This window comes from Tuber melanosporum, assembly GCF_000151645.1.
Source record: "Tuber melanosporum whole genome shotgun sequence assembly, scaffold_1, strain Mel28".
Classification (NCBI taxonomy): domain Eukaryota; kingdom Fungi; phylum Ascomycota; class Pezizomycetes; order Pezizales; family Tuberaceae; genus Tuber; species Tuber melanosporum.
In genome coordinates this window covers 2,319,804-2,391,610 of record NW_003298755.1, presented here as the reverse complement: position 1 = coordinate 2,391,610, position 71,807 = coordinate 2,319,804, and the positions used below count along the sequence as shown (strand labels likewise).

The following is a 71,807-nucleotide window of genomic DNA, read 5'->3' as shown; positions in this document are numbered from 1 at the left end:
CTCGCACGACACCCAGACACCGTTGGAAGTTCAACTTCCCGATACCCAACCTGAGGAAGCCGATGCCGCTGTGGCTCAGGCGAACTCAATTATGGCAGGAGTATGTGAGATGCTTGATGCAGGTAGGACTCCCTCTCCAGGGCCCTGCTCAGGCAGTATTATTGGATATATGTTGGAAGGGTTGGAGGACATCCGCTCGGGTAACACTCAGCTCCTCCTGTCCTCGGAGTCCGGGTCGATTGAAGATGACACAGTACATGATGTCCCAGCCTGGATGAACAATGGCGCCGCATTTAGTAATGAAGGACCAGAGGACGGGATGAATTACCGGAGCTGGGTACATCTACTGGAGCGGGCGATAAAGGCACTGACAGATATAGTTGACAAGCAAGGGGAAGAGATAGAGACGCTACGAGGTATGTTGTCCCCCCGCTATCGATCCCCTTCAGTGGGGTCCAGCAAAACCCCATTTAGTTTGGTGGGAACAATACCACCCCCTGCCCCCGTTAAGGAAAAGGAGGCTATAGTGGCTCCGACAGCTAAAGCCTCCTTCATGGAGGTAGTAAAACGGATGGCATATGTGCCCAAGCCTCCTACCACTCAGAAAGAACAGGCACTCTCCACTCATCCCACATCAGCAGCCTCCTCCCACCAGTCTAGCAGTGGGAGCTCCTCCAGCGAAGGTGGAGTAACTCTACGTGTAGCTTGTGATAGAGAAGGCAAATCAGTGCACTGTGAAAAGGAAGATAGAGAGGATAAAGAAAAGAGGGAGGAAAGGAAATGTGGTAGACATCTGAGCAGTTCTGCCAGAAGGAGAAGAAAGGCTGCCAGAGGATCTAGTAGTGAGAGGGAGACGGCGACCCCGGCCAAGACTCAGGGGAAGAATGCTAATAGATAGGAACCAACTCCGGTGGCAGCGCCACCCGCCACTCTACCAGCTCAATCAGGGCCTGCAGCTATGGCTAGCATCAAGGTAACCACAGCCCCGATATAACAAGAGTACCGACGAGTCCCCCAGGGGCCTCTTGACCTGCTCAACTCGGTACCAGCCCCACCACAATCGTCACCAACTCCAGATGCCCGCGGAAGGCATATTACTATATAATTCACCACCCACAAACAAGTAGCTCTACCAGAAGATGTGGGCATCGAGGCAATTCGAAATGGAATCAACACACCCTTCTCAAACCAGGAAAATATTTGAGGCAATGCCCCGTACATCTGTGCCGAGCACATCTAGCCTGAGATTGGTTGTATCTTTTTGACCCGGGCTGGACATTCTGTCACTGAACTAGGCAACCGGCTTGACAAGGCAAGGCTTGACCTACTTAGAAAATTGTCACTCCCAGAATTCGAGTTCCAGAGGAACTTGCAGAAGGTAAAGATTTTTGTTTCTGGGGTTCCGCTTGCTGACACAGGATGAGGATCAATATATAAGGGTTGAGAGATAGACCGGGAGCACAGCTTTTAATGGCCTCTGCACTGACTTGGAGTAATCTAATACTGGTGTAGAAATGGTGTCCAGGCCAGATATTATGGAGTCCATCCATACCATGAGGCAGGCCAATGCTACGATATGCGGTATCTGTTTTGTGGTCAAAAGGAACGAGGCCATCAGGGAAAGGCTGGCCAAGCAAAAAATCTGGTTCAGAGGAGGGGCCTGCAACATCCAGGTATTTGAAGAACATAGACTCCTAAAGGTTTGTAGTAAGTGTCTGGAGACTGGATACTTTAATGCCACATGTGGTCACCCACCCCGCTGTCAGTTCTGTTTTGGAGTACATTTCTCCTGGGAACATATGTACAGCAAGCTTGGATGCCCAGAAGGTGTAGGCCAGGCCTGTAGACACTAGGAGATAATATTGGTTCTGTGACCGGATGGACCATTTCATCAGATACAAACAGTGCCCAGGAGTCAGGTCATCCCCCCCAGCTCCATCGTCCTTGATTCCACAACAAGGAACAGCCCCACCGACAGAACCTGCCAAGGAACCGGAACAACAGGGAAGTCAGACAAGAAGGACCAGGAGATAATGTCGCAGTCATGGAAGGTCCCTAACACCATGGCTGGTTGAGATCAGCAGCGATGAGGAAGATGAAGGCCCCCGTCAAAAGTCGGATAAGGCTAAGGATAAGGAACAGGAACAATCTTCCCCCTCTCCCTCCCCAGTGCATGGAATTTTAAAAACCACTGCCACCTCTAAACCCCACAGGGAAGATACCTTTTGGACCACCCAGGATCAGGATAGTAGTGTCCCCTATGCCTCTGGCCTTTGCAGCCCGAGTAGATCAGTTGAGGCCCCCTTTTAATGCTTGTTACGACAATGGTATTAAACGTAGGGAAGAGTAGTTGGAATCGAGTGCTGGCATTTGATTTGTTTTTCTTTGTTGATTTGTTTTTTATTATTGAACTACCGGTGGATCTGAAGGGGCTATATGTATCTATACATGTTGATGGGTGAGATTTGTTTTCTTTTGTTAAGAAGTCGGGTGTTGAGGTGTTTGTTCAATCTCATATCTGTGGAATGTTTGAGATGGTGAGGCGTGGAGAGAGTAGTGCCAGTATTGGATATTGGGAAAGGAGGATAAAGAAAGTGCTCGATGGAGTCTACTTCGGACCCGGCTATACTAAGAACCAATTTGTTGGATGGTTGGACAAACTCAGGGAACCAGACATGGTGTTTGGTGACTTTAATGCTAGATACCAAGATTGGGACCCTAATGTGGACCACAACAATACAGGCGGATGGTGGCTGAAATGGTAGTTCACGGTCCCGACTTGTGATATGAACATGGTTCCCCCAACAGTACCAACCTTTTGGGACATTTCAAGAATCGACCTTTGCCTACGCCAGGCACAGTACATTAGGCATCCATACCTAGACACTGCTAGCTGTAAGTATAGTGCTCAAGCCCTTAAGTTAGCAATCGACCTCACAAATAACATCATGCGTAAGAGGCCAGCCTGGAAGAAGGTAGTAAGGGAGAAGGTTGGGAAAAGGTTGAACGCCCTGCAAGAGGTGGAAGATGGGAGGTTACGGAAAGGAGTGAGACGAGTGGTGAACGCACTCCCATGGGCCTCTGTTGGCAGAGGTCAGTGTGAGTGGTGGACACTCGAGTTGGACAGGATGAGGTTGGATGTGGCCTGGCTACATTGATACTCCAAAGGTAGGGTGGAGCAGATAGAGGACTACAAATTGGCCCGATGTGTTTACCGGGCATGCCTGCTGAGGGCTAGATTCGAGGATATCAGAGAAAGGATAGCTGAGAGCCAAGACCCATATATTTTTAAGTTGGCACAGAAGTTGGAAGCTAAGCGAACCCTTCCCTCCATAGCACGAACAGATGGATCCTATACTACTACACATTCAGACATCAGTAACCTGATTGCACAGCAGTTATTTCCTGTCAACTCCACCCCTTGGGAGGATTCTGAGATCAATATGGATAGTGCTCAAGAGATGGAAATTGCCCTTGCTAGGTCCCCTACAAACACAGGCTCAGGTGAGGATAATATTGGTTATCGCTTCATATGGTTTTGAAAATGAAGATATACGACAATGTTGAGGCGCCTAGTAGACTACGGGTTGCGGCAAGATATTCCAGACTGGTACAAGGCTGAGGTGGTACTCATACTCAAACTGGACAAACCCAGGTACGATGTCATAAAATTGTGGAGGATGATACACCTCCTGCCGACATCGGCAAAAGTCGCAGAACGGTTATCCTGTTGAGACTGGCTGCCTGCCTTGATCTGGGGGAAACACAGTTTAGGTCTGGACGGAAGCGGGATGTTCATAATGCCATGGCAGTAGTCTTCGAGTTCCTACGACATAACGAGGGGTACAAAAGACTGATCTTGTCAATAGACGTCAAAGGGGGGTTTGATAATATTGATGTCGATCTCCTGTCAGACTTTCTTGTGGCCAAGGGGTGCCCCGTATACTTTTGCCAATGGATCTATCAGTGAGCTTCCTGTCGGTCGGTATGGTTTCGCTTCAACCGATGCGTCTCTCGCCCCTACCATGTCACTAAAGGAGTACCTTAAGGCTCACCCCTTTCCCTGTTCCTTTTCGGTAAGTATATAGCAGATATATTCAGGCCACACATGTGATACTCTCTCGGTGTCCGTCAGCTGGTGGTCTCATACGTTGATGACGGTGTTATTATAGAAGCAGCAGAATCAAGTAAGGCCACCCTCTACCATGCGGAATAAATATTTGTAGACTGTAACCGCATAGCCAGAGCGAGAGGAATGGGGTTCAGTACCCTTAAGACTCAGTGGATTGGGTTTGGAGATAAGGCATAGGAAGGAATAGAATTATTAGGAGAAATAGTGTTGCCTTCGAAGGACTTACAGGTTCTCGGGTATAGGTTTAATGTATTTCTTAACTTTTCTTCTCATGTAAAGTATTAGTTAGAAAGGGGATTGGGTATTAGGAGAAGGATTTCGGCGTTAGGGAGAAGGTTTGGGAGTGTTGGTGGGTTAGGGGCATGGGAGACTTACCGCTTGGTGCAAGCAGCCTACCTTCCGACCATCTACTATAGACTTGAGTTTGTAACTGACCACGCGTCGTATCTGAAGCAGATTCAAGTTCACATTAACGACTGCCTCCAATCAGTGTTTCGAATGCCTATGAGGTTGGCAAACAACATACTGCTAGCTGAGTTTGGGACGCCACCTGTCGCTGTTCAAGGAAGATACCTGCAATGAAGGTGTTATAGCCAGTTCATCAATTACCGGTACTGTGACCAGCATTCATGGTTCAGGGAAATACAGCTACAGTGGAAGGAGGAAGGCATAGTGGCACATCGACAGAGTTCAGATAAGGAGCTCACTTGTTGCCCGACAGTCTCGATTGGGAAAGGCAAGATGGTAATGGCTGCATACCACCGTGCACTTTACATGGACCTCTGTACATCCTCAGATGTGGTCATATACATGGACGGATCTAAGTGCTCTGAGGAGGCTGGCGTAGCTTAGGTGGTATTTGTAAAAGGGGCCTTGACCCCTGTTGACAGGTGCTCAGTTCCTCTATCTTGGAGCATCGTGGAATGCGAGTTGTTTGCTGTTGTGTATGCCCTATGGCATGCACAGGATATAGCCAAGAGATGCCCAGTTCATGTGTTCTTGGACTGCGTACTGGCCCTCATCATGGTTGACAACATGTTTTCAGATGGTGACTCAGCTGAGTTGTAGGAGGTAATAGTATCCCTGTTGAATGAATTCTCACATGTCAGTTTCGGTTGGGTCCCTGGTCATATGGGGATTGACAGCAATGAGATGGTCAACCTGAAAGCTAAGGCCTATGTTGGATGCCCCTTACACCTCTTACTTTGGGAAGGGGTTAGCTTTGGGATTGGTCATGCGGCCCTGACTAGGGAACTGCATAAGGAGGAGTGGGTGACCTGGCCTGCCACGGAAGGGTACGAGTATTATACTCGGGAACTGAAAATACCTCGACACCTCCAAGGCCTAACCCAAATGGATTCCTACATTTTATTAAGGATCCGCAGTGGGACGGGTATGGTCAGCCATGACAGTTGTGAAGGAAAGGAAGGCAGACACCACTGGACTGAGTGCCTCCGCTAGGTGAAAGGACACCCTGCTGATGAAGATCTGTATAAGGATTCGGCAGTTCTGAGGTGGAAGTGCTGGTAGATGAATCATTGGTAGCTGAGCCTGGAAATCCCTCGTCATGTTGGGATTGTAAATGGGGAGCTGGTTGTGGCAAGTAACCCCTTTGACGGTACACTAATGGTGGAAAGGGATGGGTGGACAGTATTGATAGAAGACCCTACGACCTGTATGCTGTGCGAGAAGAGACACAATGGTAGTAGCTGCATCTTGCCAGGCGAGGTGACACTGCTGAAGAAGTGGTTCTTTTTACCTGACCAACAATGGTACGAGTGTTCCTGTTGTGGTACCGCCATTTCCACTGCCACCACCAAGAAATACGCCACCTTCACAGAGTACTTCGAGAAATGCCCCCGGTGCTTACGGATATGTCATGATCGATTTTGGCATTCACAGCATTTGCAGTGGAACAAGCTGCACCTGGCGATGTGAACATCGGTAGTCTTGAGGTGGGCTAAGGCGAATGGATTGCTGAAGGAACCCTGCTGCCCCTTTTGTGGTTTAGTGTTGGCGGAAGGGTATTTGGACTTTGGGTTGCATTACAAGAGGACAGAGGGATGTTGGGACAGACTGTATGTTTCCTTTATTGAGTATGTGGGTCAAATTATATTGGGAGCGGATAGGGGTGAGGGTATGAGATGGTGGCCGGGTAGCGAGGTAGGAAGATGCATTAATCTGGGGCAGCACTAGTCGCTGCGAGCACCTGTGAGCCTACTTAGGTCGTGATTTTTGGATTTATGTTTGGGGAGAGTGGCTGCGAGGCGGAATGGTCCGTGGTAGTGTATTTTAAATAAGTTTGATTTATAGAATGTGGGGGAGACTAGTCGTATACCAGTATTGACAGTACTAGTATAAATAGAATTAGATTAAATTCTAAGTACTTTTCCTACTTATTACTTTAACGAATATAAAACACCTTTACGATCTTTATCTTTATTACAATATTTATCATTACATAGAGAAAGAACTCTTCATGGAGAAGAGTTAGAGAAAGCTTACAATCGGCGTTCCCGATAGAAGACAGAGGTCTTGTACAATTGGTAACGTAGGCAGAGGCCAAGTGCTATCGTAAGACAAAGAAAGAAGAAGAAGGAGAAGAGAAGTATCGTTCCCCGTTACCAAGAACTAACCATCCAAAGAGCAATCATTACACTCGGTGCCAAGATGAGGTCAAATACGTACCCCACACACAACAAAAACAACAGCCCCAGTTACGTAGATTACCTGATCAACACAAAATCAACAGCGATGCCATCAATCAAGCAGCTAAGGAAGGACAAAAAAGAAGCATTATTTCAGGCGGCCGTTAAGTTCTACCATGAGAGTTCAGAAGCTTTGATCAAGAGTGCAGCTGAGAAGTTTGGTATCGCTTATTCAACCTTGCAGGATAGGTTGAAGGAGGCTAAATCATGGGTAGGTGAGCATCAGAGAATGCAGGTTTTAACATCCTATGAGGAGAATTTGGTGGTTCGATGGTGTGAGAATTTGGACAAGTGGAGACAACCAGCAAAGATGTCTCTGTTAAGGAAATGGTGGAGGCCATTATATCCTGAAGAATAAATCATCATGTATTAGGAAAGTATTGGATGTTACAGTTTCTTGGATACCCCCTCCAGCTTGCAGCCAAGTTAAGTACTCATATAGATCATTAAAGGGCTCTTGCCAGTGATCTGCGAGTACTAAAGGATTACTTTAATAAGGTTAGACTATCCTCTATCCTACTAGTATTATTATATTAATTGAGAATCTAGTTACAATATTTAATAAGGTTTTATGATATTTTACCATCTAATATCTATAATATAGATAAGAAGGGGTTCATGATGGGAGTAGCCTCCTGGTGTAAGGTAATCTGTAAAAAGGAGAGGAGGATAAAAGGTTTGGTGCAGGATGGCTTCTGGAAATGGGTTACAATTATTGAATGTATCTCTGGTGCTGGTTTTGCTCTTTGCCTGATGATTATTAATAAAGAACAAGCTCATTACATGCACTAGTATTCAAAGCTAGAAAAAAAGAATTTAGCAATCTTTGGGGTCTCGGAAAGGGCTGGAGCAATGAGGGATTAGGAATGCAGTGGTTAGAGGAGGTTTTTAACCGTGAAATACAAGAGAGGTAACTATTTACTACTAAGAAACATTAATTTTGTAATGAACTAACAGCTAAAACTTGAATGAACTATATAGTGCTGGAAATACATACCATATTCTGATATTAGATGAACATACCTCACATTTCAATTAGCGATTTTTTGATTATTGCCTCAATACAAAGATCATCCCTTTGTACTTTCCAACTCACTCCACCCACCTGCTATAACCATTAGATGTGGGACTATTTAGTCTGTTGCAGAAACATTATAGGAATGGCCTTGATAAATTTGTACAGAAAGGCCATGCAGGTATGAATAAGGGAGAATTTTTGCCATTAGTGTTTCCAATTTATTAATACTTGTCATGAATGTGGCTTGGCACGGAAAACCTTTTCACATGATTCATGATTATGAGTCATAGGTATGTTATGGTTTCACGCATATGACTCATTGAGGTCATATGACTTATTATGTTATGATTTGTTATGTTTCACATATGACTCGATTATGAGTCATGAGACGTGCATCTGGCGAGTATACCTTGCAAGTATGCCTTGCGGGTATGCCTTGCACATATGATTTATGTTTTGTACATGACCTCGTTATGAGGTCATGGGTTTCACGCATGTAACTCAGTCGAGTCATATGACTTGTTTATTGCATTATGATTAGTTTATGAGTTTTTACATATGATCTTGCTATGAGGTCATGGGTTTTGAGCATGTGACCACTTTGATCACATGATTAGTTTGGTATGATTTGGTTTCACACATGTGACCACTTTGAGTCACATGACTATGGGCGGGAAGAACATTATATAAGGAGACCGATACGGCCAAGGAGGATATGTTCTTCACACTTTGTTCTAAGTACCTTTCCTTGTCCTTGCACTCCGTGTCAGAAGTGAGCATAACCAATACTTTACCTTATTTTGCTCGTGATAAATACTTCATCTACTGTTACTTGTTTGTATTTTTCATTTTAGGCAGTCGGTTAGAAGTAGTTGTTCTTGCTTAGAAGGTACTTCAGTGTGAGATATCCGTGGCCTGGTCCCAGTAATCACTGAGTGCAGTTTGGGCGAGGATGGCGTCTTCGACAGCCTCCTCATCCACGGATTCTCCCCCTCCTTCGAGGATGTCGTCCCCTGTTCAGTTCGGCTCCAACCCTTCCTCCTCGCTTGAGACAGCCCATGTGGCCTTGTCATTTATCCCAGCTACTGAGGCTGACCGTGGCCTTATCCCCACAACTACATGGTCAGATGTTACACCCAAGGGAAACTTTAATTTCTTACAGTTTCACCACTGTCACGGGTGTCAGAACACAGTGAACCCGCAGTTTGATGACTTGGTTCAGTAAACAGTCACTGACGCGACCATTACCACAATGAAAGAAGTGGAGGTTTTGGTGAAGAGTTTCCTAATTGTGAGAGGCTGCTCAGCCAGGTGTAGCTTGAACAGAGACACCACCATAGGACTCTTCGTTCGGTTCAACTCCAATCACGGCTTGGAATACTCTCCAGCCCCAATACCCTGCCCCCCCAAAGACTCTCAGGCTATCGTCCCTGAATCTCCTATACTACCGACCAAAAGTGACTTGACTGCGACTACGGTTGAGGTAAGTTCATGGTCTGCTACCCCTCCCCTCGCTAGGGCCGTCCAAAGCAAGATGTCTAGCTTCCTCCGCCAGGCTCCTGCATGCAAGGCTGGCTCATCTACTCCTTCCTTTCTGGCCGGGATAGCATCTGGAGAAAGGGCTCTCTATGAGACCCCAAAGTTCAGATTAGATGACCCTGAGGATGAGGATTACAACCCCCCTACGGCTGGGACGAGAGGCCGTACGCGGTCAGCATCTCCCACCAAATGATCGGCCACGCCAGCTCTTGGACCACAATTTTTGAAGGCTATCAATGTCAATGAAGGCTAGAAGAAACAAATCGTTCCTGCCCTGCCTAGCCTGGCCCTTAATGTACATCACAAGCGCCTGGCCATTCTCCTCCCTGTGAGTTTCCCATCGACCATTGAGGCTACAACACACTCTCCATCTCCGCTGGTAACCGAAGACATCCTGCCTACTTCTGAGGTGTTGGCTTGGGACACTCCCATAGATTTGGAAGAGGGTCGCAACTCCGAAGTGACTGGACTGGGCGACAGCATCCATGCCCCCTCTCCGGCAATGGCGTCCTCACTACCTGTCTCTAATAAAGAGTGGGGCTTGCAGGAAAGACAGCTATCGAGCTCCCAGGAGTTCTCACACAACGCCCAGACACCGTTAGAGGTTTACCTTCTGGATACTCAACCTGTAGAAGCTGATGCCGCTGTGGCCCAAGCGGATTTAATTATGGCAGGAGTATGCGAGATGCTTGATGCAGGCTGGACTCCCTCTCTGGGATCCTGCTCGGGTAGTATAATTGGATCCATGTTAGAAGGATTGGAGGACATCCACTCTGGCGACACTCAGCCCATCCTCTACTCGGAATCTGGGTCAATTGAGGATGACACTGTGTATGATGTCCAGACTTGGATGACCAATGGTGCCACGTTTGGCAATGAAGGACCAGAGGGCGGAGTAAACTACTGGAGCCAGGTATACCTACTGGAACAGGCAGTAAAGGCGCTGACAAATATTGTTGGCAAGCAAGGGGAAGAGATAGAGACACTACGAGGTAGGTTGCCCCCCCGCCACCGATCTTCTTTAGTTGTGTCTGGCAATACTCCATTTACGGTGTTGGGAACTGCATCACCCCCTGTCCACGTTAAAGGAAAAGAAACTGCTATGGCGGCTCCTATAGCTAAGGCCTCCTTCACGGAGGTAGTGAAAAGAATGGCATACATGCCTAAGCCTCCCACTGCTCAGGAAGAGCAGACACCCTCTGCCCACCCCACATCAGTAGCCTCCTTCTACCAGTCTAGTAGTGGGAGCTCCTCCAGTGAAGGAGGGGTGACTCTACGTATGACTCGTGGGGGGAGAAGGTAAGTCGGTACACTGGAAAAAAGAGGATAGGGAGGAAGAAGAAAAAAGAAGAGGTAAAAGACATGGTAGGCACCTGAGCGGTGCTGCCAGAAGGAGGAGGAGAAAAGCTGCTAGCAGATCTGGTAGCGAGAAGGAAATGGCGACCCTGGCTAAGACTCAGGGGAGGAATACTGACAGACAGGAACCAACTCCCATTGCTGGTACACCTGCTACTATGCCAGCTCAGTTAGGACCTAAGGCCATGGCCAGCATCAAGGTAACCGCAGCCCTGATGTGACAGGAGTATTGACGTGTCCCACAGGGACCTCCTGACCCACTCAACTGGGTACCGGTACCACCACAGTCATCACCAATCCCAGATGCCTGCGGAAGGCATATTACTATGCGATTCACCACTCGCAAACAAGTGGCCCTACCAGAAGGAGTGGTCATCAATGCAATTCAGAATCAGATCAATACGATCTTCTCAAATCAGGAAAAGATTCAAGGCAATGCCCTGTACATCTGTGCCGGGCACGTCCGGCCTGAGATTGGTTGTATCTTTTTGACCTTGGCAGGGCATTCTGTTATGGAATTAGGCAACCGGCTCGACAAGGCTAGGCTTGACCTACTTAGAGAATTGTCGCTCCCAGAGTTCGAGTTTCAGAGGAATTTGGAAAAGGTGAAGATCTTTGTTTCTGGGGTCCCGCTTGCTGACACAGGACGGGGGTCAATATGGAGAGTTGAGGAATGGACCGGAAGTGCAGCTTTCGATAGCCTCTGCACTGACCTGGAACAATCCAACACTGGTGTAGTAATGGTGTCTAGGCTAGATATTATGGAGTCCATCCACGCCATGAGGCAGGCTAATACTACGACATATGGCGTCTGCTTTGTAGTCGAGAAGAACGAGGCCATCAAGGAATAGCTGGCCAAAGGAAAAATATGGTTGAGAGGAGGAGCCTGCAATATCCAGGTGTTTGAAAAACATAAGCCCCTAAAGGTTTGTAGTAAATGCCTGGAGACTGGCCACTTTGAGGCCAGGTGTGATCTCCACCCTATTGTCGATTCTGTTTTGGAGTACAATTCTCCCAGGAACATATGTGCAGCAAGCTTGAATGCCCAGGAGGTGTGGGCCAGGCCTGTGGACATACTAGGAGACAATGTTGGCTTTGTGACTGGATGGACCATTTTACTGGATACGAGCAGTACCCAGGAGTCAGGTCATCACCCCCAGCTCCATCGTCCTCGAATCCTAATCAAGGGGTGGCCCAACTGACAGAACCTGCTAAGGAACCAGAATAACAGGAAAGTCAGACGAGGAGGGCCTGGAGACGACGCCACAGTCGTGGAAGGTTCCCAACACCACGACTAGTTGAGATCAGCAGCGATGAGGAAGATGAAAGCCCCCGTCAGACGTCGGATAAGGCCAAGGGTAAGGAACCTGAACGCCCCTCCCCCTTGCCGGCGCGTGGGATTTTGAAAACTACAGCCACTTCCAAACCCCACTGGGAAGATACTCTTTAGACCGCTCCGGACCAGGATAGTGGCACCCCTTACACCTCTGGCCCTTGTGGCCCAAGTGGATCAGTTGAAGCCCCCTTTTAATGCTTATTACAACAATAGCATTAAACGTGAGTAGGAGTAGTCGTAATCGGTGCTGGCATTTGATTTGTTTTCCTTTGTTGATTTGTTTTTTATTATTGAACCACCGGTGGATCTGGAGGGGCTGCATGTACCTGTGGATGTTAATAGGTGGGATTTGTTTTTCTTTGTTAAGAAGTCGGGTATTGAGGTGTTTGTTAGATCCTACATTTGTGGGATGTTTGAAATGGTGGAGTATGGGGAGAGTAGTGCCAGTATTGGCTATTGGGTGAAGAGGGTGAAGAAGGTACTTACAGCAGTCTACTTCTAGCCCGGTTACTCCAAGGACTAATTTGTTGGCTTGTTGGACGAACTCAGGGAACCAGACATCATGTTTGGTGACTTCAATGCCAGACACCAAGATTGGGACCCCAACATGGACCACAACAATACAGGTGGACAGTGGCTAAAACAGTGGTTCACTGCCCCAACACGTGATATGAACATAGTTCCCCCAACAGTACCAACCTTTTGGGATGTTTCCAGAATCGACCTTTGCCTATACTGGGTACCATACATCAGGCATCGATACCTCGACGCCACTGGCTGTGAGTATAGTGCTCAAGCCCTGAAATTGGCAATCAACCTCCCTGATAATATCATGCGTAGGAGGCCAGCCTGGAAGAAGGTAGTCTGGGAAAAAGTTGGGAAACAGTTGGACACCCTACAAGAGGTGAAAGATGGGAAGTTGTGGGAAGGAGTGAGACGAGAGGTGGATGCGCTCCCATGGGCCTCTATTGGCAGAGGTCAGTGTGGGTTGTAACCGGTACAGGTACTTGGTTATTGGTTTTGTTTTATGTTTTGTTTTAAGTATCGCTTTGATACTTGGTTTGTTTTAAGTATCGTTTGATACTTGGTTTTGTTTTATGTTTTGTTTTAAGTATCGCTTTGATACTTGGTTTGTTTTAAGTATCGTTTGATACTTGGTTTTGTTTTATGTTTTGTTTTAAGTATCACTTTGATACTTAAGGAGTTTTACCAAATGGTATCGATTGATACCTTTGATTAGTTTCGTTCATGCTAGACATGAACAGATTTGTGTATTTAAAAACCGCCTGTTTCTACGATAGAAAAGGCAGACTTCGACAGACAGTATTTCAATATACTTGGTTGAACGGTTACTTCTTTGTTCCCCAGTACACCCTCGAAGCCTCCTTTAGTTCTCAGCTCTCGCCTCCTCTCTGGAAGAGCAGGACACCTGCCAACTATCGTATCTATTACCGATAACGTGATTAGCACCTTGCGAACACGTTACATGAGTGGTGGACACCCAAGTTGGACAGGATGAGGTTGGATGTGACCGACTACGTCAATACTCCAAACGCAAGGCGGAGCAGATGGAGGACTACAAATTGGCCCGATGTGTATACTGAGCATGCCTGCTAATGGCTAGATTCGAACATATCAGGAAAAAGATAGCTGAGAGCCAAGACCCAGATATTTTTAAGTTGGCAAGGAAGTTGGAAGCTAAGCGAACCCTCCCCTCCATAGCACAAACAGATGGGTCCTATGCCACTACACATTCAGACATTAGTGACCTGATTGCACAGCAGTTGTCTCATGTCGACCCCACCCCATGGGAAGATTTTGAGATGTGATATGGACAGTGCTCAAGAGATGGAAGTTGCCCTTACTAGGTCCCCTATGAATACAGGCCCAGGCGTGGATGATATTGGCTATCCCTTCCTACGGTTTTGGAAATAAAGAGATACGACAACATTGAGGTGCCTAGTGGACTACTGGCTGCGGCATGATATTCCAGACTGGCATAAGGCTGAGGTAGTACTAATACCCAAACTGGATAAACCCAGGTAAAATATCGTGAAATCCTGGAGAATGATACACCTCCTACCGATACTGGTGAAAGTTGCAGAATGGGTTGTCCTGTTGAGACTCACCGCCTGCCTTAATCTGGGGGAAACACAGTTTGGATCTCGACGTAAGCGGGACATTCATGATACCGCAGTGGTAGTCTTTGAATTCCTACAACATAACAAGGGGTACAAAAGACTGATCTTGTCAATGGACGTGGAAGGAGGATTTGAAAACATTGATATCGATCTCCTGTCAAACTTTCGGGTAGCTAAGCAGTGTCCTGTATACCTTTACCAATAGATCCAGCGGTGGGTCTCCTGTCGGTCGGTATGGTTTCGTTTCAACAGATGCGTCTCTCACCCTTACCATATCAGTCAAGACATACCTCAGGGTTCATCCCTTTCCCTATTCCTTTTCGAAGGATATGTGGCAGATATGTTCAGGCCATGCATGTGATACTCTCCCGGTTTACATCAGTTGGTGGTCTTGTACGTCAATGACGGGGTCATTATAGTAGCATCTGAGTCAAGTAAGGCCGTCCGATACCATGCAGGAGAGATATTTGCAGACTGTGACCGCATAGCCAGAGCCAGGGGAATGGGGTTCAGTGCCCTCAAGACTCAGTGGATTGGGTTTGGAGATAAGGTATGGGAAGGAATGAAATTATTAGGAGAAATGGTGTTGTCTTCGGAGGACTTACAGGTTCTTGGATCTAGGTTTAATATATTTCTTAATTTTTCCTCTCATGTAAAGTATTGGTTGGAAAGGGGGTTGGGTATTAGGAGAAGGATTTTGACGTTGAGGAGAAGGTTTGGGAGTGTTGGTGGACTAGGGGCGTGGGAGACTTACCGCTTGGTGCAAGCAGCCTACCTTCCGACCGTCTACTATGGACTTGAGTTTGTAACTGACCACGCTTCATATGTGAAGCAGATTCAAGTCCACATTAATGACTGCCTCCAATCAGTGTTTCGAATGCCTATGAGGTTGGCAAACAACATACTGCTAGCCGAGTATGGAACGCCACCTGTCGCTGTTCAAGGAAGATACCTGCAATGAAGGTGTTATAGTCAGTTCATCAATTACCGGTACTGTGACCAGCATCCGTGGTATGGGAAAATTCGACTACAGTGGAAGGAGGAGGGCATGGTGGCATATCGGCAGACTTTGGACAAGGAGCTCACCTGTCATCCGACAGTCTCAATGGGGAAAGGCAAGGTGGTAATGGCTGCACGCCACCAAGTATTGTACTCGGTCCTCTGTACATCTTCGGATATGGTTATATACACAGATGGGTCTAAGTGCTCTGAAGGGGCTGGTGTAGCCTGGGCGGTGTTTGAGAGAGGGGCCTTGACTCATGTTGACGGGTGCTTGGTTCCTCCATCCTGGAGTATTGTAAAATGCGAGTTGTTTGCTGTTGTGTGTACCCTGTAGCATACACGAGATATGGCCAAGAGACAACCAGTACATGTGTTCTTGGATTGTGTGCCGGCCCTGATCATGGTTGACAACATGTTTTCAGATGGCGACTCGACTGAGCTGTGGGAGGTAATGGTACCCCTGTTGAATGCATTCTCACGAGTCAGCTTTGGTTGGGTCCCAGGCCACATGGGCATTAATGGCAATAAGATGGTCAACATGAAGGCTAAGGCCTGTGTCGGATGCCCCATACGCCCCCTGCTTTGGAAAGGGGTTAGCTTTGGGATTGGTCATCCGCCCCTGGCTAGGAAACTGCATAAGGAAGAATGGGGGACCTGGCACGTTAGGGAAGGGCACGAGTACCATGCCCGGGAACCGAAAGCACCCCGGCACCTCCAAGGCCTGACCCGAATGGATTCCTATGTTTCATTTAGGATCCGTAGTGGGACGGGCACGGTTGGCCATGACAATTGTGAAGGGAAGGAAGGCAGACACCACTGGACTAAATGCCCCCGCTATGCTCAAGGAGGTCCTGCTAATGAAGACTTGTATAAGGATTCGGCAGTCCTGAGGTGGATGCGTTGGTGGACGGATCATCGCTGGTTGGGTCTGGGAATCCCTCACCATGTTGGATTGATAGATAGGGAATTGGTAGTAGCAGGTAATCCCTTTGACAGCACATTAGTGGTGGAGGGAAATGGGGGGACAGTATTAATAGGAGATCCTACGACCTGTACCCGGTGCGAGAAGAGACATGACAGTAGTAGCTGTGTATTGCCAGGTGAGGTGACACTGCCAAAGAAGTGGTTCTTTTTACCTGACCAATGACAATGCGAGTGTCCCTGTTGTGGTACTGCCATTTCGGCTACCGCCACCAAGAAACGCACCACCTTCGTGGAGCACTTCGAGAGACGTCTCCGGTACTTACAAATATGTCATGATCGGTTTTGACATTCTCACCATCTACAGTGGGATGAGCTGAATCTGGCGATACAGACATTGGTGGTTTTGAGGTGGGCTAAGGTAAATGGGATGCTGAAGGAATCCTGCTGCTCCTTTTGTGGTCTAGTACTGGCGGGGGGATATTTGGATCTTGGGTTGCATTATAAGAGGACGGAGGGATGTTGGGATAGACTGTATGTTTCCTTTGTTGAGTATGTAGATCAAATGGTGATGGAGGGGAATAGGGGTGAGGGTATGAGAGGGTGGTTGGGTAGCGAGGTGGGAAGACACATTAAGCCAGGGCGGCGCTAGTCGCTGCGAGCGCCTATGAGCCCGCTTAGGTAGTAATTTTTGGATTTTTGTTTGAGAAGAGTGGCTGCAAGGCGGAATGGTCCGCAGTAGTGTATTTTAGATAGTTTGCTTTATGGGACGTGGAGGAGACTAGTCATATGCCAGTGTTGACTGTACTAGTATAAATAAAATTAGATTGAATTCTAAGTACTTTTCCTACTTATTACTTTAACGAATATAAACACCTTTACGATCTTTATCTTTATTGCAACATTATCGTTACGCCAAGGAGAGCTCATCACAAAGAATAGTAAGAGAAAGTTTACGATAGTCATTCCCAATAGAAGACAAAGGTCTTGTACTATCGGTAACATAGGCAGAGGCCTAGTGCTATTGTAAGACTAAGGAAAGAAACAGAAGTAGAGAAGTATTGTTCCCCGTCGCCAAGAACTAACTATCCAAGGAGGGATCGTTACATTACAAAGTGTCACCTAGTGCGACGCCAAACAATACAAGACAGCATTCTTCAACCCAGACAGGGAAGGAGATATCAACATCGATGATCAAAACCTTAATCTAGGGGGATTCAGCGACGCCCCAGATCACGTTTCGGCAGAGCCCTTGAGGACAGCAAGCCCAGTAACCCCAGAGAAAGGATCACCAGTCGATAGCTCTCCTGTAGGAACTCCATAACCTGAGAGAATGTCGGGATTAGCAGTACCTGGACCACCGGCCCTGGCCGCTCCCATACCAGGCACTATCATACTTGGAATAACTGAGAATCAGTTTCAGACATTTCTAGCAGTAACATGAAACATAGGACAAGAAAACATCTAACGACCAAAAGCAAAAGAATCCGACATATACGAAAGAGCCGAAGATAAGCTACGAATATTCCTGGTATAATGCGAAGGGTATATTGCCATTAAGGGATATGGAGAACCCCACGATGAGATCAAGATTCTATATGTGGAATCTCTACTAAGAGGACTCGCAGGGCAATGGATCATGCCCTTTCAAGATTGAAGGAGGTAGAGGAAATGGGTCATGTACGAAGAGTTCAAGACAATACTCTTCGAACAATTCGGGGATCCCAACGCCAAAGAGACAGCAAGACGAAAGCTAGAAAAGCTCCAACAAGGAAAATAAACCTTTTTGGCATACTGGAACGAATGCCAAATATTAGAATATGAGGCCGACTTTGATCATGCTACCCTCTACATCATCCTTCTGAGAAACTGTAGTGAAAGATTCTGAGAAGCGTGAGGAATCTCTGACTCACATTATACCACAGCAGAACGATTTGCAAGATGGGCCATCAATAAGGAAAGCAAACTAAACATGATTTAAAACAACTCAGAAAACACTATAGCACACAGGGTAGTCCAATCATCCAGGAACGTGGACGGAACCTTCAAACCGCAAGCAGCTCAAGGTGAAAGTTGAGCATTACTACCAGGCGAGCCAATAGAATTGGACAAATCAAGGGCAGGACTAGCTCTGAACCTGTCTAAGCAAGAATATGCTAGAAGAATGAACAGGAAACTCTGCCTAAGGTGTGAATAAGTGGAACATCGGATACGAGAATGCAGAAGCCCACCTGATAGTGGATACCAAGGAACCAGAGCTGCTGAAAATAATTGCTTCCAAGCTCAAAAGAGGAGCAACATTCGCAAAATAATCGCAGAAGATATACCAGCAGAAAATGATAAGGGTCTCCAGTAAATGGTAGTCGGGGAGACCCAAAATGTGGACCTGGAAAACCCATCATGTTAGCCAACTACTACACGGCACTACACACACAAAGACGAGAAGAAGATGGAGATCATGTGATGATCAAGACAAAGATATAAAACGAAAAAAATGTAAGAAACAACGATATATACAATGCTCAACTCAGGAGCGACTGAAGATTTCATCAACGAAGTGATTTGCGACAAATACGGACTCCCCACTAAAGAATCGAAGAAAGCGAGACAAGTCTACCTAGCAGATGGAAAGCTAAGTGCAATGGGTCCTATAACCCATATGGTGACAATACCTATGTACATTGACAGCTATTGGAAAACAGCACGCTTTCAGATAGCAGATCTCAAAAACTATGAGATAGTCCTAGGAATGCCATAGTTACGAAAACATAATCCGACGATCGATTGGAACGAGAACAAGATAACCTTCACCAGCAAACTGTGTACGACACAATGTCTCACCAGTTCACCTGTGGTTTACTCGACACCAATACAAGAAGCGGAAGAAGAAACTTTACATACAAAGTTCACCGAGATGCGGCAAGGTAAGAGAGTCCGGATACAAAAACTGGACCAGGAGGCAAAAGTGCCTACCAAGGGTTCCAAAAGAGCAGCTGGACATGACCTGTATGCCAACAAAAGAATCAAGATACCTGCTAACAGGCAGGCAATGATAGCGACAGGAATAGCTATCGGACTACCAGAAGGCACCTATAGATGAATAGTACCCCGCAGTGGTCTAGCAGTCAAATATCGACTCATGACCATGGCAGGTGTAATCAACGCCGACTATACAGGTGAAATCAAAGTGGTCCTGGTCAACCTGGCTCAAGAGGACTACGAAGTCCAGAACAGCGATCGGATCGCACAATTGATCATCGAAAAAATCAACAGAGAGGATCTACATGAAGTAGATCAATTGGAAGAAACCACAAGGGGTGACAAGAGATTTGGAAGCACAACCCAGAACTAGCATGATATAACAAAAAGAATCGAGATCAAGAAGATCACAGCACAAGCCTTTCGACGGTACAATCAAAGAGGAGACACAACAGGAATTCTCAAATGGACATATGAAGACGAAAAAGCAGTCCTAGCAAAAATCAACATCAGCACGGAACTAGCAATCCAAGACAAGAAATACCAAAGCAATAATGGATGGAAAGAATTGATTCCAAAGGAATATCATCAATTCACGAACCTATTCCAAGAAGAGGAAACGACTGAGCTACCACCCCGAAGACCAGGAATCAATCACGAAATTCAGCTGGATAAAGACGAAAAAATAAGAAAAACAAAAGAGATTCCCTACAAGAGGTTATACCTACTAGGAGAAGCAGAACTCAAAGAACTTAGAAAGTACATCAAGCAAAACCTAAAGCAAAGATGGATCAGAGACTCCTTCACATCAGGAGAATCTCCAATACTATTCGTCAAAAAGAAAGATGGAAATATGAGACTCTGCGTAGACTACAGAGCCCTCAATTCGGTTACCAAAAATGATTGATATCCACTACTCTTAATTGGAGAGGCACTGAATAGACTATAGTCAGTAAAATACTTCACCAAGCTCGACATCAAGGACACATACCACAATATACGCATCAAGGTAGGAGATAAATAGAAGACTACATTCACCTCGAGATACGGAATGTTCGAATACTTGGTTATGCCTTTCGGGCTAACCATTGCACCGGCTTCATTCCAAAGATGGATCAACAAGGTACTCAATAAGTACCTCGACATATGTTGCATCGTATATTTGGACAACATCCTCATCTACTCAGAAAACCTGCAACAGCACTAGAAGGATATCAGCAATATCATGACTGCAATACAAGGATCAGGAATGAAGATCAAACCAACAAAATGTGAATTCCATAAAGAAGAAACGGAATACCTCGGATTTATCATCAATCGAAGTGGAGTCAAGGTCGACCCAGTCAAAATAGCAGCAATATGAGGTTGGGCCAAACTAAACAACAAAACAGATATTCAATGCTTTATGGAATTCTGCAACTTTTATCGAAAGTTCATAGAGGGATTTAGCAGGCTTGCAAAACCACTCTATAAACTAACAAAGAAAGACAAGAAATGGGAATGGAGAGAAAAAGAACAGAAAGCATATGATGCAATACGAACGCATCTAACATCGTCACCAATATTGGTTCATTTCGACCCAAACCGAAGGACAATGATCGAAGCGGACACCTCAAAATATGTATGCTCAGGCATACTATGACGACACTACGAAGACGGAAAATGGAGGCCAGTGTCTTATCGATCCAAGACAATAACCCCCACAGAGTGCAACTACGATGTTGCAAATAAAGAACTATTAGCAATAGTTCAAGCATTAAAGGAATGGAGGAGATACATTCTGAACAACGACTATCCAGTCCAAGTTCTAACTGACTACAAGAATCTGGTTCCGTTCATGACTATGAAGGAACTAAATAACCACCAGATAAGGTGGATGGAATACCTCAGCAAATACAACTTCAAAATTGAATACTGACTAGGCAAAGAGAGCGGAAAGCTAGATGCTCTCACAAGGATTGCAAGCGACAAACCACAAACAAAAGAAGATGAAAGAATCAAACAAAAAACACAAATACTATTACCGAAAATCTACTTCGAGGCAATAGAGGTTATCCAATTCACATCAACAGAAGACAAGGAAATCGAGAAGGCAAACAAAAAAGACAAAACAATTCAGACAATAAGAGAAGCATTGAAGGAAGGAAAAAAGGAAATGAAGGGAATTGCTCTAGGTTTGTGCCAATGGGAGGGTGGAAACATGTAGTACGAAGGAAAATAATAAATTCCGGAAAATGAAAAGATAAGAACAAATATTATATGACAACACCATGATATCCGAAGGGCAGGACATGGAGGAATGGCTAAAACCACAGAATTCATCATGAGGTCATTCTATTAGTCAGGGCTACGTGAAGATGTCAAAAGATATGTCAAAATTTGCCACATGTGCCAAAGGATGAAAATGGCTAAACATGCACCATATAGATTACTGAAATCGAATGAAGTTCCCGAAGGACTATGGGAAACAATTACTATGGATTTCATCATGAGCCTCCTGGTATCGGAAAATTGCAATAGCATCCTGGTCATGGTGGATTGTCTGAACAAAATGAATCATTTTATACCAGTTAGAAAAGATATGGACACGAGGAATTTTATACAAACATTCTTCCGAGAAGTCTTTTGACTTCACAGCCTCCCAAAGAATATCATTACTGACCGAGGAACATTGTTCACATCAGGACTGTGGAGAAAAGTAACTGAAGAAATGGGGATACGAAGCAAGCTGAGCACAGCATTTCACCTACAAACTGATGGATAAATGGAATGGGTAAATACAATACTCAAACAATATTTACGAGCCTACGTCAATTACCAACAAGATAATTAGTACAAACTGCTATCAATGGCCGAATTCGCATACAACAATGGAAAACAAGAAACGATTGGCACAACACCCTTCTTCACGAATTACGGACAACATCCACAAAGTCAGACCACCTATCATATAATTATTGGTATAATACCTGACAAAAAAGACATGGGAAAACTCCACGAGACATTACTATACGAAATGAGGCTTCTTCTACAGTCACCTCCAATACTGAGCCAAGTGGATAGGATATTCACCCGAATACGATAAAACTTGGTACTTCACACAAAACTTCCAATACATACAAGATACTCTCTCAACCTTCCACTAGCGATACCCAGGCAAGCCCGGCCCAGGTAACGATCTCATTCAACTAAGACAAAGGCGTGGGAAGACCTCCCGCACCATTGCAACTTCACAAAAGCTGGGGCGATCGTCCTAGACAAACCACACCCACCAGCTCCGAATACTCATTCATGTGGCCAACCGACAAAGAACTCAAAAAAAGGGAAAAACAAGTACAGCATAACGCCATGTTATAAACGGTATGCTAAGATGATAGATGCTCCACATATTATGGAGACAAAGAGGGCTCGGGATGGTTCCGAGAGAATACAAAAAGTTTGGTCCACGCCTTGACCATGCCCTAAAGCACTGGAAACAGTGCTTTAACAACATGTGCAAGATGTACAGGATGAAGAAAATCACTGCGGGATATTACCCGCAAAAGGATGGGACAAAGAAAGAGTTGGACAGAAAGGACGCCACGATATGGCAGAGGGCTAGGGCCTCGAGGATGAGGCCTAGGGAGGGGGGAGCCTAAAATTCATCCACAGAAACGAAACCTGATACCAGAAGCCTACATAGGTAAATCTGAGGACTTTGAGAACAACTGGGCCAAGTTGAGGCCACAATTTTGGCAAACAATAAAATGATCACAGAGCTGAGGTAGCTAAACAATGCCCAGCAGTGCATGATTGAGATGGTGAACCTCATCTTGGAAACAGTGAGGGTAAGATGGTGGGAAGCAGAAGACAAGCATAATAGGTTTTAGAGGTCCATGCGTTCAGTAGGACGTGAACTATTGAAGCTAGGAGACAAAGCCTGATGGGACTCAGACATAGGGGGAGAGGAGCTAATGTCATGAACGTGGCTTGACACAGAAAAGGTTTTCACATGACTCATGATTATGAGTCATAGGTATGTTATGGTTTCACGCATATGACTCATTTAGGTCATATGACTTATTATGTTATGATTTGTTATGTTTCACACATGACTCGATTATGAGTCATAAGACGTGCACCTGGCGAGTATACCTTACGAGTATGCCTTGTGGGTATGCCTTGCATATATGATTTATGTTCCGCACATGACCTCGTTATGAGGTCATGGGTTTCACGCATGTAACTCAGTCGAGTCATATGACTTGTTTACTGCATTATGATTGGTTTATGAGTTTTCGCACATGACCTTGCTACGAGGTCATGGGTTTTGAGTATGTGACCACTTTGGTTACATGATTAGTTTGTTATGATTTGGTTTTGCACATGTGACCACTTTGGGTCACATGACTACGGGTGGAAAGAACACTATATGAGGAGACCAATGCGGCCGAGGAGGATAGGTTCTTCACGCTTTGTTCTAAGTATTTTTCCTACTTATTACTTTAACGAATATAACACACCATTATGATCTTTATCTTTATTGCAACATTATCATTATGCCAAGGAGAGCTCTTCACAAAAAAGAGTTAGAGAAAGCTTACGATAGGCGTTTCCGATAGAAGACAAAGGTCTAGTACTATCGGTAAGGTAGGCAGAGGCCTAGTGCTATTGTAGGACTAAGGAAAGAAACAGAAGAAGAGAAGTATTGTTCCCCGTCACCAAGAACTAACTATCCAAGGAGAGATCATTACAATACTTCTAACTTCTACTCATACACAAGCTAATTACTTATTTCATAGGATCTTGATGCCTGCTAGACAATTAGCTTTCACCTTAAGTAATATTCAGAGTGCTTAAGAAGCAGTAGGAATAATTCCTTTAAATCTCAGGCATGTACTTAGGGGAGTGAAGTGAAAAGAGCTACCTAGTAGGAATCACCGTCCTCCGGCAGTTACCAGTAACCCCGACTTTCATATTCCAAAAATCTCCGTGCAGTTAGTCATGCAATACGAACTGCCTACTCATTAGTTACTCATGATACCTCCTCCTCTAAACAGCTTAAATTAATCTATTCTAGCCTTGCAAAAGGATTTCAGTAAATAATTGCTAATAAGGTACTCGAGGTAAAGGCCTATAAATAGTACAGAGTGTTGGTGGAAAAGAAAAAAAAGGAAAAGACCTCTGCCTGGCGCAAGTTGATCGAAACTACTGTGGTTACTTCAGAAATGATTCTGATATTACGTGAGAAGTGGGAGCTAGTAGATGCTGAAAAAACCGCTAGGCAGGATAAAAAGTGTGCACCATCACAGCTAGTCTCATCAAATACTAAACGTATCTCCAAACCATGGATGTCAGGCACTACCCAGTCAGAGATATTCCCCACAATTCTTAGTTGACCTACATCGTTGAGTATTGCAAAAGATCTCTGGGAGGAAATGGAGGCATTAGAGCTTGATCAAGGTGCTGATATTGGATATAGTAGGGGGGGGGGTAATTGAAGCGACTACTCTTCAACTAAATTATTAATTTTGTTATTTGCATGATGGGGTTTTGTTTCTTTCAGGTTCACTTTCTTTTATTTATACTGGGTACTGGTTTGGAGTTCTCGGATGGAGTTTAATATTTAAATTTAATAGTTTTTTTCCCAGGAGAGGTGCTATGACCCTGGAGGGTTACTTTGATCCAGATTGAACTATTAGGACCAAGCAGAATCTAGGTCAAAAGCCATTTCACCGTAAATAACATTAGATACTATACTTTAAGGTAAGAGAGTATTTCTTTTATTAATCTTTAATATTCTAAAAATCTACTGAGTGAGGCCTTTTAGTTCTACAGATAGCAATTTTGTAATTTCTAAGATCTTGAAATAAAGAAATATTTGAAACATAATTATTATAAAAGAGAGGAAAGCAGTATTGGTTATAGAGTAGTTGTAACCGGTACAGGTACTCAGTTAAAGTTTTTGTTTAATATTTTGTTTTAAGTATCATTTAATACTTGATCTTGTTTTATATTTTGTTTTAAGTATTATTTTAATACTTAAGTTGTTTTACCAAAATGTATTACTGATACCTTTGATTAGTTTTGTTCATGCTATACATAAACAAATTTGTGTATTTAAGACTGCCTGATTCTACAATAGAAAAGGCAGACTTCTGCAGACAGTATTTCAATATACTTAGTTGAACGGTTACTCTTTAGTTTTCCCAGTACACCTTTGAAGCCTTCTTTAATTCTGTTAGGTAGAGACAATCTGATAGACTTCAGAATAGTCTAAGCCAATCAAGATTCCTTTCTGTAGACTGAAATTGTCTAGGAAGACTCAAGTTCACTCATTTCATTTATGACTACTATGAGCAAAGTAAATTTTGATAAAGTAAGATAGAATCGTAAAACAATATTATATTGTTAAGATCTCTTCTCAGTTGCTTGATGATGTCTAAAGCTTAGAAGACACTTCAATATTTATATTCCACATCTGAGTATTCACAGACTACATCTATTTATTATACAACCATGTACCTTTCTGATTATAACTTACAATGTCAGGTATTTACAAGGTGCAAATACTTGGAGACCTTGAAAATTACCCTATCCTCTTTGGCAATTATGACATAACTAACTAGGAACCATGCTGTTCCCAATAGTAGTTATTCGATTATTAGACTTATTAGACTTATAGCCTAGTTCTCAAGTCGAACTGAGTTGACTCCAATTGTCTCCACTGTTGATGAAATAATCAGTTTTATTTGCAGGTTGTACCTGCAAAGGTAGTCATAATCACAATCTTTTTAGGTCATCTGACTTCAAATCTTCATAACTCCTTACCCAACCAATAGATATCTTCCAGAGCACATCCTACTAATTCACTGAAAGTTATTCCACCAGATTGATATATATTCCCTCAGTTGTCAACCCTTGGTTGCTCTGGGTAACAGGGTTTCAATTGCTGTTGTAGTATTGAAAGTTATCTCTGTAGCTATAACGTATTCCGAAACCTAGTTGTAATACTCTGTGAAGTCTATTGGCTTGTATAGTAGTATCCTTCAGAGTTCTAGACTCTTCTAGTTATTGTAGGATGGATACAATATATTGGTCTCTTGTGGAAATCCTTTACCATTCGATACCATCTCTTCATGCGAAAATGTCCCATTACCTATGGCCTATACCAAAAACATTGCATCTTTGAAGACTTGTAACTCTCTGAGTAGTTGACGGATGTACTTCATTGCACTTCTCAGACCTAGCCAAAGGTCTCCTCTCATATGTCCTACAAGTATGATCCGGTCAGATGGATAGCAGCGACATATATAGTATTATTCTGATATCTTTTAACTCTGTAGCATTATAGTCACAGGACTCAGCTGAGATTGATATGAATGATGACGTGCAGGCCCCATAGGGAGGCCGGCATGGGATGTTGGAGACTAGGAATTCCGATTCCGGGTGACCTCACCCTACTTAGGGTAATTCCTAGGGATCGGATCCCAGTATTCCTAACAGGCGGGTAGAGGAAGGACAATGAGGAAAAGATTTTCCTACTATGGCTAAGCAAACACAGAAGGCTTTTTACTCTGTTCTTATCGGGTCCTAAAGGAGTTAATGTTTAAGGTTTTAATAATTAATCGTTTAATTTAATTTTTAAATTTGCTTTATATATATCCAAAAAGGCATTCGAGGTGAAGCATTAAGAGGCGGGAGCTTATATTAGGAATAATAGAATCCGATACCTAGGAACCATCCTAAGTAGGGTAACCTCACTTAAAATCGGAATCCTGAGTCTCTAACACCACCCTCTGGCCCCCTTATGGGACCCGCACATTGTTATACATATCAATCTCAATTGTGTCCTGTGACTATAATACTACAGGATTGAAGATGTAAGACTATCATGGTATATATCACAGCCGTCTCTCTGACCACTTCCCGCCCGAAGGTTATATGGGAGGATCCCTTCAGCTAGGTCTGGGAAGTAGAATGGAGTAAATCCATCACCTACCCAGAAAGTGACTAGGCTTCAAAGATGTGACATCTTTTGCATGGACCATAGGTAACAGGACTTTTTTGCATAAAGAGACGGTATCAAATAGTAAAGAATTTCAACAAGAATCCAATATATTTACACCCACCCAATAATAATTAGAAGAGTCTAGAGCTCCAAGGAACACTACCATGGAAACTAATTGACTTTACAGAGTGTTACAACTGGGTTTAGGAAAATGCCGTAGTTGCGGGAATAATTTCCAATACAAGAACAGTGATTGAAACCCTATTATCCAGAGCAACCAAGGATTGCTGGCTGGGGGATTATCTATCAATTGGGTAGAATAGCTTCCTGCGGATTAGTAGGAAGTCTTCTGGAAGATATCTGACAATTAAATATAGAGTTATAAAGATTTTAAGTCAGGCGACCTTGGAAGGTTGCAATTATGACTACCTTTGCAGATACAACCTGCAGATAAAACTAATTATTTCATCAATGATGGAGACGATTGTGGCCAACTCAGTTCAACTTGAGAACTAGTTTATAAGTTTAAAGACTCTAGCAATTGACTAATTATTATTGGGAGCAGCATAATTCGCAGTTAACTATATCACAATTACTGAAGAAGGTATGGTGATTTTTAGGGTCTCTAGGTGTTTGCACCTTTGAAGAATACCCAACATTGCAAGATATAGTCAGAAAGGTATGTAGTTGTATAATAGATAGATGTAGTCCATGAACACTCAGATGTGTAATATAAATAATGAAGAGCCTCCTAAGCTTTTAGACATCATCACGCAACCGAGAAGAGACCTTAATAATATAATATTGTCTTTACAATTCTACTCTACTTTATCTACTTTACTTTGCTCATAGTAGTCATAAATGAAATAAGTGCATTTCGAGCCTTCCTAGACAATCTCCCTCTACGGAAACAAATCTTAGTTGACCTTGACAATTCTGAAGTCTATCAGATTATCTGCACCTAACATGCAGGTATGCCTTGCGCATATGATTTATGTTTCGCACATGACCTCACTATGAGGTCATGAGTTTTATGCATGTGACCACTTGGGGCCATATGACATATTTATTGTATTACGATTAGTTTATGGGTTTTCACACATGACCTTAATAAGAGGTAATGGGATTTAAGCATGCGACTACTTTAGTTATGACTAGTTTGTTATAATTTGGTTTTACACAGGTGACCACTTTGGAACATATGACTTGAGGTGGAAAGAGTACTTTATAAGGAGGCCGGTACAGCCAAGGAGGATAGACTCTTCTAAGTACTTTTCCTACTTATTACTTTAACAAATATAAAACACCTTTACGCTCTTTATTATTATCACGAACTTTATTACTATTACATTGAAGAATACTCTATATGAGATAGAGTTAGAGAAAGCTTACAAGAGGCATTACAGATAGAAGATAAAGGTCATGCACTATCAGTAATGTAGGCATAGGCCTAGAGCTGTCATACAGCAAGGAAGAAGGAGAAGAAAAAAAAGAGAAGTATTATTCCCCGTTACCAAGAACTAACTATCCAAAGGAGGATTATTACAGAAGAGGATGTGATTGTTTCTAGGATCTCCAGGAGTTCACACTTCAGTTAGATACCCAATGTTGCGAATTATAGTCAGAGAGGTTCATACTTTGTATGAGAAATAGATGTAGTCCACGAACACTGAAATGTGAAATATAAATATCAAAGTGTCTCCCAAGCTATTAGATATTAGAATGCAACAGAGAAAAGACCCAAATAATATAATATTGTCTCTACGATTCTATCCTACTTTACCTTACCTTACTCTTAGTAGTCATAAATGAAACAAGTAATCCTTTGAGCCTTCCTAGGCAAATCTCTGTCTACCAAATGAATCTCAATTGGCTTAGACGATTCTGAGTCTATTCAGATCATCTCCACCTAACACCTCTATAAGAGTTAGCTTTCAGGTCTAAGCACTACTAGTTACTATAATAATTAGTAGAGAGCAGGTTAGAGTATTAATTGAAAAAAGATGGCCTATTTGTTTCTTCGATATTATTGGGCAATTTCATATATCATAAACAGTACTAACTACAAAATTGTAATCACCTGCAATCTCATAATATATCTATCTTACATAACTACGAAGACATTATATGAAGCCCCATGTCTCATAAGAATACTCTCTGGTCTTTATTAGTAGCATAACAGTTTTTATTGGTTTTTATTTCTTTATATTTTGAGATATACTGACCTTGTAACAGTGCACAACACTATTCTGTATGTTTTTAGATACTGATTTTAACCCAAATTGGACTATCATGTTTTCTAATACCTATGTACATAAACCTCTCCCATAGCACTACCCTCCTACTATATACTTGTTTTCACTCTTGTTTTCACCCTTATTCTCTGTCCTGTTTTTCCTCTCAATATTCAAGTACTTGTCGCCCCTAACACGTAAACAAAAAATTATTTATTTATTTATTTATTGAAATTGTTTCTACCTGTCACAAATGTGGCTTGGCATGGAAAAGGTTTTCACATAACTCATGATTATGAGTTATAGGTATGTTATTGTTTCACGCATATGACTCATTTAGGTCATATGACTTATTATATTATGCTTCGCACATGACTCGATTATGAGTCATGGGACATACACCTAGTGAGAATGCCTTGCCAGTGTACCTTGCGGGTATGCCTTGTGCATATGATTTATATTTTGCACATGACCTCATTATGAGGTCATGGGTTTCGCACATATGACTCATTCGAGTCATATGACTTGTTTATTGTGTTATGATTGGTTTATGAGTTTTTGCACATGACCTTGCGATGAGGTTACGGGTTTTGAAACGTGTGACCACTTTGGTCATATAATTAGTTTGTTATGATTTGGTTTCGCACATGTGACCACTTTGGGTCACATGACTATGGGTGGGAAGAACACTATATCAGGAGGCCAATGTGGCCGAGGTGGATAGGTTCTTCACGCTTTGCTCTAAGTACTTTCCCTATTTATTACTTTAACAAATATAAAACACCTTTACGATCTTTATCTCTATTGCAATATTTATCACTATGCAGAGGAAAGCTCTTCGCGGAGAAGAGTTAGAGAAAGCTTACAATAGGCGTTCCCAATAGAAGACAGAGGTCTTGTACTATTGGTAACGTAGGCAGAGGCCTAGTACTATTGTAAGACAAGGGAGGAAGAAGAAGGCGAAGAGAGGTATCGTTCCCCATCGCCAAGAACTAACCATCCTAAGAGGGATCATTACACTATCCTATCTGTAATGCAGGCATGCATGCATGCCCCAATCCAAGAAGACATAGGATTTAGGTAGTAGTTTATGCATCAGTGAGAATAGTTCTTCCACTCCTAGAATATATTCAATCTCGTTGTCTGGTGGCCTCCGCAGACTAATCGCCCACAATCAGTTTCACGTGTTTCCAGACCGCCATGAGCAACGTCCTGTCACCAGTCCGAGGCTATTGTTCCCTCAATTCTTCTTGGCTGGGGGAAAAGAGAACAGTTAGCCAGTGTGAGATGCGCCATGAAGAATACAATGGATCCAGCACCCGGCCCACAAGAAATACCGCTAATTATTGGGTAGGATTAATCCCGTATCGAGAGATAAATAGATAGAAAAATACAACACCATCCAGAATGATAATGGGAGACATTGCCTCAGAAAGGCACTTGATCAAGCTCTGTTACTCTCAAGGTGCTTACGTCTGCTAATCTATATATACTATCCAGCGGAGGAGGGTGTAATATGCATGGATGCAGCTACCTATACTATCAACCAGCTATGCTCTGGCTTCAGCAGCATTCAAGTGTTAGCCCTCAGCCCAATGAGGAGGGGCTGACTACGAACATGAGTGAGAAGCATAGCCTCATAAATGAGAAACAAAATATCAATACCTTGCCACCCGAACGGCCTTCTTGCTTCTAAAACAATTAGGGCAACGACGTAAAAACATTAGTGCAGTAAGGAGTGATGTATATTTGGCTACTTACAGGAAGCGTGATTGCACGGTCAGTCTTTCACCGAGATAAACGATCGAATGTTGTAAGGTATCATAAACGAGCGACGATAATAGATAATGTGATAGGCATTAGTTATTTGTGAGAAGGCTCTACCATAACCCATCAGGACCATATCTTTCAAGAAACACTTTTTGACCTTTTTTTTTTTTTTTCAGTACTCAGAACGCAGTTGCTACTCCAAATCAAAGGAGGGCAAAAAAAAAACAATCTTTTGATTTCCGTCTCATCTTCCTCTCTTCTTCCTTCTGATATACCCCGCCGATCCTAGACCTCACCCCCCCGCCTGGGTGTATGGTCGTCTGTTTCTACTACTTGGCACTCTTGATTAGCACTAAAGTCCTATTGAGAAAAAGTTAGGCTCTTCAGTCTCCCAACTCCCCATAGCGGGGAGGATTCCTCTAGTTCTTCTCCCGTACCCTTAATAGATTTTTCCATACAATTCATCGTGAGAGGAATTGGGCTCCGAGTTCCTGCTAATTCCCCGGGAAGTTAATCAATTCTCGACATACCAACCTCAAGTAGTGGCAGCTACGTATTTTATATGATATACCCGTGTGGAAGCAAACACTTATCCTGCAGGCAGGTAGATTTGGATCCTTTCCCCCCCGAGGTTAACTACTATACTATAATACCGGACTCAGCGCACCCATCTTAGTTATTATACCAAAAAAGGCTCACGCACAACAACTTAGGCGCTGGCTATCGGGGTATCCATAACTAACACAAATCCTTCTCTTGGGAAGATTACTTCCCCTCTCCCTTCTCTATCATTCGCTCTGGGATCTCGTTTTTTTATTGACTTTTTACAAAGTCGTTTGGTCAAAAAAATATGTATCATAACTCTGCCTCATTTTCAATTCACCCTAAACTTTTCGTTTTCGTGCGGGTTCCTCTCCATCTAGATGGAGGAGAGAGTTAAGTTAGCTCGCATGTGGGCTCTTTTTCGTTCTGGGTATAACATTGCTCCAACCTTCCAAAATATATATATATATATATACTATATATTTCCGCGGAATAGCGTTTGCTGTTGCTACCCCGCTGACGCCTAACATTCTCAAGCGGGGAAGGAGATTAGAATCTGAATGGGCCTATAGGGGAGATGAGAGTAAAAGCTTGAGTTATATAACCGTGTCACTCCCGATTTGAAAAACAGTAGCCCATGGAATATCCAGTATCACAGCTATAAGACTTCTTCACCAGTTACGCGTTTAAGTTCCTTTGGATAGCCTTTTCCTCGACGTTATCATAAGTTTTCATTTCTTTCAGAGCATAGGGATAAAGACTTTGGTGACCTTGAAGTCCCTGGAAGGAGGCAAGTTCTTCTTCCTGATGGAAAAAAAGGTTCGTTGGTTCGCGTTCTTTATGGTCCTCATGTCCCCGGTGTTTTCTTGAGGGGTTGGGATTTGGGAGATGCATATCTCCTGTTTTTCCCTAACCTCGGCGTCTCTATCAATCGTATAGCTCCCCGATTGGACTATTTCAATTTCTCACTGGACCAGCCCTTTGCGGTTTCATTGATTTATTCCGGAGTTGCCCCAGATGTTAATATATTGCGAGGGGAAAGGAAAATCAAACATTTCAACCAGTAGGAGCGATTTCTATATGCTTACAGTACCAAATTCTCCAGACGGTGTGTGTGTGCGTGTGTGTTTGGTCCCTCTCGGACAATTTCCTGTAGGCGTCGTGAAATATGAGCAGTTGGCACGTCGATCACCATGGCCATAAACCATCACTCGTTTTCTCCACCTGGGCTGCATCATACGGTGTTTGTTTGTTTGTTTGTATGATAGGAGGTTGGGGGAGTGTGGCCAGCGCGAGTCTCCGTTTAACCAGAAAGGGATCGGGCGTTGTGCGATACCATGCCGTAGTACCCCCCTGTGTATACGTTTATCAATGCATGATACATCTATGATCAATCACCCCCCCCCACTCAAAAACCCGTCTTCCTCAACCAAACCTAGCGTTATACTCACCGGTGTGTGTGTGTTCAGGCTGAAATTGCTCCTTTGCAACACCAAGGCACTTTTCCGTTGGCTGTCATTGACCGGCCAGTCCCTGTAATTTCTCTCCGCTCGAGAATCTGTCTGCTCCGATAGTGGATTCGCCCTTTGATGCTATTACTCGGTGTGCGCAGCTAGACAAATATATATATAACATATCTGTGATCTGTGGACGCTACGGTAGTCCACCTAAAGGGGATGCGAGCCCACACGGCTCCCAAGTATCATACTGTCAGTCTCACCGAAACGGGATAATGTAGGCGTCTTAAACTTCCCATCCGATTCCCCTTCCCCCCCGTTCGTGCTCCACACTCCACCTCCAGCACAAGACTATACCATCCGGGGGGGACAACAACAAAACAGAGATTTTCGACATCAGTATTTAGGCTGCCGTCTATATTATTCGGTTCTCAACAGCACTCGACAAGAAACCCCCCCCCCCCTACCAACCTTGCCCAATGGTAAAGCTTATCACAAGATACTCATCAAAAAGTCTCCCACGAGTACTCCATTTATGACGCTCCCCATCTTAGAACCCAAGCACACACATAGATGGATACCCATCTCATTCACGATCAAGCCATTACGAGCACTCTAGCACGGAAGAAAGAATAGCATGATATCATAATAAATCCTACGGGGGAATATCTGATTACCGAGTGATACAGTGTGATGATGAAAAAACTGTGGCTGATTTTTTCTGGTATGATAATATTATGATAATATTATTATGATATTATGATAGACAAAGTTCCTTCCAACGAGCTCACCTGCTGAAAAGGCGGTTATACAGTTAAGACCTCTCTCGCCACTTCAACTTGTGTGCAGGAAACGAATTCCCAAGGGATATACTAGGTGGATTCCCAGTTTCACATCACCTCCGATGAACCTCGAAAACGAACAAACAACAACCGATCGGATAGTACTTGTGTGATATGGTAGAATGTCCAGTGATCCGGTTCAGTAAGTGAGCGAATGAGCGAGATTTTTTCACAAACGACAAACTCCTTACCTCGATTCCGCAAAAAGCCTTGATGCATAACCCCACAATGCATACAGTACTGTACATAACTGTCAACCTCCACGAAGTCCCTTACTCCATATTATATAAAATAAATATGATACTCTCACACCCATTTCTTGACCACGGTATCATGATACAGTGCTTTACCCAACTCTGCGAAGAAAGCATTTCTTTCCTCACCACCACCAACCACCACAACGAGCAAAAAATTATTATGCACAAAATACAATAGGATACAATGCAATCCACGTATGATATTTTCTCCAATCACCGGTAAAAAAAAAACAATCACCTTGTCCCCCCCCCCTCGCTCGCCAGTGCATGATATTTTAACAACCTTGTTTACTCGAGTACCGAATAAATCATCCATGGCAGAAGAAGAACCCGACCCGACCAACTTTTTTTTTTTCTTTCTCCTTCTGAACCCCACACAACATACGGCAAGGGGGAAAAGGAAGGGAAGGAAAGGAAAGGAAAGAACCCGCGCCGTTAGACGCATGTTTCACATGTTAAGCGGCCCGAGCACAAATCCACCATTACCACCACCATCAGAACATGAAGTTTTTTTTTTTTTCCACCCCGTAAACTTTCGTTCGTTTCGGTTTATCGACTCTTTATTTTTACTTTCGTTTTTCCTTCTTACTCCGTAGAACTAAGGCTAGCGGTAGTCCACCGGTAATCCAATCCAACCCGTTCGTTGTCTTCGTTTTCGTGCTCTGGGACTACTCCCCTGGCAAATGAGGGGATGGTTGGTGGTGGTGGTGATTCCTGACCATGTTGTTTTCGATCTGTCGGTCTGTCGGTTATGGGTATCCATAGTTGTCGAGCTGTTACAAGTAACTTAATAGTTCCAACAATAAGTTACAAAAGAAAAAGATGAGGTAGGGGGGGGGGGTTTCAATGCTTTAGAATAAAGTTCTATATACCTTCCACGGCACCAACAATGTGGGCTTCGAGGGGGGGGGGAGAGAAATCATGATATCATGGCAAATTTCCATGCGAGTGATTTACAGTGAACCACACACCCACGCTATCGTACCCCGGACCGGTTGCATTGTATGTATCGGGCCCGGGATGGGGAGAATCTCCTCACGCACCGCCCATCTTCTGATACTCCTACCGTGTGAGATCACGCCTAAAGTAATGATTTGATAAACACCCCCACCCCACCCCAAAAGCTTCGTACAACTCGTTTGTAATACTTTTATCATGGTTGTCGAGGTTTGTTTGGTTTCGACTGCCGCCTGCTTAGCACACCATACATGGAAGGAAGAAAAGAAAAAGAAAAAACTGCATATTTTTACCTGTATGTTTATTTAAATTCCCCATGTCGGCGGTGCAGGGGATATGATACCCGCTGCCCGTATCTAATCAGGAACTGATTCATCCGTGCATGCATGCATGCATGTGGAAAAAAAAGTTACCATGGATATTGTTTATCTATCGTTGAGTTGGCTATCGCGGCGCTATAACGAACTCGTTTGTCGATGCGAAGAAAAAAATTTAAAAACGTCTCCGGGAAATGTGTTGCTGGTGGTTCGTTAAACTCCCCCCGCCCGGGCATATACACACATAATGTTATTATTATAATATATTATTAAAATTAATTATAATCGTTCCTCGGCGTATTATATAGGGTCAGGCTTGAGTATCATATAAAAAAAAAGGATTTCTCCCGCAAGTACCTTTTTCTCAATATGAGCAGTCTACCAGTACTCTACAGTACTGTACTTGGGTATGTACTGTACTGTACAGTACGTCAGCCTTTTACTCTTATGGAGAGTTCATAACTGTACCGTACGTAAGGTTACTCACTGTAAGGTGGATTATCCATACTTGCTAGGCGAGATCTAATGTGAGATTTCGAATAGAAGTACGGCAGTGTTACATTTAGGGTGGACATATATGGAGAGAGGGAGAGAGCAACCTATGGGTAAAAAAGTACAGTATCAAGCCTCTATCTATCCCCCCTCCCCCCGCTCGCTTCCTTGGCTTCTGGGCCAATCCATTTGCCCAGATTTTATGGTTTTTCCAATAGTAATCATCCACGCCCAGTAAGGTAGTGAGTAGCGGATTCTCAAATCCTGGGGTTTTCGACTTCCAGGGACCCGTCAAGCACCGGGGTCCAACAACCCGGGCTGAGGATAGGGATGGGATGCGCTCGAATCCTTTCATCCTGCATCCCACACTTTCTACGTTCCATTCCCTGCTATATGATAGATAGTTTTTTTTTTCTTTTCTTTTCTCTGCCGGGAACTTGGTACTGTACAGCATGTCAGGGTCTGTACGAGTACAGTACTCGTACTGTTCGAGTCCTTGTGCCCCCCCCCCCTAATGAAATGCGAAAGGGAGAAGAGGGTTTCCTGGGAAAATTCCGTTCACGCTCATTGCCATCCACCATTGCCATCCTCAAGTCAATAGTCCATATCGTACCTAGCACTTTTTTTTTTTCCGATGCCGCGATCGTCGTTCCGACATCTGTTTGTGGAGGGAAAAGTCAAGAGGAGGGAGGAGCCTCTCTTGTTCTTGCCGTCAAACTTACGGTAGCTCGGGGGATGCTATTACTTGTACCACCCCAATGTCTACTCGAGTACGGGTGGTTGGCGTTTTCTCCTTCTGGCAATGACGGCCACTGTATGAACAGGTATAATAACCTCCATTAAGTACTCTACCTTACTATTTGTACTCTAAATGAAGAAGGTGATGGGCTTCAATTACCGTATTCTCCAAGGCTACTGTAGAAAAAGAAGAAAAATACTGGTAGCGACGGGGAACCAACACGTGCGCCCGCCTTATTCCTTTTCTTTTCGCGCTTTCTCTCACCCAATTAGTCCTCATTTCCTTGTCCCGTGATAAAGTACAGTATGGGCCGCTATCGTTAAATAATGTGCGGTTACCGTTCCCTCCCCCCACCCCTTATTTGCTGTATTATCACCAACTTCTGTTCATTTTAGTCCCTGCCCTCCCGGTCCCCCGACGCCAAATGGATAACAACGTTCGGATATCATAACTCACAGGTGCCCTAAAATTGATTGCTTTTGCGCCCGTTTATACCAGCCAAAGGCCCAATGAGCGTGCTGTAGTTGCGCTCGCGCGCACACTCGCTCAAGGGGACCGTGATAACCCAAAAGTCGCAACTTGCGCAGTGCAACGTCTTTAGGAAGCGTGGTGGTCTACCTGAAACCACTTTGTTCGTGTAATCCCTAATGACGCTCACCGCTAGAATTTTCAAAGATCCCAAGGTTGGCGGCAATTTTGACAGGTCCACCCTTAAGGGTGGTAGAAAAAAAAAAGAAAAAAAAACTTGTAACTGTCCGCCTTTCCCCACCTACGAGGACGATGGTGGGTCATATCATACCTTGACACATTGCAGCCGAGCAGCCCACAGCCAACCTGCAAACCTACCGTACGAGTAGTGGAGTAAGATAGGCGGAGATGTAACCATAAGAGCTTGCCCCGATCAACAAAAGCTATTGTCTCTCTCCCCCAGCTTTGCTTGTGGGTCTGTTCGTGCTCCATGAAAATCGGTTTCGAAGACTTGTTAAGTGTCATCGCCGATATCGGAAATGAATACGATAGTCGAGAGAGAGGGATCCACAAAGGACTTTATCCAGGGCAACCGAGTTTCCCCTACTACACCACCACCATAATACTAGCAACAACAAGCACCCCACAAGATCCCTTAGCCAAGAGTCAAGACCCAGGAATCCAGGCTCCGGGCTAAAGGACTTCCTAGCATCCCAAAAGAATTTCAGTATGATAAAACAAAATAACAGAAGCCCCCACCAGTCAGGAAACCGCCGCTGTCGTACCATACCCCACTTACTACTCGGCCAATCCTTAGCTAGGCAAAAACAGACCGGCTTATTCTCTCACCTGTCAGCAGGCTTACTATGACCAAGGACGCACGTCAACTCCAAGTATGATACCGTACGAGTATGGTATCATACTAACATGAGGGTGAAGGCATGGTTAACCCTGATATCCGATCCCTTTCCTTATGCGTGATATTTGGGGAACCCTACTCCACCCAACGCACGGTACCGGTATCGTATGATACAAGAATCCTTATAAACCACGAAATTGTACGGCAGGCCGTTAGAAATTGCAGGTCGATAGCGTACGGCAGGTTCCTGGGCACGTGTTTGATAATGAGAAGAAAATCCAACCAAAAATAGTACATAGACCACTGTCGAAGAAAAAAAGAACCCGTCGCCGAAAATCACACCCGAAGGATACCCCTGAGTTACAGCCTTTTTCTTTTATTGAATCATTCCTAGAGATTAGGGTAGTCGCTAGTCCCACCCCGGAGGACCGTGGGGGTTATTTGGCGAGTGATATAATGTGATGTAAATGTGCATCCCACGGCCCTGTAGGCTGGTCGGTGGGTTCACCCCCCCCACACAGGTAGGTCGTCGGAAGGGAAAAGATGGAGATAAAGTATTGCGGACTTTCCCGGGGGCGGTAGGTGTCGCATTCAGCTTTCCACGAGTTGAAGGAATCCGGGAGTGACCCTCGGTGGAGCTCAACGACCCGGTCATGAACCACGGCCTTTGGGTGCCGCCTCCCCCGACCCACGCTTTAGGTCATCGAAAAAAAAAAAAGACCCATTTTAATTGGTATCATAAGGATTATGGTAACAAGATTCTAGTGCCGTGGGGGATTCCAGAATAGAAAAAAGTGACATACCGGTGGGTTGCCAAAATCGGTAGAGGACCGGGCCAAAGAGAGGTAGCGGCGCTGGTAAACTGGCTAAAGGCCAGCGGGACAACAAGAGCCAGTTTGTGGGGGGGGGGTGGAGGAGGTAAACGAAAGGTATTTATTTGGTTCCTGAAGATCATTGCATCCAGTATTGATCGATCGTGCTGTTTGGCAAGGTTTGTTGTGCCTGGTACACAGTATATGATACTCGAGTACCGCAATCGAGTACTACTGCAGTAGACAGCCCTATGATACACATGATCGTACAGTAGCGTATGGAGGAGGTGGGGAGGGACAGGGACAGGCAGTGAAAATCAGAAATAAGCGAAAAACTCTAAGGTCTGACATGAACACTTAGCACCAGAACACCTGGGTACCGGTATGATATCAATTCCGTGCCATACCTACGGTACTAGGTATAGTGCGAGAAGGTAAGAAGAAGAAGGGTGAGTTCGTTACCCCTGCAGCCTGTTCACGAGAACCACGAGTACCGTATCAAAACCACCACCACTATTTGTCATAGGGACTACAGTACAAGTACTCGTACTAGTACAGAATTTGAGAGATTGCGGATCCCCAGTTGTGGCTTGCGTGTGAAAATGAATTCAGCTATGGTGCGACCAGGGGTGACAAGATCACTCCCACCTCTCCTTGTATTGTATGATACCCCCCCATACGAGTTAGAAATTGGAAGAATGGGACCTTGCGCTTCTTCCTGCTTTTAGGGGCAGCTCTCCTAGCACTCGAGTACGGTACGAGTACAGTAAGGTTTATTGATTTTTTCTTTTTTTGTCTGTCTCAGTGGAAGGGCTGAAAGCTAGGATTTATTTTATTTTCATTATTTTTAGCTCTGTTTGCTCCCCTAAAATCCAAAGAGGGGAATTCTGGACGTCTTCGCGTGAGCTTCCAATTATTACAAATGGTTGCACTCGCTAAATACAAGTAGACCTTTCGCGGTGCAATAATCGCCGCCCCGAACCAATCACTCGCGGGGTCGAATGAATGCTCCATAGACTACAAGTTCCTCGCGATGATGGAATACGGACTGTACAGTACAAGTACAGTACACTCCACAACGAATTTGAAAAAAAAAATTTTCCGAATTGCATCCATACAAACTCAACCTGCTGCAGTGAAAAAGTGCTTTGCCTATATCATGCTGAACTTTTTGAGCACAGCACACTGTGTCCCTGAGAGACCCGCTGCACTTGAGTAAGATGTGTACTCGTATCAACTGTCCTAGTACTGGCCGTGCATCTTCCTTATTCTCGGAGACCTTTTCCCCTGAAAATGGAGGACGTGATATGCCGTAGAAATCTCTTTTTGGCTCGCCACCGGATTATCAGCGGATATCACCGCATCAGCCCGCCACATTATATACTCTTAATTAACAGGATCGAGAATACCAGTTAGTGAGATTCAACACACACACCCAAGGGACTCGGGCTGTGCCATGTTGGTAAAGCACTACCCTTTCTTTGGGAGCATTTTGGTTCCACAATCTAGAGATTGAAGGCCCGCCGGAGATAGGGAACTACTTGTACAAGAGATTTCGCAGTAAGTGGTCCAGCAGCTAAAACGATATTGAAAGGGTAGATATTGTGTTTCTGAGGTATCTCATTCCCCCGATTCTTCCCGTACAGTACCGTGCCGGCACTGTGCTCGTACATGAATGAAGAATTGTAGCCCCTTACCGTGTCAATCGGAATAATTGAACATCACTCAAGGACGTCCGGAATTCCCCCCTTTGGATAAAGGGGGTGAGGAATCACCCGGAAAAAAAAAAAAAAAAAAAAACTGGCTTTCCGCCCTCCTCTCAGACAAATAAATGAAAGGAGAAATGCAACATACTGTACTAGTACTCGAGTACTGTACACAACAGACCTCACCTGTGCTGGCGCAAGTAGAGTACCGTACTAGTGCTAGGAGAGGCAACTCCAGCTCTTATCCTGGGATCCAACCATTCCGGTTCTTACGACAGGTGACAATCATGATTAAATGCGTGAAATACACTTCGAAAAGTAGATTCCACGCTCTTTCCGTGCTTATTCGTAACCCGCTATAATGGATTCTCGCCGTATCATACCTGTACGAGTATTGTTGACTTTCCTTACTCGAGTATAGTGAGGTTTTGGTGCAACGAAAGTAGAGGAGTCAACGAACAGCCCTACCGGATTTGACGTTAGCCACCACCAGATCCTCTCACATAACATTTTCCGCCTTCCCCTATTAACTGCAGTCGGTTGCAGGGAGCAAGCACTTGTGCCTGAAAGCACATTTTCGAAAATGCGGCTGTTGTTACACAATTGCTTAATCAACCCTATTCCCAGATACTTTATGCCAGATACATTACCGACAAGAGTCTACTCGAGTACTTGTGCGGCGTTCTACATCATTTGTATGCAGAACGGTAGGCTGCTCGGCTTTGGCCTGGCTTGAAAAAGCAACTGGTGCAACGAAAGTGACAGCCAAATTTGGTACCCCAAAAATGTGGCTCAATTGACAATCAGAAATTTTGTTTAAGTCTTCCTAACCAATTGGAGGAATGATTCTCCATCAGTTGCGGCACAGACCTTCTGAAAGAGTTGAGCACTGTACTCGAATAATTATACAAATTGTGTCGAAAGCCCCCTACAGTAGGTTCTTGCTCGCGGATTTACAAGAGACTGGGTTCCGAGACCGGTTAAAACCATTTGGTGGCATATGTATGAGTACTACTTGTAGTACCCGAGTACCGGAACATCCACCAACTCTTACAAGTTACAACAAAAGGAGAAGGTATGAATAGGAAATTTACCGCCTAAAATTGCTTCCAGAAGGCTTCCAAAGCCTTCGTTTGGGGGATTCCGGTGGACCCTAAAAGTGCACCTGGTGTTTCATGTTTTGCCGGGGCCTTGCCTTACGAATAGTATTTGCCGTGACTTAATCAACCGATGGCTTGGGGGTACTGGTAGCGCATCTTGTTTCGGCATGGGCAGACTGCCCGGGCGTCTTGTTCGTCGGTCGGCGAAGTGGCCGCGCAAGTATTGTACCAGTATAGTACCGAAAATTGACGAAACGCATGGATCGAATTATGTTGCGATTTTAGAAACTCTTGAGGAACCTGGGGGGTTGACTTTCTTTTGTCCTTGTGTCTTAGATAAATGCCGTCACCCCAGGGATCATAAAAAGAAAAGAAAACTACTGCCCTGGGTAATATCTTGTCCTCAAAGGAGACCCCAGATTCAGCAACCGACGGTTCACTCAGACATATTGTAATGCCACAAGAATTGGTTGAGATAAGTCTGAGACGCAAATGACTATTCTTTTGAACCCTTTCCCGTTCCTCAAGAGTCTCTAAAGTCGCGCGATATGATGGCTCCCAGGTCAGAAGAAAAAGAAAAAGAAACCGCTAGCCCCAAATCCAATTGAAAGAAGATCCCGCGCGAAATCCTTCAAAGCTGCCACTCTATTGTGCTTTTGATGCCGATTCAGAACAATCCGGGATATTTGGGAATTGACCATAGCTGATGCAGTAGGAAACGATCACACCAACCAGCTGTCATGGTGTTTTCTTATTTGTGAATTATTATTAGCTGCTTCTACCGCAAGTTAATCAACCTTGTGAGCTATCAACCGCGTACAGACTATTTGGGTATACCAGTAATTAAATAATGGTCCCCTTTGTGCGTACTCGAGTAGTACTCGAGTACATGTGTCGGTGCCAGTGCCGTACCAGAACCTACCAGCATGTGCGATGCCCAAATACTTGTAGGATTATTCGATTACGTCGCAATAGCCATGCCAGTGGCGGAAATCAGACGAAAAAAATTGCTCCTCTTGAATCCACGGATAGGGAAAGTACAATCCTAGAGCCATGTCAGTACTCGAGCACCTGCCCTTGTTTCCTCTTCTCTCTTTAGAGGGAAGGTGCGTTGTCATTAACTGGCACGATACAATTGCGCCACTGTAGAATAAGAAGGAGGAATTCAGGAACAACCCTAATGAATACTAATGACTGCGGGCGGGTCTTGATGAGTTTGTTGTGAACCGGTTCTGGATTGGTGACCTAAGTTACTTACTTGCCTTGTCCGATAACCCTAGCAGCCAAGTTAGACGCTGGCTTCCTCATGCATATAACGGATCCATATAGCCCTCTGAATTCGGATAGAGGAATGATTTTATCATCCCCACGAGCCTTCCGTTTTCCAACCATTTGCATTTCATTCCTAATGTGTTTCAAAACGGCATATGTCCTGTCTATAACGCAATGTCAGCTCAATTAGTGATTATCTGCCCGTCGACGGTTTAGAGGATCACGAAACTGTGATCACCTCAGTTCACTCGAATGCCGGCGTCATCCCGAATCCATGCAAATTCTGCAAATCGCAGGTGCGATGCTAGAAAGTTCATCTCTGTACTCGTACTATGCTAGTTCTATGTGCAGCCGATCAGGGGCGTACCATATACTCGAGTACGGTAGTCGCGTCAAGGTAGTGCAGGACCAGAATTATTTCTTGCTGTTGCAACGTAGATCATGCGTAAATCAAATAAATCAGCACCCGTCGCGGTTCTACTCGAGTGCTGGTACGGTACAGGACAATTCTCCTTTCCTGGGGAATACTCAAAGGTAATGAGCCGGAACTTTCAACTTCACAATGTCATGGGGAAATTTTTTTAAATAAGAATAAGGGTTTGGGGTATGAAATAACACTAACCCAATACTGTATCGCGTATTGCTGCTTTTCCTTAACAAGAAAACTAGGCCGGTGGTTCGGGTTTCGGGGTTTACCTTTTCTCGGCCTTCCATCTTACTCGAGTAGTCTGTCTCCGAAACCCCACCCCGACGGAAGAACGAACCCTTTTCCAAATGTGAACGCCCCGAAATGTTGTGTGGGCTAGAGGATCGACACCAAAAACCATCCTCGGAGTCAGTTTCTTCCCTTTTTTCTTGTTTCTTTTGCTTCTTCCTTTTTGCCTTTTTTTTCCAATCCTGCCTCTCGGATTCGTGGAAAGATTCCTGGTTCCTGGGATCCACCTTTTCTTTTAAGGGTACACCCCACCTTTTTTGGGAAAGGTTCGTAATGATGGGGTCAGATTATGATATCGTTTCCGGCGAGGTGATGGTGCGATGAGTTCCGTATTCGTAAAGTGAGGCGTTGGGGGGTGGAGAGAGATCGAATGGTACAAGTATCATACTCGTAGCAACGCCTTGGCTTCAGTAGGTAATGTATTTGTATGGTCAATGTACGAGTATTCGTACTGTACTCGAGTATACCGGCATGCCCATAGTCGAGGAATGATGCAGTATCTGAATACGAGTACACTGCTTTACTTTAGCGGAGAATTAGCACAGTGCTCGTGCTGTGTCCTATGTGTCTGTTGTGCACTGGAACACCCGTTCCTTCCATATTTGTGCATCTTGTCTGGTACAAATTCGGCCAGAGGGACAAATGGTTTTTAGGCATCAGCACAACCTCAAGACTGCTACATTCTCTCGGGTCACAGAAGTTCAGAAATAATGGAAGAATAGAAGCCCTCCAGTCCATGGTCTGAGCGTTGATTGACTGGATTTCGGAAATCTGGGTCCTGCCGCTCGGGCGGAGCGGGATGAGAGATTACGCGAGGCGGCGGCAGGTGCTAGCTTTCCTAACATCCCCTTGGCAAGTGATTCTTATCCACAGAGGTGCAGGGTTCCATCTCGATGAGGATTGGTTTTGCAGCCTGAAAGTGAATCCTGGTGTCATTATTATAATCATCATCCTAATTGTTATTACTTCTTAGGGCTGGCGCTCTTGTAGAAGCATTGGAAGTGTAGACACGAGTGATACCGGTGCTCGACTATATTTTCGTCCCATCTCGGCCATCCTGGCCATGGCAACGTAGGGTAAAAGGATCGATCTCGGGGTGGTGTACGGCATGAATTCTGGCTCCAATGCATCCTTCAACCCTTTCGTGCCGCCATATCGACCCTTGTCTATCAGACAATAATAAAAAGCCTCCGCCGGCGGTGAGCCCTGGGTCTTTGTGGGAGTCGTACAAAATGCACTTTGAATTACTTTTTTTGTGCATGTTTCGCGTGAGTTCCTCGTAACGAGTAGTTGCAGAAATGGAACCAACGTTTTTCTTGTCCAACCAACAGGCCGGGTGCCCAAGTCCACCTCCAGAACCATAAATTTTTGCCCAAATTGGCTAGATGTATTTCCCTCTCGATCATCGTTTCTGATCGGAGGAGGCAATTGTTTTCCAGCCGGTAGTTATGAATGGTCCTCGGAAACGTACCGAACGATAGAATGGGAAGCTGCTTTTGCTTTCTCTCTCCAGCATTGCGATTGGGTAAGTTATGGTAAGTTTATGAAACGTTCAGTAATCTGCTGAAAAATGATATATGGCTATCGCTCAGCGAGCTGAAGTCAATTCTCTCATACCTCCATTCCATTGTGCCCTACCTCAATAGCTTGTCACTGCGAAAATCGGGGGGGGGGGAGGAATTTCTTTTCTTTATCTCAGGTAACATATGGTGGAGATGGAGAGATGAAGTGAAAAGCACACGCGATCTCTTTGTTGGACAAGTTCACTTTTTAGAAGGTTAGAGCTGGGGGAAAACGTGACCTGAGCTGCATGTGGCTGCATACTCGAGGAGATGCTCTACAAGTAGGAACTTGGGCTAAACGGGATTTGCTTCGGTAACTTGAACTCTTGGAGGGGAATCCTCGAGTGTCACCAAGATTAATGTCTGGGAACAGGGGTTTACTTACGCTTGTAGCATTCCAAATTGGACTATTGTGGGTGCAAAACATCAAGTGCTCCTCTGGTGCAGAAAATGAGATTATGATTTACTGTAGTCTCCTTAAACTTCTCCGTTCGCCGTATCGTGCCGTCGACTACTGGTCCTCTTGTATTCAGCCAGTCGGACGTGGGAGATAAAGTGGTTATACGAATGGCCCTTTCCATCATCCAACTTGTTCGAGAGAGTAGAGTCACGCGATGGATTGTGATTTTATTCAAGTATCATCAATACGACCTCAGCAGACGGAGCTATGAATCGAGTGACTATTAGTCAACTTTGCCAGCTCTTGGATACCATTTGTCCACTTTCGGACGTGACCTATTCTAATAAATTTGTGATCAGTGCGAATCGGGGGTTGTTGGACATTGGGGAAATTGAGGCGTGCTCATTTGGTCAAATTTTTGTCTTTCGTTCCTTCACTTCTTCCACCCTATCGGTAGCTTTCGGTCTGCCCACCGATCGTCTGGGTTGGACGAACTAATATGGGCTTTTTATTTTATTTTGTTTGGGTTTTCATTTCTACGCATGTCCATTTGCATACCGTACTGTACTCAAGTACACGAGCACGAGCACAGCACCGAACACTTTCCCTTCTCCCTAAGCAACCCCCCTGCCGTACCCCCCTACAAGTACCCTTTCCCTGTCCGTCCTCCTCCCCACACACATGCCGCCGTTCCACCACCCCTTGCTCATTTGCCGACGACACAGAGATGCGAAAAGCCCAACTGTCGAGGGGAGGAGGGGAAGGGAGGGGGAGGGAAGTTGGGGTCCTTGTCGACACAGAGATATGCCGGTATGGATGGAAGTACTATACGAGTACTGTACAGTACCATCAACTTGGCGAATAGATTTGAGTCAGTGCGCAGATAGAACAGGGGGAACATTCACGGTTAGCACCGAGCACGGGCAGCAGGACAAGCATTCAAGGGTTTTGGGGGAGATGCTTTTCCCATCCACCGCCACGGTAGGCTGGGAAGGAGTAGTTGGCCAAGAAATGCCTTCTTATTCCCCTCTATCGTGCTGTCTTGAGGGCTGCCTTATTGCACTAGTGTACTCGTAGTATATACTTGCTGTAATTCTCACACATCTATGGTAGCCCTGGTATCTTTTTGGTGTCCGCCCCCCCAAATTGGCACCAAGAGTGAGAGGGAAATGGAGGGATTCTTCCTAACTTAGAAGAGAAAGCTCCGTTCCCTTGCCTTTCTCGAATATGTGCACAAGCCTCCCCCACCGGTGCCAGAGTCGTTTTCTCCTAAGCAGCACCAGTACTTCTCTGGGCGTATGTGCCCTTCACAAACCGCCTTGTTTTTTTTATCATTCCAGCACAGATTGATCAACCGTCCATTCTGCTGGGTGCAACCTGGTTGTCTCTTCTCTTTCGTTGATATCCCGTGCATGCCCATATTCTCCCGCTCATCCCCCCCCTCCTCCAATAATCCTTCTTCCTCTATTCATTCCTCGGGTTGTACCGTTCTCCTCACTATCGCCATTCTCTTCAATTCCTCTTGTGCATTCTCGAGAGCGGGTGTTCGTCCATTGCGTTGCGTTGCGATATAGTGTTGTAAGGATAGTACTGGTACACGCACGCCTTGGGATCTACCACTTGTGCAGCGACAACGACGACGACTACGACTGCGTCTACGAACAACGATAACTGCAAGCTCCCGGCTGTTCTTTAGTCGTGGGCACTTTAGAACCCACAGGTCAGCCAAACCCATCTTGCATCCCAACACAACCCAGCACAACCGCTTCACCGATTACGAGCTAGGGTGATCTTTCTGCTACTCAGGTAGGTTTTCTCTTCAGCTGCTTGTTATTATTGCTACAAGGGAGGAAGAAGGAAAGAGAGGGCCCTTGCTAGCGATGACCAAAGCAGCTTATAATCTGATGTACTAAATATCTAATAAAAATAATTAGACACCTCCTTCTCGTGGTATAGTTCATCTGCTGCTGCTGCTGTTCACCGATCAAATCCATCACAGCATTGAAACGTCCTTAGATATCTCACTCGTGGAATGACAGCAATATCTCGGAATCACGAGTAGAAATGACCATGGACGAAACTGACTTTTCCACTCAACATTCAAGTATCTACATTGCGCCTTTGCGAATAGAGAAGACGTCAAAACCGAAGAGAAGCTTGAGCAATGCATCGAGAAAGTCTCGACCAAGGAGCCAACCGCATTCCCGGAGTCAATCTGCGAGCACATATTCACACACCTCCTCCCACCAGCAGATAACACCCCCTCCAACGCCCAATACTTCTCAGGATTCGCTGGCGCAAGGTCCTGGGAAAGAACCGGCGCCACCTTTTCAGCCTTTCCTAAGAGCTTTTTATGAATTCCATCCGAACTTCTCAGCAGATTCATCTACGGTAACATTACCATTGAATCTGGGGGATGTGATTCTCGTGCATTCGGTTCATACCAATGGCTGGGCAGATGGGACTATGCTTAGCTCCGGAGCTCGGGGATGGCTACCTACTAACTACTGCGACGAGTTTGACCCCGAACAGATTAGGCCTTTGCTGAAAGCTTGCGCTGTGCTTTTCGACAAGTTCAGAGGTGGTTCCGCTGGGGGATTACGTGCTAGCCAGGTTGCTGTGACAAGTGTAGTGGCTGGTGTCCGGCATCTTTTAGTGAGTTTGTAGATTTTTCCCGGTTATAAACGGATGAATGGATTGTCGTTCGTTTGAAACGGGAAACTCATGTTTTGGTCATTTGGTTATTTACTGACCATTATCTTTAGGAGACAACCGAATGTTTAACCCGTGAAGCATCCAATGTCAAATCCAACGACGGCATTCGGAGAACTCGAAAGGTATTGTTGACCGAACTGTCTGCTTTGGTCAAGACAGCCAAGCGACTTCCTGGGCATTCGGAATATAGTTCGGCCAAGCCTACGACCGAAGATGTCACTGATGAGATGATTTTAAGATGTTTTAAAATTGTGGTGCGGGGTGTAAGATTTCTTGATATCTGGAACCAGCGCCATAACCTACAGAATAATTTTAGTCTGGAGGAAGCGGGGGCCGCTCAAGGGGAGGATGCAGATGACCATGTGCCACCCACACCCCCGGCTGACTCGACAACTCATAGCATGGCGGGCGCAAACTCTGTACGTGGGGACCAGACACCGGAAGGCAACACCGAAGGCCACGACACTAGATCGCGTTCTTCGAGTGTAAGTCATAGTGTAAGTCATTATCGGGGTTCGCAACTCATTTCGCCTCCCCAACCGCAAGACTCTCACCCATTGCCGTCGACTCCTTATTCGCAGACACCCCGTGCAGGTAGCCCATCGTCACCTGACAGGGAAATTTTTGGAAGCCAGTTACAACCTGCATATGCATTGGCTCGTCTCAATGTTACGCATGATGTTCTTTTGTCATATCTTGGGTCGTATATCGGTAGACTTTATCACGAGGCTCGGTTTACTCCACAACTCCAACTTACGCAGCAAGAGTCGGTTAGGGCAGCGCGTGAGTTGTTAGCAATTGTGGAGGCGGTGGAAGCAAGAGATCCTAAAGCCGCGGCCTTAGTATTTGCGAAAGAGGCCATGGATGCCAGAATATCGGCGCTGATTTCCGCTGCGAAAGAGGTTGTGTCCGGATGTGGAAAGCTGGAAGAAGTAGATGAAGAAGGAATTATGATACCTGATAGTGGGAAGAAATTGGTTGACGCGGCAACGGGCTGTGTTAGAGGAGCTGGTGAATGTGTCGCAAAGTCGAAATTCGTTATTGAAAAAATAGGGGACTTCGAGTTACATTTAGGACCGTTTGATATAGGTCTTGGAATTACGACCCCGGAAGGAAAACTTATTGACGACGCAATTGGGCTTTCCGCATCCGCAAAGGCAGAGCTAGAAAGGCAATTGATGCCCCCGCCGCCCACACCAGAGAAAATTCCGCCGAGACCCCCTCCAAAAGAGGACCCACTTGATGAAAAACCACTTCCGACACTTCCTGTTTCGGAGCTTGAAGTTGAACGTCCCACAGCGGATACAACAATGGCCGAATCGAATCCCGCTTTTTCTACAATCGTTCCTGGCAGTCCGAGTGCATCTTTACCACGAAGATCATCGTCTGCATCTGTTATTGCTCCTCTTCCTCAACTTACCCCATTATTAGCGCAATATGACAATGTCAGTGAAACCGCTCAGAAGCGCGATGTGGACTCAAAGACATTGCTTCAAAAGAGTATTAGGGCTGACAGCATTGGGGCTTCCTCAATAACTACTGCTGATTATACAATTTCTAGCAGCGTACGAGGTTCCGAGCTAAGCATGACCTCGACCAGGGCAACTACCCCGGAGCCCGTTTCCTCCACCAGTATTTCTACCCCATTGCTCAGTCTCGATCTTACCCTGGTGGGAAGTCAAATATCTCTAGAGAGTGGATCAGGAAGTGAGATTTTGGTACCCGGGAAACAAGTTTTTGAAGACTTGACATTCAACAGGGACGGTCAGATTACAGGAGGAACCCTTCCGGCCCTTGTTGAACGGCTTACAGTCCATGATTCGACTCCCGATGCTGTTTTCGTCGCCACGTTTTATCTTACTTTCCGCCTTTTTACGACACCGAAGGAGTTTGCGCAATCCTTGGTTGATCGTTTCGATTCTGTGGGAGATAGTACTACCGGAGCTGCACCCGTGCGCCTCCGTGTCTATAACGTCTTCAAGGGGTGGCTTGAATCGCATTGGAGGAAGAACGTTGATGATGAGGGTTTGGAGACTATTACTTCGTTCGCCGAAGGTAAATTGAAGGCCATCTTGCCAGCGGCGGGGAAACGCCTTGAAGAGTTGGCTGAGAAAGTGTCTTCAACTGACGGTCCCCTTGTACCCCGTCTGGTTTCTGGCATTGGAAAGGCTACTACGGCTACAACCCAATATACCCTCCCCGAAACTCCTATCCAACCCCCCGTTGTCACCAGGAATCAACTTTCGCTTCTCCGAAGTGCCCTCACTGGTGGGCCCAACCCAACCGTACTCGATTTCGATCCTTCGGAACTCGCAAGGCAGCTGACTTTGAAGGAATCCAAGATGTTTTGCTCTATTCTTCCGGAAGAGCTTTTGGCTCAAGAGTGGACCAAGAAGAGGGGATCATTGGCTATTAACGTTCTTTCTATGTCTTCTTTATCGACGGACCTCGCCAATCTTGTTGCTGAGACTATTCTGGATGCCACTGATCCCAAGCGCAGAGCCATCCTCATCAAGCATTGGATCAAGGTTGCCGATCGTTGCTTAGAGTTGAACAACTACGACTCCCTAATGGCTATCATGTGCACCTTGAACACATCGACTATCGGACGTCTTAAGAGAACGTGGGAGCTAGTCTCGTATAAGACCAAATTGGTTCTTGATCACCTCCGAGCAGTCATTGATGTCTCAAAAAACCACGCTGTTCTCCGTGCAAGGCTACGCGGCCATGTTCCCCCATGTTTGCCTTTCCTGGGAACATACTTGACCGATGTAAGTCCACCAATTAGCTTTATGTTCCTCTATCCTTACTAATGCTTTCTCCCTCAGTTGACCTTCATCGATGTTGGAAATCCGTCAAAGCGGCCTGTTTCTGAAGGTTCGACCAAGCAGCTCATCAATTTTGACAAGCACGTCAAGACTGCCCGTATCATCTCTGAGCTTCAGCGATTCCAAATTCCTTATAGGATTGCCGAGGTGCCTGAGATGCAAGAGTGGATCGATGCACAGATCGACAGAGTACATAACTCAAAAACGGCAGACGTTCAACATCTCTACCGCCGCTCCCTCCTCCTCGAACCCCGTGAGACTCAGCCAAGACCCGCGCCTGTCGAGCCTTCCACACCCGCCGCTGTTGCACCGAAGGAATCCCAGAAGATCGATCTATTTAGTTGGGCACATGCTTTCAAAGTGCCTACGTCTGCGACCTGAGGAATAACGTTTTTGTAAATCTTCTCGTCCGCGCGCCATTATTCGATTGCTGGGAGCCGGCACTGTCCGGACTTGTGATTTTGGGCAGCCAGCTTGCTCTAGATGCTTATTGATGTTTGTGTTTTCAGCACCGGGTTCACGGTGTTTTTCATACTCTTGCTTTCGACATGTTTATAGGATTCGACCTAGGTTCTTCAACTTTCCGAACTTCATTTTTTGTTCTCTTTGTACCATCATACGTTGCTTGGCTGTTTGATTTTTTTGTGCTTCATGGCGTTTACGAGTTTCATTTGGCATCATAGTGTCTGGGGGTTCTGTTTCTTTTCTTTTGAGCGGAACGGAGCAACGCATTGGGCTTTTTACTGTTTTATATTTTTACTCAACATTTTTCGGTTCCAGATACGCCATCGAAGTGGCTCCGGGCAACAGCTTGCGTATCTGTCCCCTTTAGAGGTTTATTTCTTCCAACCTCGAGATCCCAATTGATACCCTTCGCCTTTCTCTTCTCGCTCGGTTTGTTGTTTGCTCATCTCGCTTTCTTCTCTGTGTATGTATACTTTGGTCCTAAGTTCTTAGCGCCCTAGTTTCGCCCAAATTCACCCACTGAATACGAACCTAGGTATTTCAGCGTTTTCCCTTTCACCTTTCTAGCCCCCCCCGGAAGATTCTTCTCGTTTCTTGTACCTTTTGTTTTCGCTGTATGATTTTCTTCCTCTTTTTTTTCTCTCGGCATGGTTGGGTTGGAACTGGATGGGATTTTCTCACAAAAATAAAAATATCAAAGAGGGAAAGATTGGCTCGCGCCTACTCGCTAAGGACGGGAAAGGATGGAAAAATGTAACCATGTATTTCGCTATTTGTCTTTTTCCTATGATATTCTTTCATTCTCTTGTCTTGTCATTGGCGATATCAAGGGGTGTTTTTTCTTCTTCTCATTTTTCCCGTTCAAGTTTGCGAACCGGAGTGTGCTGTATTTTGTATGGAAAAGTTTGCATAAGAGATATGGTGGTTTGTGGAGTTGCAGACGGATGGATATTGGAAATGAGGGCCATGCTTTTTTTTCTTTCAGGAGTTTAAGTTAGTCATTTGAAAGTCAAGGTTTTCTTCATGATGTCCTCATGCGAATCTGCAATGGTGAGAACGGAATCTAGCGTGGGTAGTCAATAGCTGCTCGTGTGAATTTTCCCGGGGATGAGAGTTGGGTTGGATTGTTAGCCAGACCACAGTACAATGCTTGTGGATTAGTAGTTGCCATTTAAAGTTGATTATTCTTGTATCATAATAAATTATTATTCGCTGTTTTCTTTTTTTTCGTGGTGACCCTGGTTATCATACGAGATATCCTAAAACATGACAGTGCTGTGCTTGACACCTTGGGGGCATAAATAAAATGAGTTAGAACTGAGCTTATTATTTGTTATTGTATCGATTGGTGTGGAAGTGACTTGAGATTTGAACGGGGCTCTGTATAATAAAGCTATGATACCATGATACCATACAGGGAAAGGTCTACGAGTACCTCCGACTTGACCAGCATCTCTCCGTATGATAGGTATTGGTGTCTACCGGTGGGGGCTGAAGATGTGAGCTCCTGGTGTGAAAAGGCCATCAAATGAGAAACATTTTGATCTAGTACTTTGTGGTAGCCCATAGGTAAAGTAAATTATCCCCGCGTATGATACAGTATTATTTTCAGTAGTCCAATTCACTAAACAGTTTCTTCCTTGGGATGCTCGGGCGGCGTGCCACCCCGTGGATGTGACGTAAGCTACCCAAGGGCGCAAAACTGTGGTACTCGTACAACTTCAATGATCACCCCCACCACCAGTAGCGATTTGAATGGTGATATTCAGGGTCTTGGATTGCCTGAAGCACGATGGATAGCTAGGATCCCAATATGGTTGGATGATATTCAGCTCTTGGCGCACACTAAGGGAGAAGAGCCTTCAGCTCGCAAACTTCTGGCTGGGAGTAATTTACGGTAGTCTATGGAGATCAGACACTCCTTGCCAGTACACTATGATAGTTGCAGCTGGGCTAGAGGCGTGTCTTAGGATATGATTGAAACTTTGTGTGTGCACGGTTTTTCGTGCTTGATGGGCCCCAGCGCAATGCCTTCCCGTCGGAAGACCCGGGTCTCTGACGGTACCGTCAGCGCAGCCAGTGAGTGAACAAGTGACCCTGCTCCCCCCACTGGGTGAGACACCCTCCCGTTGTAATAACTGTACGGGCAGTCTGCTTCTCTCCCCTCTTCATCTTCATCCCCCCCTCGTCCCCTGTCTCACTTCTATCCCTCCCTTCTCCGCTTCAACGATACCATTACACCCCTGTGCTGTGTCCGTGGTATCGCCGCTTCAGTGCTGTTCCTACTGCTGCGGTAGTCTGTCCAGTTGCATCCTTTTTGGGTTCTCATCAATTACGTCGTGTAACAAGGACATAGCCCACGCTACCCCAGACCGATCACCTGCATACATATCGTGCACAAACTCCATCCCAACCAGACGGTCAACACATCTCTCACCTTCCTCTTTACCCCCTCCTCGTCCTCTACCCTCCCGCCCGATTCCCTTCTTCTAAACAAGGCACAAAGCTTTAAAACGTGAACAACAACGATGAGCCGCCGTTCTCCGCCTCCGGGCTCATCGGCTCGCTCAACATTCAATAGGCTCAGGGACTCTATGCCAGATAGGTTCAACACCATACAGAACAAAATTGAGAGCAAAATAGCCTGGGTTCCGGATAAGCTATCCCAGGTCCCGGACAAGCTGTCTCAAGTTCCCGACAAACTCTCCCAGGTCCCGGATAAGTTCCAAGACTTCCGGCGCGAGACATACAATCAGCTACCCGGAAGCATTTCCCCGCCTCCGGCAGCAAAGGCACCGGAAGAAGGGGATCCCAAATATGATCACGCCCTAGCCGGGTTGGCCGCGAAGATTCTCTACAGGGCTGGTGCCTGTCCGGTTAGTGGCGGGCCGCTGTTAGTTCTCTGTGCGGCTAGTTTTCCGGACACTAGACAGGTGGATTATAACGAGCTATTGCCATACGTGCTGAGTATTCTACCCGGAGACGACGAGCTCGGCGAGGAGAGTGATGGTGGCGGATATTCTGTTGTGTTTTTCGCCGGTGGTGGCAGTGCCAACGTTGGCGGCAAAGAAGGAGGGGTGAATGCGGGAAAAGGGAATAGACCATCTTGGGCGTGGACGTTACAGGCTTATCATCTGGTACGTTCGTTCCGGGCTCAAACTTGTGAGGGCCACAAAGCACTTACGGATGAAACAGTTAGGGAGAGCCTTGAAGAAGAGAATTCGAAAGCTATGGGTTGTTCATGAAAGGGCGTGGGTTAGGGTCATCTTGGAAGTAATGGCGGGGGTGGTATCCGTCAAGTTCAGGGAGAAGGTCGTTCACCGTATGTGAAACTCCTAATCCCACATTTCTATATCTACTACCACATATAAGTTGTCCTGATTTCTAACTTTTGGCCGCCGGAATTGTTTGTTTTGCGTTATAGTAAACACCCTCACCGATCTGGCAAACCATATCGACATTACCCAACTTCACATCCCTCCGGCGGTGTACCTACATGATCGAAAGCTTGCCGCAACAATCTCAATTCCGGACCCCCCCCCTCCAATATTTGGGTGCCCACCCTTCCATACCGCTGCCAACCCACCACGAGTTGGCGAAAACATGCCACTTCCACAAGTCTTGGTAGATACTGCGCGTTATTTGAGATCACAGTGCTTATGTGTGGAAGGACTTTTCCGAGTGACTCCGTCCCAGGCCCTGCTCGATGTCGTCCGGGAAGCGTATGACCGCAGGCAATATATCAAATGGGATGAGTGGGGTCCACATATGGCAGCAGCTTTAGTTAAGCTATATTACCGCTCCCTTCCAGAGCCTCTTGTCCCGGTGAGGTTCTACCAGGATTTGATATCATTCGAAGAGGCGGGGCTTGGTGATGAAAAGGCATTCCTGAAGGTGAAGGATCTGCTAGAGGATGGCTTACCCAAGAGCAGTAGAGTCCTTCTATTGCGGCATCTATTGCCTTTGCTCGCGCTGGTTGCACAGAATTCGGCGGTAAACAAGATGAGTCCAATCAATTTGGCCGTTTGCGTCGCGCCAAGTTTATTAAAGTCGGATGATATGATGGCTGATGCAAAAGCTTGTAATGGCTTGAGGACTTTTATCCAAATAGCTATCGAGAGGATCGAAGAGCTGGCGCCGGAGCTGCCAAATAGGGGCGGCCCGGTACGTCGTAGCAGCGGGAGCAGCTCAAGCTTGATCGAGGTGCCGCCGCCCTCGGGGTCTCCCCCACCGTATTCGATGGGTAGTATGCAGCCTGTTCAGAGGAAAAGGCTTCCGGGTATCATGGGCACGAAGGAAATGGAGGGCGGAATGACCGCTCGGAAACCGGTCTCCGGCAGTGCTTCTAGTTCGGTCACACATCTCCCCCCAACTAGCGAACCGGATGAGAGGCAATTGATTGAACCCGAAGAGCAAAGGGAAGATACAAAACGCTCTCCCACTCCAGGACTCTCGGCCGATGAGGAACTCCCCCGGAGGGGCTCCGCTCCGTCAATCCCCACAAAATCGAGTGAAGGGGCACTACAGAGGAAAGCATCATTCCAGAGTTTTACAAACAACCCACCCGAAATAGGTCCGAAACCCCCAACCCTCACACCGTCATCTTTGATCCCCGACCCATCATCACCATCACCCCACCTTTCTACATCATCATCCCCTATTACGAAGCCACCGCGTGTAATACGCCGTGCAGCTTCTTCCACATTCCCCTCGTCATCACTGCGCTCCTCGTCGTTTTCATCCCCATCCGTCGCCGATATCGCCAACTCGCTAAATCAATCCCAGGTACAGAAGAACGTCCAGCTCAAGAGCCGGACACCACCGCCCCCGACTATGCAGAGGGCGAAAACTGAGGTTGGAAGTATGAAGGGACGAGGTAAAGTTGTCGAGGAGTTGAGGGCTTTGTACGAGGAACGGGCCAAAGGTGTTGAAGTGCTTGTTAGAAACACACCTAGCAGGCTTAAGGGGAGGGGGGGGCAGTGATCCAAGTCGGTTGGGCTAAGATGGCATGAGCGAACGATGGATTGGTGTTTTCAGTTTGGTCTGTTTTACTTTTTCTTTTTATGCCTTAATATCCCCGTCTCAAGCGTTCATGATCGCGATGCACTGCAAATTGTGTGATATGGTGTTTGATGGTGGCGGTAGGATTGCAGTTCATGCGGAGGTAATGAGAATCTGGAAGAGGGAGACGGGGTGGTTATGCACTCTTTTATTATGTTTAGCTACTGCTCACTTGTGATTCGTCGGCGTGCACGGTCTGTTCGAGTTTCTACCCTGTTATTAGTAGAGGGTTTTGCGAGTTTGTTCGTTTAGTGGTCCAATGCGGGTGCTTTCTAACTTTTCTCGAACTACTTTTACTTTTCGTTTGCGATTTTATGAGAACGGAGGGGATGCTAGTATGGGAGCAGCGACCCGGGGGAGTATCTAAGGAGGTGATATTGTGGAACAGCTGGTAGAATACAGTTGCTGCTCTTACTCTACCACGCTCGCGGCCCGAGGCGGACTATCATGGTAAATACACGCACTGCAACCGCCGGGTGAGATGTTGTGATCGCGCAGAGGAGTTTGGAAATATGATACAGTAGTTCCAGAGCCAGGTATCGACTCAAGTAGATCTTTTCAACTACGTAGAAGTATGATATGATATCGCCGGGCGAAGGCGACCGATACCCATATATACACCCGAGAAGTGCCCAAGATAACCCCAACCCCGAGCAAAAGCGAGAGTTCTCGAAAGGGGCCCACTCCCCCTCCCTCATTTCCGTGCTCGCAGCGGGTATTGTCTAGTAACGCTGTCAAGAGGGGAGGACAACCGTAATTGCCGGCCGCATGGGGAGTGGGGTCGGGGTAGGTTGAATTTTCGGTTGATACTATGTATACTACGGCGTAGGTATGATATGATAATATTATGGACGGGTATTCCCCCTCCCCCCTCTGGGATCTCTAGCGTCGTGAGGGTTTTGGTAGGGGAGGGCGTTGGATGGGGTCACGTGGGATCACTCGTTGCACTTGTCTGGGTTTGGTTTGGCGTCGTGGTGGTGGGATAAATCCTCAAGGGAAGTCGACCTATATGTATAACGTCAACTCCAAAACCAACCCCACAAATATAAGTAAATATGACACGTGAAGGGAGAAACCTCACTCGCAAAGATGAGGAGGAGGTACGAATATCATAGAGATCCCGCCCATGATACGCACTCTAGACACCGAAAAAGTCCTCGAAGTCATCCCACACAACATGATCGTGATACAGGAGATGCGGTGGACGTCCATATCTCCCACCGTCAAAGAAGTTGTATCATACCACCCCACACAGGTCCCCCCAGCCGGCGGTGCAAACCAGTCATCGTGAGTCCTCCTGTTATGCCGATTTTTCTCTCCAACGGCACATGGATCGATACGGTACGTCGATACCCCGCATCCTTGCGGAAAAAAACAACTCAGCAATGAACGCTGATGTACGGTGCGCTATCGATACCCGCCCTCCCAGGTAACTATCTCCCGGACCGCTCGATCCTACTAGGACATTGGAAGATTCTTGAATGCGGGTCGATGCGCCATCAGAAAATCCAGCGTGAGAGCAGGTGTAGTCAAGGCCTATTAGCGCGCTTCCGGTCATGCTAGGGAGGTAAGTGGTTGCGGTGTGGTTGGGATGATCTATGACCTGAGTTGGCATTCTGGGGGCGTCCTCCGCAGACTTGGAGGTCGGATATATCTTTGGCGGATATGGCGGTGGCGAGGGCAGTAATAGCTAGCAGCACAACGGATGAGGAGCTCCATGGTTGGTGCGGGTGGGGTGGATAGATGAGGCACCATACCGGTAAACCTGTTCGAAGAACATGATCGAGAAGGGGGGTCAAATAGGTTGTTGTCTTATTAAATTAATACCGCACGGTATCGTATCCTAACATACGATACAAGTATTCTGCTCACGATAAGACCAAGGCAACTTTCACAAGAGAGATATAGCCAATCGAGATACAATATAAGTTGGTGCCAAACTCAAAAGGTGCGATTGTTTTCACTGACCACCTCGTTCAACCCCTATCCAAGACACTCCATGTGAGTGCCTAGGAAATATAAAATGAGATTGATATGAGTGCCCATTTCTCCGGGTTTTCTAATTACCCCCAGAATCTCAAATATGATAGAATGTACTGCGTTCGAGAAAAGGTGCCAGTTCGACTTGGCTCAGAAGGACAATAAGTCCGCTGGCCGAGGAGACAAAAGGCAAGTTAATGTACTGTCTGGATAACTTTGGTCTCCTCCTCCGTTGCCGGAGATGCAGGAGCGACACCACTGCACACATTGTTGTTATCATCATGAGCCAGTGGGTTTGTGTTTCTGAACGAATTGGCATAAGAAACCATGCTTTCCCCAACGGCTATCACTGATCTCTCAGTCACCGGGGCACACCTTAGCTTTGCCGTCCTGATGGTAATTCACTATCAACCTCGGATACCCGGAAACATGACCGAGTACAACCACACTGCCGACCTTTCAATGGACCCATAAATTGGATCTGTTGCTCATGTCTATTTCTGCACAGTTTTCGAGCATAGCACAGCGAATTCGTGCAGGAAGGAGTTCGTATCGGTGGGAGTTTGCTCGCTAGTCCGGTACAGCGGGCTAGCCACTCCGCCCCCATCCCAGGCACCGCCGATGTTAACCGTGCTCTCTTCGCGGATCTGCAAGGCTTATCTCCTGTACATGGTCCGCTCGAGTCGCACTGTAGTAGAAACAATCCCTCACGCGCGCCCTGGAGCTCCGGAAATCTCACTAGGTCAGATGCAAGAATTGGCACTCATGTAGGTGATATTTGTCAACCCCGCAGATCCAGATAATTATGATAGGGTCTCTAGGTCTGATTTGAATCCACTAGCTTCGGATGGGGTAGTGGGGCAAATCAAATTTGCAAAGTAAATCTCTCTAAATGCCGGCGAATATGTCTCGAGAGAATGAAGCAATTCCAATTGTACATACCACAAAAGTATGGGGTTCAAACAAAGCGGTTCTCCCTCTATACCGGTATCTCGTCCTCATTTGGTCCCAAACATAAAGAAATATCCAGCACAGGAAGGGCTTTCAGTGATCAGTTGTTCGAGCCCAAGATGTTGCATCTCCGAATGAGCAAATGAGCACGAAGGGGTACCGTGCGGTAGTAAACTGAAAGAGGAATATCATATCATTATCAACTCTCCTTTTTCGATAATGATTACTCACCTTCTCATACATGTGCGAGAACCCAAGGCAGGGCAGGCGTATGCTCGAGTAAGCAACTTCTGTAACTTAGTCTGCAGATCAATCGCTGGATGAAGATCCCCCATTCGAGGGTTTGTTGTATTGAATGCCCCTGGATATGGCACTGTAACCGGTTATAGCCACATATGTTCTCCTGGAGCGTGTAGCAACGTTTTTCGATGATATGTGGCACCGTATTGTAGCGATAATTTGCTTTCTCTCTCGAGCTTCAATCAAACGAGGGGCAGTCTACCGGTGTTCCACCACAACGCAACGGATCAACTCAATGCTGATACCAGCAATTGCGGTATCACGCCTACGCCGCAGGGTGTGATTTGCTGAACCGGGGATCGGCTCTGCTACGATAGCGGAGAGTTACCGACCCAGGGGACAATCCCGACACTGGTATCGGTACTGTACGAGTGTAGTACGGTACTCGTATAGTACCGTAGATCCACCACAGCACTTGTACTCGAGTAGATCCATTGAACCCCATCATCTACGCCCCGCCGGTCCCCCATAAAGCGGAAGCAAGGACATCATTGAATTTTCAATATTAGCGCTGTAAAAAGTTACCAGTTGCGGTATCCGTACCAGCGCAAGCACTTCTATGATCGCAAGTGTGACCTTCTCACTACCGTGCCCACGGTCGCCCAGACCCGTTCTCGGTCTCCTGAGCGCCGTAGCAAATGGGCCCCGCAATGGCGGTTTTTAATACCCTGAAATGCAAGAGCAGAGTGCAGAGCACCTTGCCCACACCACGAGGCATGCCGACAAGCCCAGTTGACACTACCAACCAAAAAATTTACAACTCCATCATCTGCTAGATCTAACTAGAGCATTGCACAGTAGAGTAGCCAGATGTCGGCGGGCTGTCGCTCCCCAGAATACAGGCACCGGTTCTGAAAAGCCCGTGACTAAAATTGTGCCCCCCAATCATCTGTGTGAACCCTCACGGCATGCGAACCGCGGATAATTGATTTCCGAGCGAACCAAGCAAATCTAATCTAACTAGCGTGTACGAGTATTATTGTACGATAATAATCCTGACCGACGGGTTCATGGAGGCGGATAGCAGGGAACAAGTTAGCTAGCTAGGGAAGCATTGAGTTTCCAAAAAAGAAGGCGTTTGTTGAAAGTTTCAGGACGGCATGTTTCAGGTTCGGGATAGGTACCAGTGTTATGCTAGGCTTGGGTAGATCCCATCATACACTCAGCTTTATTAGATGCTCAGGGTGGATTTGCCATTTCAGTGTTCGGGAAACTGTTACAAGCAGTACTGGAACAAAAAGGGGGGTCCGGTGCTGGCATCAATACATTCGGGCACTTAAAATATAATGGTGTCGATGAACATTCTCTGTTGCTGATACCGTACCGGTATTTATTTTACATCTTCGTATCACGAATGCAAGGCTTGTACCGGTACTATGCTGGTGATACCGCTGATCAGCTTAACTTATATTTCTTTTAGACTTTCTCTCTTTCTTTATCAGAAGCCTCAGGACACAACACGGCGCTTGTAGCGAAGTCATCTCGGCGGCTTGAGTTAAAAATAACGCTTTGCCAGAGAACTGTTACAAAGAAGCTCGCTGATCGTAATTCGAGAGGGTAGGGTACGGTAACCTTGGAGATCCCTTTCGGTCTGTCTTTCAGTTCCCTCTCTCTTGCCCCTTGCATTACGCCCCTGTCCCGTTGTGGGTCGTTTTAAGTTTATGCTTACTCTTTAGAGAAAGGGCGTGTATCGGGATGCCGGTAGACTGCACAGCCTCCTTTCTTCATCTTGAGAGGAATCTGGATCATCAAATTAATCTCCATCTTCCCCCCCAAATCTCCTCTCCTTCCCGCGAATTTTAACCTATGATACTTGTACTTGTACTAGTACATTCGAGTTGAACTGGTGGGTCGAGCGTTTCTGTACGAGTAGAGAGCTCTTAGTCCTAAGTTAGTGCTCTAGGAATTGCTGTAGCAGACTTTCATCGCCATAGTGACAGAGGTCTTGGGCGGTTACGGGATCGTTGAAGATCTTGGGGCCCCCTCCCAATACTCGAGTACTCGAATATGTTTGACCGTTTCATCTTGGCGATTTTTTGCATCCAGGAATACCGGTGATGGCCCGCTTCGGGCCTGGCGGATGGAATGGAATGGAACGAAATGGTGTAACCAAAAATTGCACGAGCGGAGCGGGCACATCGGGGCCCGAGGGGGGCAGGCTTTGGAAGGGAGAAGGAACATTTGAACTCGAGCACAATTTTCCTTTCAAATGCAGATCACTCACTCATCCTTCCGTGCTCGTACGGTAATTATACGCAGGAGCCCAGGTTGGCAAGGTACTTTGTATCTATCATTATCAAATCAGGGAGTTCTCCGCCGATCCGCAAGTCCTTCTCGAGCGGTGGACTACCTCTGCTGGGGAAGGCTTCTGTTGAGCGTTTGGAAGAAATTTGCTGGTACCGTACTGGTACTGTATCATTATCGAGAGGTTCGCTTGGGATGTTTGGCGGTGATTGAATGGTCGCAGGCTTTGTCGTGGAAATAAGGCAACCTCCCTTTTTGGCCCCGGCGGCGGTTTGATTTTTGGCCGCTGCCCCTGCCGAGCCAATCACACATAGCGTTCCCCTTACAGATAGCGCTGGGTTGGTTGCGGGAAATTGGGCTGGGTGTGTGTGAGCGCGTGCACAACTGCGCAGCGGTACCATATTTCCATACACCCTCCACCCCTTTTGGCCCTCTTTCCCTTCTTTGGCATATGTCTCAGTTCTTATTGAGGGTCTTGGCTCTCACAGGTATCCCCTTTTTCAAGGACGATTCCTCCCCCCCCTTCCCTTCTTCTTCTCCTTACCCATTCTCCTACAACCCTTCACGACACTCTCTCTTTCTCCTCTTTCATTTTTCCTTCCATTTTTAATTGTTCCCTCATCGTTTCGCCGGGCGTAAGCGGTATACATCAGAGGCGATACACTGTCCTCGTCCGCTGCTACCACAAGCAAACATACTATCACAACATTTAACCTAGTCAGCCCATCGGCATTGCAAAATTCTACTAGTCGCTCTCTAACAGCATATTATTTCACAATCTACAAACATTCAAAATGCGTTTTACTGTTGCATTTCTTGGTGCATTAGGCCTCCTAGGTGGTGTGACCACTGCCATTAACACAATTGAGCTCAAGGGTAGACACTTCATCGATAGCGTAACTAAGAAGGAGTTCTTCGTATGTTGTCCTCAAGTCTTTCAAACGGACACCTATTAGAGTCAGTTTGCTAATTGATACTATATAGATCAAAGGTGTCGATTACCAACCTGGTGGTGCCGCTAATGTCGAAAAGGGAGGAGACCCCCTGACCGATGCTGATAAGTGTGCTCGTGATGTCTTTCTTTTCCAGCAACTCGGTATCAACACAATTCGAGTCTACTCCGTAGATCCCACCCAGGATCACAACGAGTGTATGACAATATTGGCCGCTGCTGGTATATACCTGGTTTTGGATGTCAACACTCCGCTCGAACATCAGCACTTGAACAACGAGGAGCCATGGACTACTTACACTTCCATGTACTCGGAGCACATATTCAGCGTTATGCATGTATTCTCTGGGTATGATAACACATTGGCCTTCTTGGCTGGTAATGAAGTTATCTTCGACCCCACATCCGCTAAGGCATCTCCCAACTATGTCAAGGCTGTTGTGCGTGACATGAAGGCCTACATCACCAATCAGATTCACAGACGAATCCCCGTTGGTTATTCCAACGCCGATGACTTGAGGTTCCGTACTGCTCTTGCTGCTTATCTTGAGTGCGGTGACACTGGATATATTGATTTCTGGGGTGTTAACTCGTAAGTTTCCTCCAGCTTGTATGTAATTGGATATGATTCTAACGTGTTTTGAAGGTATCAATGGTGTGGTAAGAACACCTTCACCGGGTCGGGCTATGACAAACTTGTTGAGGATTATAAGGACTACTCTCTTCCTATCTTCTTCACTGAGTACAACCTCTATCCGCTTTACTATCTTGGAAATTTGAACATTAACGGGTGATCAGGTATGGTTGTAACGAAGTCCGTCCCAGAATCTGGCAGGAGGTCGACGCTCTTTACTCTGAGAAGATGACGGGCGTTTTCTCCGGTGGTTTGGTTTACGAGTTCACCCAGGAGCCCAATGACTATGGTCTCGTTAATATCACTAAGGACGAAGATGCCGTCATCCTCAAGGAGTTTGATTCACTCGGTGACGCGTTCGAGAAGACCCCTAAGGAACCGACCATTCCTTCAGGTTCCAGCAACCCAACGCGCCCGGTTGATTGCCCTGCTGCGAGCAAGTTGACCGGCATTACCGCCAACTTCACTCTTCCCACCACCCAAGGCGCTGAGTATATCAAGAGCGGTGTCGACAAGACCAAGTTCGTGAAGGGAAAATTCGTTACCGGCCCTAAGTTCACCACCACTCACAAAATTACCGACAGTGAGGGTAAAGAGATCACCGAGAAGACTGTCAAAGAGGTCGCTACGTACACTCAGTCTGATATCCCTGATGGTGGCATTGGAATTAACATTGGTGGCGGCACTGGAACTGGTAGTGACTCAGCCAGTGGATCCGGGTCAAGCAGCGGTGACTCCACCAAGAAAAATGGTGCTGGTTCCGCTAAGAGCATGACTTTCGGATGGTCGCTGGGATTGATCACAATTGGGTTCGCCGCCTTATTGTAAAGATTTGTTCGAGTGCCTCTTGTTGTGGTTGTGAAATGATTTCCTTGTTTTTTTTTTTGGTGTTATAACGGGTGGGATATAATCAGCAGGTGGAGGGGAAGTCCTGATCTACCCTTCATCTGTTTTTCGCCGAATCTGTAAGTCAGTCACGTTTGTGATTAAATTGAGCAACAGGAACGGACTTATTTAGAGGTTATTACATATTGTTCTTGCATTTCTTCATGGGCCTTCGGACTGTTTTGATTCGGAGGGCCGGTAGATTGGGTGTCTTTTGTTTCCGCTTTATGATCTTTCGTGCCTTTTTTTTTATACCTTTTTTCTTAGCTCTGCTTGTAGTTGACTGTGCAAAAATCTTTCATATCCCTGTACTGTCGATCATTTGAACGGTTTGCTCGCAAAATAGTTTGGTATTCACATCAAGGCCCTTTATATTGTGGTTTGCTGTGCAGTCAGGTCATAAGGTATATGGTACCGTGCGCGTCAGTTGCGTCTCCTGATGCGTTATATATTGGGGTTGGATAAGTGGAAATCGGCATACATGGGAGGAAACTTGAAACTTGACCGGGGGCCATTTGTAGGGGTTGTTTCAAGTACTTTCGCGGACAGTCTCCTCATACCAGTTGTAAATACGGTACTCAAATCTGGTGTTGCACTCGTGTGCTCTTCAAACTCCATTCCTCCTGCTCACTCCAGCACTGCGGCATTATCATTATCATTAGCATCTTAGCTATCCGTCATTCCTGGGCGTTGCGGCGGGTATGGCAGGAGTGCGGTGCCCGCGTATAATGCTGTAGCAACATCCATGACTGTCATTCTTCCAGCCTTTAGGAACTTCATCCTCATCACCCGCGCTAAAATGCTTCCGCACCGTGCTTGCGATCAATTTGGAATCGGGGAACAGGAAGTGTTTAGAAAATGAATTTTATTGCAATTAAAGAACTTGAAGGGAAAAGGAAACTGAAGGGGAAAGTCATCTAGACCGATGTGGTCTATTTGTATAGGTCCAGCTCAGCATGGCGAAAACCGTGTCCCTGCATTAGTCTGCGGAAAGAATTGACCGTGGTTTCTGAGAGATGGAGGCGAGGATCCAGCTTCCACATACCGCACCGCGCCTTGGTTCGTCATTCTACCCTTTTTGCTTCCCGATAAACTTAACCCCAGAATCGAGAAGTCGTTGGTTCCATCCAATTGGGGAGCGTGGGGAAGGGGGGACTCACCGCTCTCCAACCTTCATTCCATATATTATTATTTTTTCCCGTTGGTCTCACCATTTCTACTCAGGCATCTCCGGTGTCGTCTGATATCCGCATCTCCACGGACCAAGAGGGGGGAGGGGTGAAGCGGAGTGAGCGAGCGAGTGAGTGAGTGAGTGGATGAGTGAGTGACAAACGGTGGAACCCCCAAATGCTGGACAGTGAAGTGAGGCGGGCTTTTTACCGACTTCCCCTCCTTCATGTCAGTCCGTCTTTAGGCTCAAAGGGGGAAAACGAGTTGTAATAGGTATTGTGAATATCTATGACACAGGTGAAATTGTTATTTTAATTCAATTTTGTAGTCTGTATGCGCATACCCTGCATGGCATGTTGGAGTGGTTCCCTTTTTTTTTTTGCTGGTTGTAGGAGGTAGCCGGTTGTGCAACTATTTCCACCATGATCCCATCTGCTGCCTTCCATCTTGCAGGAGGATGTCAAGACCACGGGGTATGCAGGTGGGGTATTTAGCGTTTTGGCTTTATCTGCCACTCCATCCAATTGATTTTCATTTCTACTCTAGACTACTCGAGTATTTCCCCTCTGATCCATGACCAAAACCGTCCTTTCCTCTCCGTTTATCGTTATTTGTCGGTGTCATTGACAGATCCTTATCGCTACGCTCCCATTGGTGGGATCAACGTCCTACACGATCAAAACATCAAATACCAAACTTCTGGGCTCTAGTTCTCTCATCTGAAGCATGTCCCTTGTGTGCCACCTTGCCGATTTTGGACTTTTTTGTTACGTTTTTGATTTCACCCTCCGGGACCGACCGCGCGGAGGAAGGGGGCGACGGGGCTCTGCTCCAGTGCTCACCGTGCTTCCTGTATTTCACCTACCGGTACTTTTTCACCCCACACTCCTACCACGAGATAGAGTACATCCCACCTTCTCCGGGCAGTTATGGAAACCCCAGATGTAACCCAATTCTATTTCCTGGCCCAGTTTACCAGTGCCTTCTCTGATACACTGCAGTACTCGTACAGCTCCTCCACCACCACCAGCTCCACCATCACCACCACACCCTGAGAAATGTTTTGCATTCAGGTTATCGGAGCGTTTTTTCTTTTCTTTCCTCTGAGAAAGAACGCTCCCCGCTCTATCGCAAATCAAAAAAACCTGCATTCGTACCCCGGTAGAGACCGCTAACTCTTGCGTACCCGTGACCTTTCTCTCTTCTCACTTGTTTGATGTTTTATTTGCACACAGCATCCGCAAACAATGTGCTGAGACCATGTCGGCATCTTCAGCGTTATGTATGTCACGCTATTGGAATGCCAGCGCTCTCTTTCTACGAGTAGACTACCGGTAGGATCGGTCCGGCAGGGTTTGCAGTTGAGTTGCTGTCGAGCATTACGCCAAAAGAAATCCCTCTTTGCCCTCTTTGCCCTCTTTGGAATCGCACGATATGATAATTATGATAGTTGTTTTTTCTCCCCCAGTCCTAACCTACGCCCCCCATCCCCCAAAGTACCGCGTTGCGGAGGGCATACCCTGCTTTCTCCCGCTCGTCTTTTGGCCTTCAGGGTTGTGGGGAGTTGTTCTTTCTGCCTTTAAAGGGAGGCCCTTCCCCCCCCCCCCTCTGCGAAGAGCAGCCAGACGTGACGCCTCTAGGTGAAGACTCTCGAGAAAGCAAACCCGTCGAGACTTGCGAATCCTTTATCTACCCCTTCACTTCCGCCCAACCCTACAAACCACTCCCTCCACATACCCCACTTCACAGAAAAAACAAACAAAAGCCTTCCAAACTTCACAACCTCAGATCAGTTAAACTTCAACATGTCCAACCTTGCCCCTGAGCCAGAATTTCAGCAAGCTTATAATGGTGAGGATGTTCTCCGCTAGCTTTTGGCTCTTCGTGGGTTTGCTGTGATAGATCCGTCAATTTCTGACAAACTTTCCTTTTACTAGAGCTCGTTCACTCTCTTGAGGGATCCAAGCTCTTTCTGACCTCTCCGGATCTCAAGGCTGCTTTGCCTGTCGTCTCCGTCCCCGAGCGTGTTATCCAGTTCCGTGTCACTTGGGAGGATGACCAAGGCAATTTCCAAGTCAACCGTGGGTATAGGGTTCAATTCAACTCTGCTCTCGGTCCCTACAAGGGTGGTTTGAGGTTCCACCCCTCCGTCAATCTATCCATCCTCAAATTCTTGGGTTTTGAGCAAATCTTCAAGAATGCGTTGACTGGACGTAAGTTGTTGTCCACCTCCCCTAATAATTAAAGTTTGTTCCAATTAACTCTGTTTTTCCCTTTAGTCAACATGGGTGGTGGTAAGGGAGGGTCCGACTTCGATCCCAAGGGAAAGTCTGACAACGAGATCCGCCGCTTCTGCTACGCTTTTATGCGTGAGCTCTCCAAGCACATTGGTCAATTCACTGATGTTCCGGCTGGTGATATCGGTGTTGGCGGTCGCGAGGTCGGATACCTCTTTGGTGCCTACAAGTCCTACAGGAACCAGTTTGAGGGTGTCTTGACTGGGAAGGGAATCACTTGGGGTGGTTCTTTGATCCGCCCAGAGGCTACTGGTTATGGTCTTGTCTACGTTAGTTCGCCTTTTTCTTCTTCCCCCTTCATCCCCTTATCTTATCGATACTCCTGTTATGACGTATTGGTGAGCAAAGCTGATCGTTGTCAAAAGTATGTTGCTCATATGATTTCTTATAGCTCCGGTGGAAAGGAAACCTTCGCTGGAAAGCGTGTTGCTATTTCTGGTTCTGGAAACGTTGCCCAATACGCTGCCCTTAAGGTCCTCGAGCTTGGAGGAAGGGTCATCTCACTTTCTGACTCCAAGGGTGCTTTGGTTGCCATTGGGGAGGAGGGTTTCAACGAGACCGACATTGAGCTCATTGCCCAGTTGAAGCTCGATAGAAAGTACCTCACCGAGCTCCACGCCGCTGAAGATTCCTTCCAGTCTCGCTTCAAGTACCTTCCTGGCGAGAGACCCTGGTCTCACGTCGACAGGGTCGATGTCGCCCTTCCCTCTGCGACCCAGAACGAAGTCTCCGAGCAGGAAGCTAGAGCCTTGATCGGCAAGGGATGCAAGTTCTTGGCTGAGGGATCCAACATGGGATCTACCCAGGAGGCTATCAACGTTTACGAGGATGATCGTAGATGTCGCAAGGCCGGTGAGTAGCGTTTACTATTTCCCCACTTCTTTTGAACATGTACTAATTTTCTCTAGATGGTCTTTGGTATGGCCCTGCTAAGGCTGCCAACTGTGGTGGTGTTGCTGTCTCTGGTCTTGAGATGGCTCAGAACTCCCAACGTGTCTCCTGGACCTCTGAGCAGGTCGACAGGGAGCTTGCTGGAATTATGGAGAGATGCTTCTGGAATTGCTTGAACACCGCCAAGGAGTACTATGACATTGCCGATGGCGAGCTTCCTTCTCTTGTTGCTGGTGCCAACATTGCTGGTTATGTCAAGGTTGTCAACGCTATGAAAGCACAGGGAGATTGGTGGTAAAACATTTCCTTAACCTCGTTCCTAGTTTTTCCATAGTTTAGTTTAGTTGATTGGGTGTTGGATCTACACTTTTTCCCCCTTCCTTTTTCTATTCTCCTTGTGTCATATTCAGCTGGTCAATTTTCTGGGAGGTGTTGTGCGGTTTTTATGATTCGATGAATTCATTTTTCAGAGAATAAATTACGCAGGGCTTTTTCTCTCGACTTTACTGAATTTCTAGTGATGACATGTGAGATGGGGGTCACACCCGATTGACTTTTTAGAGTTATGCGGCCAAGCTATAACAGGGATGAGCTTATATGCACGAAGGTTGGTCTGACCCCATGTACGAGCATGATACGAAGCCGGTAACAGAAATCAATGGTAGTGTAAGCGTATCATACTAGACAAAAAGTAGCCGACTTGGGGTCGTTGAATTTCCTCCTTAGGTTGCCCAAAGAATACAAAAAATACTAACTTTAGTATCATACAGGTTTCAGAGCCATCCCTTAAACCGTTTTCAAACACTGGCGCTATGGTCACACTAGGTGAGTAGGAGGGGCGGCAATGGAGAGACTAGCTGTAGAATGTAAAGTTAGCAACAACCATGGTAATTATGATGTAAGTATTCATGATGCACAATATATTGTGGGATAATTGTAAAAGCTACAGAGCGATAAACAACCAACACCATGGATGGTCAACCAGATAACTATGAAAGCAGTGAGGGTGAGATGGAGTTCCAATGATGAGGGCAAGGATTAGGAGAATGGCAAAGGCCAAACCTTGTGGAGAATGAGGACCTGGCCAACCATGAAGAGCAGTACGATCACGAAGCAGCTATTGACCAAGATCAATACGAATTTCAGTTTCCTCAAAATCTCTCACCAGTACCTGCCCTGGAGCTATATGAGCATGTCCAACTCAACATAACCGTATACTACATTTGCCAGAAGACCCTTTTAGCCAATATGACTCAATCCATAACCCCAAACCTCGACCTATTCGACCGCTTGATTTTTTTGTACTTGTTTTTAATCAAGAGCAATTTGAGCAACTCACTCAAAATACCAATTTATATGCAGCAGCAAAAGAAGCAGGAAGTCAAGGTGGAAGGAGGTGGTAAGCAGTAAAAGGAGCTGAAGTGATGGTATTTATTGGTCTTGTGATTTATATGGAAGTTTACCACTCCAGTGCTGTATTGGACTATTGGTGTAAAGATGGCCTTTTTCCACTCCATAAGCATATATTTCTATTAGGAATATTGGGATTCAATACCTAGGAGTCACCCTAAGTAGGGTAACCCCACCTGGAATTGGAATCTCTGGTCTCCAACACCCCCCTCCGGCCCTTTTATCAGGCCTGCATGTCATTATACATATCAATCTCAGTTGTGTCCTGTGAATATAATACCACAGAATTAAAGGTGTCAGAATAACACTGCATACATCGCCGCCGTCTGTCTGACCAGATCCTGTTCGCAGGATATATGAGAGAGAACCTTCGGCTAGGTCTGAGAAGTGGGACGGAGTAAATCCGTCAACTACTCAGGAAGTTACAAGGCTTCAAAAGTGTGATACCTTTGAAGTGAGCTATAAGTATTGAGATGTTTTCGTACAAAGAGATGGTATTGAATGGTAAAGGATCTCAGTAAGAGACCAATATATTCACATCTATCCTACAACATCTGAAAGAGTATAGAACTCTGAGGGATACTATTATAGAAGCCATTGAACTTCACGGAGTGTTGCAACTAGGTTTCAGAACGCCTTGTAGTTACGAGGATAACTTCCAATACTATGACAGTGATTGAAATCCTATTACCCAGAGCAACCAAGGGTTGCCGACTGAAGGAATATTTATCAGTCCAGTGGAGTAGTTTTCTGCGAATTAGTAGGAAATTCTCCCAAAGATATCTATCAGTTGTGTAAGGAGTTATGAAGGTTTAAAGTCAGACGACCTGAAAAAAGGTTGTGATTACAACTACCTTTGCAGATGTAACCCGTAGATGAAACTGATCATATCATCAACGACGGAGACAATTAGAGTCAACTCAGTTCAACTTGAGAACTAGGCTACAAGTCTAAATACTCCAAGTATTGAATAACTACTATTAGGAACAGTATGGTTCTGAGTTAGCTATATTGTAATTGCCAAAGAGGGTATGGTGATTTTCAGGGTCTCCAGGTGTTCACATCTTTTAAGAATACCTGACGTTGTAAGTTATAATCAGAAAGGTACATAGTTATATGATAAATAGATATAGTCTGCAAACACTCAGACGCGGAATATAAATATTGAAGTGTCTCCCAAGCTTTAGATATCATCAAGCAACGGAGAAGAGACATTAATAATATAATATTGTATTTACGATTCTATCTTACTTCATCAAATTTACTTCACTTTTAGTAGTTATAAATGAAACGGGTGAACTCGAGCCTTCCTAGACAATCGCTGTCTACAAAAACGAATCTTAATTGGCTTAGACAATTCTGAAGTCTATCAGATTTTCTCCACCTAACACTTTCTTTCT

General features: G+C 45.8%; 4 protein-coding genes; all 4 read left to right on the top strand.

The window, feature by feature from the left end:
• Positions 1-47,688: 47,688 nt before the first annotated feature.
• GSTUM_00004025001 (uncharacterized protein) lies at positions 47,689-51,548 on the top strand (the record flags this gene model as incomplete). The annotated part of the gene is made up of 4 exons (XM_002835184.1): positions 47,689-48,279; positions 48,390-48,824; positions 48,975-51,110; positions 51,168-51,548. 4 exons carry the CDS (start codon positions 47,689-47,691, stop codon positions 51,546-51,548), a joined length of 3,543 nt encoding a protein of 1,180 aa, XP_002835230.1.
• A 2,265-nt stretch (positions 51,549-53,813) lies between these two features.
• Positions 53,814-56,967, top strand: GSTUM_00004024001 (uncharacterized protein). XM_002835183.2 has 3 exons: positions 53,814-54,769; positions 54,828-54,954; positions 55,057-56,967. Exons 1-3 carry the CDS (start codon positions 54,161-54,163, stop codon positions 56,613-56,615), a joined length of 2,295 nt encoding a protein of 764 aa, XP_002835229.1. The 5' UTR covers positions 53,814-54,160; the 3' UTR covers positions 56,616-56,967.
• A 5,755-nt stretch (positions 56,968-62,722) lies between these two features.
• On the top strand, positions 62,723-65,001 carry GSTUM_00004023001 (uncharacterized protein). XM_002835182.2 has 4 exons: positions 62,723-63,085; positions 63,153-63,712; positions 63,767-63,862; positions 63,919-65,001. The coding sequence occupies exons 1-4, from the start codon at positions 62,963-62,965 to the stop codon at positions 64,580-64,582; spliced, it is 1,443 nt and encodes a 480-aa protein (XP_002835228.1). The 5' UTR covers positions 62,723-62,962; the 3' UTR covers positions 64,583-65,001.
• Positions 65,002-66,856: 1,855 nt separating this feature from the next.
• Positions 66,857-69,498, top strand: GSTUM_00004021001 (uncharacterized protein). XM_002835181.2 is given in 7 exon segments: positions 66,857-67,660; positions 67,747-68,022; positions 68,089-68,375; positions 68,472-68,743; positions 68,757-68,779; positions 68,833-68,958; positions 69,015-69,498. The coding sequence occupies 7 exon segments, from the start codon at positions 67,615-67,617 to the stop codon at positions 69,293-69,295; spliced, it is 1,311 nt and encodes a 436-aa protein (XP_002835227.1). The 5' UTR covers positions 66,857-67,614; the 3' UTR covers positions 69,296-69,498.
• Positions 69,499-71,807: the final 2,309 nt, after the last annotated feature.

Excerpts from the sequence above, each read along its gene's own strand:
- GSTUM_00004024001 (XM_002835183.2), top strand. The coding sequence starts at position 54,161 with ATGAGCCGCCGTTCTCCGCCTCCGGGCTCATCGGCTCGCTCAACATTC. Across the intron at positions 54,770-54,827 it reads CGTTACAGGCTTATCATCTG|TTAGGGAGAGCCTTGAAGAA; the intron begins GTACGTTCGTTC and ends CGGATGAAACAG. Across the intron at positions 54,955-55,056 it reads CAGGGAGAAGGTCGTTCACC|TAAACACCCTCACCGATCTG; the intron begins GTATGTGAAACT and ends TTTGCGTTATAG.
- GSTUM_00004023001 (XM_002835182.2), top strand. The coding sequence starts at position 62,963 with ATGCGTTTTACTGTTGCATTTCTTGGTGCATTAGGCCTCCTAGGTGGT. Across the intron at positions 63,713-63,766 it reads GATTTCTGGGGTGTTAACTC|GTATCAATGGTGTGGTAAGA; the intron begins GTAAGTTTCCTC and ends CGTGTTTTGAAG. Across the intron at positions 63,863-63,918 it reads CTTCCTATCTTCTTCACTGA|GTATGGTTGTAACGAAGTCC; the intron begins GTACAACCTCTA and ends ACGGGTGATCAG.
- GSTUM_00004021001 (XM_002835181.2), top strand. The coding sequence starts at position 67,615 with ATGTCCAACCTTGCCCCTGAGCCAGAATTTCAGCAAGCTTATAATG. Across the intron at positions 68,023-68,088 it reads CAAGAATGCGTTGACTGGAC|TCAACATGGGTGGTGGTAAG; the intron begins GTAAGTTGTTGT and ends TTTTCCCTTTAG. Across the intron at positions 68,959-69,014 it reads TCGTAGATGTCGCAAGGCCG|ATGGTCTTTGGTATGGCCCT; the intron begins GTGAGTAGCGTT and ends AATTTTCTCTAG.